Genomic DNA, 60,948 nt, shown 5'->3' on the forward strand with positions numbered 1-60,948 from the left:
GATACACTTATAGATCTAATGAATTGCTCATTTGTTTAGTCTAGAAAATCAATCCTGGTGCTTTATGACAGAAATAAATCTAGATATCTTTTTAAAATCATACAAAGGTCCTGAATTTAATTTTTAAAGTATTTTTTCCTGTTTTATAAAGATTCATGGTAATGGCTTTTCTTTTAAAGAAATATCAATTTGTTCATGTAATTTTCATTTACATTGACTTAGATGTGTTGTCATAAACAAAGAGTAAATAAATATATTCACAATTTAATACATTTTAGACAAGGAACGCAATATGAAGAATACTGCAATCACCCGGATGAAAACGGTGATCCATGCGGAAGTAGAATACACGGTGACATCGATAAACTTATGAAAGCGGTGATGCGTAAAGTTCTCACAGAAGATGAGTTGAAAAAGTGGGAAGCTGCAAGAGATACCCGGATGTTAGAATATGATCAAAAGAGACAGTAAATAACTAATTACGGCTAGAATTTTGTCTTGTAATACACATTTTTCCAACTGAAATGAAATTAAGAACATTTTTTACTCAAATCAAAAGAATACCAAAATGAACCAGGAAATTTTACAAAATTACAACCACAGGTAATATAATGATAACAGGAATTGTTATGCTTTGTGTAACATGTAAATAACAAAAGTCTTTGTGTATAGCGCCATAATTCTTACATGGTTCTAGCAGTATATACCTGACAGCAGTGTAATAGAGCAATTAAATGTTCACAGCTATTTTCATCATTTTTTTAATTGCAATATAAGTGTTTTGTAGTACATTTCTTTCATCGGAGATAAACGTGTGCAATATAGTAACATATGCTACTAATGATTTTTATTTCATCTAATGTCAGGTGTACTTAAAACGTGCAGTTATTTCTCTTGATCTTTCTTTGTGATAAAATTCTATATATCTCTATATAGCACTATATAACTTCAATTGTGGTACATTTTTTAGAAGTTTGTTCTCGGGTAAGGTTGTAAAGGTAATTGCTGCACATCATGGTGAAGTTCTTAATCATGAGCTTGAACTATTTTAGTTCCAAGTGCAATATGCAGAATCTGATAGCGGACTTGTTTATCATTTATTGCAAACCTTCATGACTGTATACAGGTTTATAGATTTTTCAATCAGATTTAAAATGAAAGAGCTTATGACGCGATCTTATTAAGGTACAAGTTTAATGTTTTAAAGGTAGGAGAATGATTTATTATCCTAAAAACGGTACAAATGATATGTTAGAACAGAAAGGGTAGATTTTATCATGTCACTACATAAAGTGAACAGCAAGGATTATTCTGGAGATGCCGGCTATGTTTTCTAGTTATGAATATGTTAAAAGTATTCGATAAAATGTTCTTTTTCTAACAACTGAACTGTAAATATTTAAAGAATTATACAATTGTGATTTTAATATGATTAACTGCGATATACATGTACACATTTTCTTGTTTTGATCTGGTTTTTTTTTGTTATTTCGCTAGTTTTCGCAATATAATCATTATGTTCACTTATTAAACTTGCTTTAACTAGTTTTCTGTTCTTTTTGTTTCTTTGTTATTTTGTCCTTAAGGAAATGACATCTAATTTACGTTGATGGAACGACGATGATGATGATTAATCTAAGGATTGCTGGCTGCGTGGATTTCATGAGCTAGAAACATTACACTCATTGCTAATACTGGTTGGTTCCATGAATGGATTCGAGAGTGTTTCAAGAGGCTTAAAGCTTCCAACACAGTCCAACTAAAATCGTATATACTAACTCAACAAACTTATTGAGAAATATGTTCGCAAGTTTTGGTTCTTTGTTTCTAAGGTTCTACATTTTTCCAGGAAAGACACACATTTTGATATTAAATATATTTCAACAACACTTATTTTAATACCCTGTTCATCTGGAAATATTACAGTGAATTGTGAAAATATTTTTGTTACTGCAAATTTTGTGAGGTATAAGTATGTGCTAAGGCCATGTATATTAGGATTTTTTTTTATTTATATTTAAACAATAAGTATTACTTTAACACTGAAAAAAGCGATATTTACCACTTATTGATAAAATGAAATTAATCAACAGTGGATGTTACATTTTAATCAATACCTTTCTGCTTGTACAAATGAAACATAACAAGTTAATACACACTTGCTTGAACATACTGTATTTTTATGTTATTAACATCGAGATATCCAGGGCGTCTTATCAAGCGGTGCCGCCTGTTGTCATTACAAATGAAATGTCTGAAGACATCACAAATTTGATATCCTACATTGCTGTTCAAAAAGCGTTTGCAAAAGGCCTGAATTTTGCCAATTAAATATAACTTGAAATACATAATTCATTTTATCAGAAATCTTCAGTATTTAATGATTGATTGGCCGGGTGGCCCGCCCACTTGATTTTACCGTTTATATGTTTGAAATCACAAAAGCAGGCCCTTTATGATATTTGAGCCGCGTCATGACAAAACCAACATAATGGGTTTGCGACCAGCATGGATCCAGACCTTCCTGTGCATCCGCGCAGTCTGATCAGGATCCATGCTGTTCGCTATCAGTTTCTCTACTTGTAATAGGGTTGGTAAGCGAACAGCATGCATCCTGATCAGACTGCATAATGTATTTATTCAAATTTTCGTTTAATTTAGACATTTTTTGTTATATTCTGTCTGAGAATTAGCACAGATCTTCAAGGGCAAAAGTGAGAGGAAAATGTCCTCTGCATGTTTCACTTTTTCATTTGAAAACACATTGGAAATAATTAGATATAGTTTTTCATTCAGTTCAATTAGAATAAAATGAAGATTGAAAGTATAATCGTAAATTTCTGATTTATCAGTTTATGAACTTGCTAACTCGCACAATAGACTTGTGATTGGAAATATCTGCCATTCGATCATTGAAAATGTCTGTACGTAGCTAATTAAACATACATTAACGGCATGATGTTAGTAAGTGTTAATTTGACAATTGTGTGTTGGGGTGTTAATATCAACAGTGGCAATCTTATGGAATTCCTGTATGAAATATAGTAAAAAACAACCTTGGAGTGGGTGTATAGACAAGTAGGAAATTATTTATAATATCCATAGTATCAGATATTATAAACGTGTTACGTTTTATAAGTTTTTAAGCTAAAATTTTATGTGGAAATTAACTCAAAACAAAAATTGAAAAAGAAACAACAATAAAATCAAAGCACAGAAGACGCTGAATATGTTTGGGTCTCAGAATGTCAGAAAGGTTGTGAGATTATAAACCAATTTGTTTTTGTATAGTGCCACCAATGCTTTCCAGTGTTTAAACTGTAGTAAATTGGCTATGAGACTAATTACAAAACTGTTATTCAATTCAATGTTTATTTGACTTATTATAAACAATTAAACAAAAATGAGTTGCCTCAACTGGGATTTGAACTCCAGACCTCTCGATTCCTAAGCGAGCGTGCAAACCCCTCGACCAGGGTGAAGTTATATATAAAGTGCCCGAAGAAAACCATATTATTCTAAATTAGGGTTTGTAATTCTTATTATTTCGACACTAAACCTGTTGTTTAACACAGATGTAAATAATCATGGAGATTGCAATAACCATGTTTATAAAGAATAAAACAATATTAGAAATCTTCGACCATTCGGGAACTATTTTGCTTGAAAATTAATGCGCCTGTCAATTGACAATCTCTACGCTGATCTCCCCTGAATTTTTCGGCGTTAGTGTACATATAAAGGGAAGTAACCGCTTCAAAAAAGCGGACTACTTTCGGCATTTGCAATTAACAGCATCAGAGTCTGAAATTTCGCTACCATTATTTGTTTGGTCTGACGACCAAACATTAAGGGGGCAGGGGACATATACGAATGATGGCCCCGGTCAAATTTTTTAATAACTCAGACATGGTGTTTTGAAGGTACTGATAACTTCTGATATTTCTCTGTCATTGTAATTCTTTCTTGTTTGTGTGTAGGAAATGAGATATATTTTTGGGTTTTTACCCGGAACTAAGCATTTGGGCAGCTGTGTATGTATTTCTGACTCTCCGAATAAGGGTGAAAAAGTTAAATTGCAAAGATACGTTGTGATAAAGAAAAAATACAGGACATGTAAAACGATGTAGACTTACTGCAGATGACATTAAAGGCATATTGTGCCTCACAAAACCATATGTTGTAATCCTTAAGAAATGTCAAACATGTGTTTAATTATGTTTCAATAATTGATTTAGAGCACATTAGATGTTAAGCAACTAATGGAATTTGCGCTGAATGTACAGCAACGTATCTTAAAGGTACAGAGTGGCTTCTATACAAAATGATTATACCCAATAGACATGATAGAGCAAAACAAGTAAAAGTTCATTTATATGGCAAATGAGTATGGTATAAAATTGTACCAGGATACCCAAATAAGGAACGTTTTAGAATAATAAAAAAGAGACATAATGGACCTTCAAACGCAGATTTGACACCATATTGTAAAAGTATATTCTTTAATATAGCACAAAGTTGCGATGTTATTGATATTTCATACATATTTAGAGAGGTTAACAATAAAAGAACTTTTTTAAAATTTCAGAACCTCAATAAGTTTGTTAAATTAGATTTAAACGATCCATATATACAGTTTGTTTGGAAAAGTATGAAAATCTTAAAAAAAGTAGTTTCGTCATTGAAAAGTGTGAAATTATATTTTGATAATTTTCACTGTGAAATTATCAAATATAATTTTCACGGATAAATCAGTAATCCACTGAAAAGCATAAAATAAATGTATATCTAACATATTGAATTAACGTTATTGAATATTTTGTTTAAATGATAATGATAAATGTAAAAACTTTATGAAATTTCATACGGAAAATTACATTGAATGTAGTGAGTTTCTTATCTACAAATGAAACCATAGTTACAATAAAAATGCGTTTGCTATTAACATAATATTAAGAATTACTCTGGCATATCAAAACAAATTATAATAAGTAAAATTCAATAATAAAAAATTAGTTTTGAGGGGGTTTTTGTAATGATAATTATTTGTTACGAAACATCAATAAAGGTATTAAATGCCTATTATGTCTCGGAATTGTTATCATTTCTATTTCTCAAAAACTTTTTGAACCCTGCATGTTCAGCGCTACATTGTCAGTTGTAAACACATCTTACACCAACTTTATTCATTATTTAAACATGATAAAACATATTGTTTTACATTTCTAAAGTAAGAGTAAAACAATATGGTTTTCTAAGACATAGTGTGCCTAAATTATATTTGATGTTACAAATTCAGGTGCTAAAGGAGGTAAAGTTAAAACAGGTCGGTTATATGATGAACACAATCATTAACTTTTGGGATTACCTGGAGAGTCCGATATTAAACAGTGCAGAGGAAAATGCAAAGAAGGCGGATAATGTGTTCTGTCTGGGTTCAACGTTGATGGTAACACCTGCTAGTAGTCTTGTAGAGATGGGGAGGAAGCCTATACGCCTGGTGATATGTAATAGGTGAGTGCTGTACTTTTCTAAACTTTGTAGTCATGTTTTATTATGAAATTAACCTATAGTTAAAGAAAATTGCAGGAAATATTTATCGTCCTAATAGCAAGCTAATTGTCGTCTGTTGCACTGAAATAAAAAAAAATGCAAAATGCAAATTTTCTTGAAGCGAAATCATCAAGATCATTCAAGTATGAAGCAAAACGAACTGGGAATATTTAGATGTTTTCCCGAATAGGAACTTTGTAAATTTGCAAAAGCCGAAGCTTATGAGCCATTAAATTGTTTACAGATTTTGCCTTTCCATACATAGAGTGATATTTTAAGAAATGATCCATCAATACCCCGCTATATACGTTCTGGGTATGATGTTCTAAAATCAAAACAGTCTGAAGTTTTCTTGTTTTAAAGATAAGGCCAGGATTGTCCTCAGTGAATCCTTAGCAAGTGAGAGTGAGACTATTTCTAGAGCTAACTTAAACCGTTTCAATGAAGAATTTTATTTGTAGTCAAAGACTTTAGACTTCAATAAAATTCATTCTCCTCATAAGAGTGAAAAAATACAATGAAATGCACCGTTTTAATCTGCAATATGTTATTTTTAAAAAAAAGATATTGAAGGAGTCAAAGCATAGGAATTAAATGTCTGGACGTTTTCTTTAAAACGCAGTTGTGTTAAAGTTTTGGTCTCAAGACTGATTTTAGAATTATGACTTGCTATTAAATGCAACCAAGATGTGTTTTTTGTAATTTTCACTTCCATATTAATTTACTTTTGAATGTTTAAAAAAAAACCTGCAAAAATGCTTTTCATCAATTAAGATAACAATTTTGGAGATAAACTTATAGATCTAATGACATGAATGAATTGCTCATTTGTTAAGTCTAGAAAATCAATCGTGGTGCTTTATGACAGAAATAAATCTAGATATCTTTTTAAAATCATACTAAGGTCCTGAATTTAATTTTCAAAGTATTTTTCCTGTTTAATAAAGATTCATGGTAATGGCTTTTCTTTTAAAGAAATATCTATTTGTTCATGTCATTTTCATTTACATTGACTTAGGTGTGTTGTCATAAACAAAGAGTAAATAAATATATTCACAATGTAATACATTTTAGACAAGGGACGCAATATGACGAACACTGCAGTCGCCCGGATGAAAACGGTGATGCATGCGGAAGTAGAATACACGGTGACATTGATAAACTTATGAAAGCGGTGATGCGTAGAAGATGAGTTGAAAAAATGGGAAGCTGCAAGAGATACCCGGATGTTAGAATTTGATAAAAAGAGACAATAAATAACTAACTACGGCTATAACTTTTTCTTGTATTTACACATTTTTTCCAACTGAAAAGAAATTAAGAATATTTTTACTCAAATCAAAAGAATATCAAAATGAACGAGGGAATTTTACAAAATTCCAACCACAGGTACAATAATAATAGCAACAGGAATTGTTAATGCTTTGTGTAAGGTGTAAATAACAAAAGTCTTTGTGTATAGCGCCATAATTCTTAAATTGTTCTAGCAGTATATACCTGACAGCAGTGTAATAGAGCAATTAAATGTTCACAGCTATTCTCATCATTTTTTAATTGCAATATACAGTCGACTCTCGGTATCTCGAAGTCATCGGGACCGTCCAAAAAATATCGAGATAACGAAATGTCGAGATAAACATATTAGGGTTTGAATAAGGCAGAAACTGATTTTTACAAAAGACATATGTGCATACCTTATGTCAAATAAACTATGATATCCCCATGTCTTGTTTTCATAGGCCTAGTCAATATTTAACAAAGTAACATTAGCGGATGTTTACCAGCGGAAATACGGGTATCTGTGATAAAAACACATAGTGAGGTTTACTCAGTAATACACCAATAATAGTGAAAACATTGTATTCAAGGTGGTTGATCTGGATATCCTCCCGGGTTGTTATTTCTCGAGATTGTTCGACCGCTGATGGATTTGGTAGTGATGTTGTGAAACAATATTGCAACGATAGCGTTTCTATACTTTCACTAGTTCATTTACATTTAAAGTCATAATGAATTGATACAGTGTTCGAATATTTATAAAGAACGTAAAATTCACTCATTTTGGACATAAGTCAATCAACATGCTAAATAGATTAACTTTTATAAAAACAGCTAAACTTGTTACAAACATAATAATCATTATGACACGCGCTATTGAGCAATTATCGTCTAGTTTTTGTTTTTCACACGTCTGAAGGGAACAGATGAAAGAAAACTTTTAGTCGAGATAAACAAAGGATAATAGTGTGAAAATAACTGTTGGGGCTGAAATTTTACATCGAGATACTGAAAATATCGAAATAAAAATATCGAGATAAACAAATATTTCCAATATAGATAAAGAAGGAAGAAAATCGGGACTTTCAAAATTTCATCGAGATAACGAAATATCGAGAAAAGCGATGTCGAGATAACGATAGTTGACTGTAAGTGCTTTGTAGTACATATTTCTTTCATCGGAGATAAACGTGTGCAATATAGTAACATATGCTACTAATGGTTTTTATTTCATCTAATGTCAGGTGTACTTAAAACGTGCAGTTATTTCTCTTGATGTTTCCCTGTGATAAAAATCTATATATCTCTATATAGCACTATATAACTTCAATTGTGGTACATTTTTAGTCGTTTGTTCTCGGGTAATTGCTGCAGCTTGAACTATTTTAGTTCCAATTGCAATATGCAGAATCTGATAGCGGACTTGTTTATCATTTATTGCAAACCTTCATGACTGTATACAGGTTTATAGGTTTTTCAATCAGATTTAAAATGAAAGAGCTTATGATGCGATCTTATTGAAGTGTAAGTTTTATGTTTTAAAGGTAGGAGAATGATTTATTATCCTAAAACACGTACAAATGATATGTTAGAACAGAAAAGGGTAGATTGTATCATGTCACTACATAAAGTGAACAGCAAGGATTAGTTTGGAGATGCCGGCTATGTTTTCTAGCCATGAATATGCTAAAAGTATCCTATAAAATGTTTTTTTTTTAACAACTGAACTGTAAATATTTAAAGAATTATTCAATTGTGATTTTAATATGATTAACTGCGATATACATGTACACATTTTCTTGTTTTGATCTGTTTTTGTTTTGTTATTTCGCTATTGTTTGCAATCACTTATTAAACTTGCTTTAACTAGTTTTTGTTTCTGTTTGTTTCGTTTTGTTTCTCTTTTTTTTGTCCTTAACGAAATGACGTCTAATTTGCGTTGATGGAACGACGATGATGAAATCGGGTATAATCTTAGGATTGCTGGCTGCGTGGATTCCATGAGCTAGAAACATTACAATCATTGCTAGTACTGGCTGGTTCCATGAATAGATTCGAGAGTGTTTCAAGAGGCTTAAAGCTTCCAACACAGTCGAACTAAAATCGTATATACTAACTCAACAAACTTATTGAGAAATATGTTCGCAAGTTTTGGTTCTTTGTTTTTAAGGGTTCTACATTTTTTTCAGGAAAGACACACATTTTGATATTAAATAAATGTCAACAACTCTTATTTTAATACCCTTTTCATCTGGAAATATTACAGTGAATTGTGAAAAATATTTTTGTTGCTGTAAATATTGTGAGGTATAAGTATGTGCTAAGGCCATGTATATTAGGATGCTTTTTTTTCATTTATATTTAAACAGTAAGTCTAACTTTAGCAATGTAAAAAGCGATATTTACCATATTTACCAATTCTTGATGAAATGAAATGAAATTAATCAACAGTGGATGTTACATTTTAATCAATACCTTTCTGCTTGTACATATGAAACAAAATGTACACTAGCTTTGATTGAACATTATTTATTTGTTTTATGTTAACGTTATTAGCATCGAGAATCCAGGGCGTTTTATCAAGCGGTGCCGCCTGTTGTCATTTCAAATTAAATATTTGAAGACATGACAAATTTAATATTGTTGAAATAACAGTTCTTTATAAATCACGTCAAATTACACTAGCTTACGTCGTAAACGATTCTTTGTATTCTTGTTATATCACTAATTTAACACTCTCGTATAATTCCAGTGTTGATTTCTAAATGTAATTTTATATGCTATGGTGGCATATTTCTGTCACCAGATAACCATATAACTAACTAGTTTCCCGTTATGATCTTTTATTTACTGAAAAGATTAACTAATTATGTAACTAGTTAACCACATAAATAACTAGTTAAATTAAGAGGTTAACTAGTTACATAACTAGTTAACCTCTTAATTAACTAGTTAGTTTTATGGTGATCTGGTGGCAGAAATATGCCACCATAATATGCCAAGGCATAATATATTTATACAAATTTGATTTAGATATTGTAGAAACTCCGTTATAATTTTTGTTATATTCTGTCTGAGAATTAGCACACAATCTTCAAGGACGTAAGAGAGAGGAAAATATCCTATTTGCATTACAAGTAAAGACCATGTAATCAGTAGATTGTGTCTGTTTCATTTCATATGAAAACACATTGAAATGAAGTTTGGAGAGTATAATCGTTAATTTTTGATTTATCATTTAATGAACTTGCTAACTCGCACAATAGACTTGTGATTGGAAATATCTGCCATTTGATCACTGAAAATGTCTGTACGTATCTTTAGCTAATTAAACATCCATTAACGGCATGGTGTGTGTTAGTGTGTTAGTAATTTTGATTTCTGTTGATATTTCAAGAAAGATTGGCTAATTTGACAATTGTGTGTTGGGGTATTAATATCAACAGTGGCTAGCTATGGAATTCCTGTATGAAATATGGTAAAAAAACAACCTTGGAGTGGGTGTATAGAAGAGTAGGAAATTATTTATAATATCCATTGTAACATATATTTTAAACGTGTAACGTTTTCTTAGTTTTTTAAGCTAAAATTTTATGGTGGAAAATAACTCAAAAAAGAAATAATAATAATAAAAAAACAAAAAAAACAACAACAACAAAAAACACACACAAAACTGGTTTTTAAAGGGAGATAACTATTATGAATAGGTACAAAATGACATGCCAAGGTTGTCTCCCTTCCAATAAATTGCATAAATGAAATACAAGATCTCTTAATAATATGCTTATTATAAACGTTCAACAGGAATCGAGCGAACGTGTGACTAATGTGTGCAATATTAAAAATTAATGCTACAGATAATTATTTATGTTGCAAGTCCTTTCAAAATAAATTGTAAACGACTCACAAGTTTTGTCGCGACGCGGCTCAAATGTACTTAAACAAAGTAGCAAAAATTAATTTAATATTTGTTAACGTTGCCGAAAAGTATTGTTGACAAGTATAAACAAAGGTTATGACATATCTTAAAGAGTTTGCATAAAATACATAAATACATGTAAGAAACAAAAAGAAGAAAGATATTTGTTACCGTTGCGTAATATCACTACCCACAAATCAATATGAAGAGTACCAGTTTTGTAACTACAGTTTAGTCATATAAATCTTGTTTACTATTGTATGTGTATTTTAATCGTAAATGTAAATATAGTTGTTACTGGTGCTTATTCCTGTAAATCATATTTAACTTTTTAAATGAAATGAAAAATTGAAAATTGAAAAATTGAGCATTCAAAAAACTTTGCGACACTCTCCTTTTGAAGGTTAGTTTCTATAGATATAAAATAACAGCAAAGGATTATAATAATTACAAAACATCCCATTGTCAACATATGCAATGTTACATGTATAACATATTATTTTGACAACATATACAATAGAAGCCATATCACTCTAACAGATATAACAACAAGAGTTATGTCCATTTTCTGATGTTACAAATTGAAAGTCGTAATTTCTGCAAGCAAATAGTGATATAACCATACTCCAAACCGGTGTTCACCTACCCATGTAATGTTGTTGTTGTACATTTTAATACAGTAGTATCCCTTCGTTCCATTTGCATCATTTCCACTACGAAAGTACTTTTTCAAAGAGTTATGTTTGAGTAATAAGTCAGACATCTGAATCAGATTTGCTGTTTCAAAGTCTGATATGTTTGTCCAGATATGTTCCCATTCTCCAGATATCTCCCATTCTTCAGATATTCTTCCGTGCTCCAGATATTCTCCGTTCTCAAAATATTTCCCCGTTCTTCAAATATTCTCCCGGTCTCCAGATATTCTCCCATTCTCTATATATTCTCCCGTACTCCAGATATTCTCCGTTCTCCAGATATTCTCCCGTTTTCCAGATATTCTCCCGTTCTCTATATATTCTCCCGTACTCCAGATATTCTCCCGTTCTCCAGATATTCTCCCGTTTTCCAGATACTCTCCCATTCTCTATATATTCTCCCGTACTCCAGATGTTCTCCCGTTCCCCAGATATTCTCCCGTTTTCCAGATATTCTCCCATTCTCTATATATTCTCCCGTTCTCTAGATATTCTCCCGTTCTTCAGATATTCTCACATTCTCTAGATATTCCCCCGTTCTTCAGATATTCTCCCGTGCTCTATATATTCTCCGTTCTAAAAATATTCTCCCGTTCTTCAAATATTCTCCCGTTCCCCAGATATTCTCCCGTTTTCCAGATATTCTCCTGTACTCCAGATATTCTCCCGTTCTTCAAATATTTTCCCGTTCTCCAGATATTCTCCCATTCTCTATATATTCTCCCGTTTTCAAGATATTCTCCCGTACTGCAGATATTCTCCCGTTCTCCAGATGTTCTCCAGTTCTTCAGATGTTCTCCTATTCTCCAGATATTCTCCCATTCTTCAGATATTTTCCCGTTTTCCAGATATTCTCCCGTTCTCAAGATATTATCCCGTTTTTCAAATTTTCTCCCTTTCTCCAGATATTCTCCCGTTCTCAAGATATTCTCCCGTTCTTCAGATATTCTCCCGTGCTTCAGATATTCTCCGTTCTAAAAATATTCTCCCGTTCTTCAAATATTCTCCCGTTCTCCAGATATTCTCCCATTCTCTAGATATTCTCCCGTTCTTCAGATATTCTCCGTTCTAAAAATATTCTCCCGTTCTTCAAATATTCTCCCGTTCGCAAGATATTCTCCCGTTTTCCAGATATTTTCCGTTCTAAATATATTCTCCCGTTCTTCAAATATTCTCCCGTTCTCCAGATATTCTCCCATTCTCTAGATATTCTCCCGTTCTTCAGATATTCTCCGTTCTAAAAATTTTCTCCCGTTCTTCAAATATTCTCCCGGTCTCCAGATATTCTCCCATTCTCTAGATATTCTCCCGTGCTCCAGATATTCTCCGTTCTAAAAATATTCTCCCGTTCTTCAAATATTCTCCCGGTCTCCAGATATTCTCCAGTTTTCCAGATATTCTCCCGTACTCCAGATGTTCTCCCGTTCTTCAAATATTCTCCCGGTCTCCAGATATTCTCCCATTCTCTATATATTCTCCCGGTCTCAAGATATTCTCCCGTTCTCCAGATATTCTCCCGTTTTTCAGATATTCTCACGTTCTTCAGATATTCTCCCGTTCTCCAGATATTCTCCCATTCTTCAGATATTCTCCCGTTTTCCAGATATTCTCCCGTTCTCCAGATGTTCTCCCGTTCTCCAGATATTCTCCTGTCCTTCAGGTATTCTCTCTTTCAATAATTGATTTAGAGCACATTAGATGTTAAGCAACTAATGGAATTTGCGCTGAATGTACAGCAACGTATCTTAAAGGTACAGAGTGGCTTCTATACAAAATGATTATACCCAATAGACATGATAGAGCAAAACAAGTAAAAGTTCATTTATATGGCAAATGAGTATGGTATAAAATTGTACCAGGATACCCAAATAAGGAACGTTTTAGAATAATAAAAAAGAGACATAATGGACCTTCAAACGCAGATTTGACACCATATTGTAAAAGTATATTCTTTAATATAGCACAAAGTTGCGATGTTATTGATATTTCATACATATTTAGAGAGGTTAACAATAAAAGAACTTTTTTAAAATTTCAGAACCTCAATAAGTTTGTTAAATTAGATTTAAACGATCCATATATACAGTTTGTTTGGAAAAGTATGAAAATCTTAAAAAAAGTAGTTTCGTCATTGAAAAGTGTGAAATTATATTTTGATAATTTTCACTGTGAAATTATCAAATATAATTTTCACGGATAAATCAGTAATCCTCTGAAAAGCATAAAATAAATGTATATCTAACATATTGAATTAACGTTATTAAATATTTTGTTTAAATGATAATGATAAATGTAAAAACTTTATGAAATTTCATACGGAAAATTACATTGAATGTAGTGAGTTTCTTATCTACAAATGAAACCATAGTTACAATAAAAATGCGTTTGCTATTAACATAATATTAAGAATTACTCTGGCATATCAAAACAAATTATAATAAGTTAAATTCAATAATAAAAAATTAGTTTTGAGGGGGTTTTTGTAATGATAATTATTTGTTACGAAACATCGATAAAGGTATTAAATGCCTATTATGTCTCGGAATTGTTATCATTTCTATTTCTCAAAAACTTTTTGAACCCTGCATGTTCAGCGCTACATTGTCAGTTATAAACACATCTTACACCAACTTTATCCATTATTTAAACATGATAAAACAAATTGTTTTACATTTCTAAAGTAAGAGTAAAACAATATGGTTTTCTAAGGCATAGTGTGCCTAAATTATATTTGATGTTACAAATTCAGGTGCTAAAGGAGGTAAAGTTAAAACAGGTCGGTTATATGATGAACACAATCATTAACTTTTGGGATTACCTGGAGAGTCCGATATTAAACAGTGCAGAGGAAAATGCAAAGAAGGCGGATATAGTGTTCTGTCTGGGTTCAACGTTGATGGTAACACCTGCTAGTAGTCTTGTAGAGATGGGGAGGAAGCCTATACGCCTGGTGATATGTAATAGGTGAGTGCTGTACTTTTCTAAACTTTGTAGTCATGTTTTATTATGAAATTAACCTATAGTTAAAGAAAATTGCAGGAAATATTTATCGTCCTAATAGCAAGCTAATTGTCGTCTGTTGCACTGAAATAAAAAAAAATGCAAAATGCAAATTTTCTTGAAGCGAAATCATCAAGATCATTCAAGTATGAAGCAAAACGAACTGGGAATATTTAGATGTTTTCCCGAATAGGAACTTTGTAAATTTGCAAAAGCCGAAGCTTATGAGCCATTAAATTGTTTACAGATTTTGCCTTTCCATACATAGAGTGATATTTTAAGAAATGATCCATCAATACCCCGCTATATACGTTCTGGGTATGATGTTCTAAAATCAAAACAGTCTGAAGTTTTCTTGTTTTAAAGATAAGGCCAGGATTGTCCTCAGTGAATCCTTAGCAAGTGAGAGTGAGACTATTTCTAGAGCTAACTTAAACCGTTTCAATGAAGAATTTTATTTGTAGTCAAAGACTTTAGACTTCAATAAAATTCATTCTCCTCATAAGAGTGAAAAAAGACAATGAAATACATGGCTTTAATCTGTCATATGTTATTTTAAAAAAAGAGAAGATATTGAAGGAGTCAAAGCATAGGAATTATATGTTTGGACGTTTTCTTTAAAACGCAGTTGTGTTTAAGTTTTGGTCTCAAGACTGATTTTAGAATTATGACTTGCTATTAAATGCAACCAAGATGTGTTTTTTGTAATTTTCACTTCCATATTAATTTACTTTTGAATGTTTAAAAAAAAAACCTGCAAAAATGCTTTTCATCAATTAAGATAACAATTTTGGAGATAAACTTATAGATCTAATGACATGAATGAATTGCTCATTTGTTAAGTCTAGAAAATCAATCGTGGTGCTTTATGACAGAAATAAATCTAGATATCTTTTTAAAATCATACTAAGGTCCTGAATTTAATTTTCAAAGTATTTTTCCTGTTTAATAAAGATTCATGGTAATGGCATTTTCTTTTAAAGAAATATCTATTTGTTCATGTCATTTTCATTTACATTGACTTAGGTGTGTTGTCATAAACAAAGAGTAAATAAATATATTCACAATGTAATACATTTTAGACAAGGGACGCAATATGACGAACACTGCAGTCGCCCGGATGAAAACGGTGATGCATGCGGAAGTAGAATACACGGTGACATTGATAAACTTATGAAAGCGGTGATGCGTAGAAGATGAGTTGAAAAAATGGGAAGCTGCAAGAGATACCCGGATGTTAGAATTTGATAAAAAGAGACAATAAATAACTAACTACGGCTATAACTTTTTCTTGTATTTACACATTTTTTCCAACTGAAAAGAAATTAAGAATATTTTTACTCAAATCAAAAGAATATCAAAATGAACGAGGGAATTTTACAAAATTCCAACCACAGGTACAATAATAATAGCAACAGGAATTGTTAATGCTTTGTGTAAGGTGTAAATAACAAAAGTCTTTGTGTATAGCGCCATAATTCTTAAATTGTTCTAGCAGTATATACCTGACAGCAGTGTAATAGAGCAATTAAATGTTCACAGCTATTCTCATCATTTTTTAATTGCAATATACAGTCGACTCTCGGTATCTCGAAGTCATCGGGACCGTCCAAAAAATATCGAGATAACGAAATGTCGAGATAAACATATTAGGGTTTGAATAAGGCAGAAACTGATTTTTACAAAAGACATATGTGCATACCTTATGTCAAATAAACTTTGATATCGCCATGTCTTGTTTTCATAGGCCTAGTCAATATTTAACAAAGTAACATTAGCGGATGTTTACCAGCGGAAATACGGGTATCTGTGATAAAAACACATAGTGAGGTTTACTCAGTAATACACCAATATAGTGAAATCATTGTTTTCAGGGTGGTTGATCCGGATATCCTCCCGGGTTAGTTATTGGGTCTTTCTCGAGATTGTTCGACCGCTGATTAATTTGGTTTTGATGTTGTGAAACAATATTGCAACGATAGCGTTTCTATACTTTCACTATTTCATTTACATTTAAAGTCATAATGAATTGATACAGTGTTCGAATATTTATAAAGAACGTAAAATTCACTCATTTTGGACATGTCAATCAACATGCTAAATAGATTAACTTTTATAAAAACAGCTAAACTTGTTACAAACATAATAATCATTATGACACGCGCTATTGAGCAATTATCGTCTAGTTTTTATTTTTCACACGTCTGAAGGGAACAGATGAAAGAAAACTTTTAGTCGAGATAAACAAAGGATAATAGTGTGAAAATAACTGTTGGGGCTGAAATTTTACATTGAGATACTGAAAATATCGAAATAAAAATATCGAGATAAACAAATATTTCCAATATAAATAAAGAAGGAAGAAAATCGGGACTTTCAAAATTTCATCGAGATAACGAAATATCGAGAAAAGCGATGTCGAGATAACGATAGTTGACTGTAAGTGCTTTGTAGTACATATTTCTTTCATCGGAGATAAACGTGTGCAATATAGTAACATATGCTACTAATGATTTTTATTTCATCTAATGTCAGGTGTACTTAAAACGTGCAGTTATTTCTCTTGATGTTTCCCTGTGATAAAAATCTATATATCTCTATATAGCACTATATAACTTCAATTGTGGTACATTTTTAGACGTTTGTTCTCGGGTAATTGCTGCAGCTTGAACTATTTTAGTTCCAATTGCAATATGCAGAATCTGATAGTGGACTTGTTTATCATTTATTGCAAACCTTCATGACTGTATACAGGTTTATAGGTTTTTCAATCAGATTTAAAATGAAAAAGCTTATGATGCGATCTTATTGAAGTGCAAGTTTAATGTTTTAAAGGTAGGAGAATGATTTATTATCCTAAAAACGGTACGAAAGATATGTTAGAACAGAAAAGGGTAGATTTTATCATGTCACTACATAAAGTGAACAGCAAGGATTATTCTGGAGATGCCGGCTATGTTTTCTAGCCATGAATATGTTAAAAGTATTCGATAAAATGTTCTTTTTTAACAACTGAACTGTAAATATTTAAAGAATTATTCAATTGTGATTCTAATATGATTAACTGCGATATACATGTACACATTTTCTTGTTTTGATCTGTTTTTTTTTTTTTTTTTTTTTTTGCAATATAATCATTATGTTCACTTATTAAACTTGCTTTAACTAGTTTTTGATTCTTTTTGTTTCTTGTTTTTTTTGTCCTTAACGAAATGACGTCTAATTTGCGTTGACGGAACGACGATGATGAAATCGGGTATTAATCTAAGGATTGCTGGCTGCGTGGATTCCATGAGCTAGAAACATTACACTCATTGCTAGTACTGGCTGGTTCCATGAACAGATTCGAGAGTGTTTCAAGAGGCTTAAAGCTTCCAACACAGTCGAACTAAAATCGTATATACTAACTCAACAAACTTATTGAGAAATATGTTCGCAAGTTTTGGTTCTTTGTTTTTTAAGGGTTCTACATTTTTTTTCAGGAAAGACACACATTTTGATATTAAATAAATGTCAACAACTCTTATTTTAATACCCTTTTCATCTGGAAATATTACAGTGAATTGTGAAAAATATTTTTGTTGCTGTAAATATTGTGAGGTATAAGTATGTGCTAAGGCCATGTATATTAGGATGCTTTTTTTTCATTTATATTTAAACAGTAAGTCTAACTTTAGCAATGTAAAAAGCGATATTTACCATATTTACCAATTCTTGATGAAATGAAATGAAATTAATCAACAGTGGATGTTACATTTTAATCAATACCTTTCTGCTTGTACATATGAAACAAAATGTACACTAGCTTTGATTGAACATTATTTATTTGTTTTATGTTAACGTTATTAGCATCGAGAATCCAGGGCGTTTTATCAAGCGGTGCCGCCTGTTGTCATTTCAAATTAAATATTTGAAGACATGACAAATTTAATATTGTTGAAATAACAGTTCTTTATAAATCACGTCAAATTACACTAGCTTACGTCGTAAACGATTCTTTGTATTCTTGTTATATCACTAATTTTAACACTCTCGTATAATTCCAGTGTTGATTTCTAAATGTAATTTTATATGCTATGGTGGCATATTTCTGTCACCAGATAACCATATAACTAACTAGTTTCCCGTTATGATCTTTTATTTACTGAAAAGATTAACTAATTATGTAACTAGTTAACCACATAAATAACTAGTTAAATTAAGAGGTTAACTAGTTACATAACTAGTTAACCTCTTAATTAACTAGTTAGTTTTATGGTGATCTGGTGGCAGAAATATGCCACCATAATATGCCAAGGCATAATATATTTATACAAATTTGATTTAGATATTGTAGAAACTCCGTTATAATTTTTGTTATATTCTGTCTGAGAATTAGCACACAATCTTCAAGGACGTAAGAGAGAGGAAAATATCCTATTTGCATTACAAGTAAAGACCATGTAATCAGTAGATTGTGTCTGTTTCATTTCATATGAAAACACATTGAAATGAAGTTTGGAGAGTATAATCGTTAATTTTTTATTTATCATTTAATGAACTTGCTAACTCGCACAATAGACTTGTGATTGGAAATATCTGCCATTTGATCACTGAAAATGTCTGTACGTATCTTTAGCTAATTAAACATACATTAACGGTATGGTGTTTGTTAGTGTGTTAGTAATTTTGATTTCTGTTGATATTTCAAGAAAGATTTGCTAATTTGACAATTGTGTGTTGGGGTATTAATATCAACAGTGGCTATCTTATGGAATTCCTGTATGAAATATGGTAAAAAAACAACCTTGGAGTGGGTGTATAGAAGAGTAGGAAATTATTTATAATATCCATTGTAACATATATTTTAAACGTGTAACGTTTTCTTAGTTTTTTAAGCTAAAATTTTATGGTGGAAAATAACTCAAAAAAGAAATAATAATAATAAAAAAACAAAAAAAACAACAACAACAAAAAACACAAAAAACTGGTTTTTAAAGGGAGATAACTATTATGAATAGGTACAAAATGACATGCCAAGGTTGTCTCCCTTCCAATAAATTGCATAAATGAAATACAAGATCTCTTAATAATATGCTTATTATAAACGTTCAAACAGGAATCGAGCGAACGCGTGACTAATGTGTGCAATATTAAAAATTAATGCTACAGATAATTATTTATGTTGCAAGTCCTTTCAAAATAAATTGTAAACGACTCACAAGTTTTGTCGCGACGCGGCTCAAATGTACTTAAACAAAGTAGCAAAAATTAATTTAATATTTGTTAACGTTGCCGAAAAGTATTGTTGACAAGTATAAACAAAGGTTATGACATATCTTAAAGAGTTTGCATAAAATACATAAATACATGTAAGAAACAAAAAGAAGAAAGATATTTGTTACCGTTGCGTAATATCACTACCCACAAATCAATATGAAGAGTACCAGTTTTGTAACTACAGTTTAGTCATATAAATCTTGCTTACTATTGTATGTGTATGTAAATCGTAAATGTAAATGTAGTTGTTACTGGTGCTTATTCCTGTAAATCATATTTAACTTTTTAAATGAAATGAAAAATTGAAAATTGAAAAATTGAGCATTCAGAAAACTTTGCGACACTCTCCTTTTGAAGGTTAGTTTCTATAGATATAAAATAACAGCAAAGGATTATAATAATTACAAAACATCCCATTGTCAACATATACAATGTTATATGTATAACATATTATTTTGACAACATATACAATAGAAGCCATATCACTGTAACAGATATAACAAGAGTTATGTCCATTTTCTGATGTTACAAATTGAAAGTCGTAATTTCTGCAAGCAAATAGTGATATCACCATACTCCAAACCGGGGTTCACCTACCCATTGTAATGTTGTTGTTGTACATTTCAATACAGTAGTAACCCTTCGTTCCATTTGTATCATTTCCACTACGAAAGTACTTTTTCAAAGAGTTATGTTTGAGTAATAAGTCAGACATCTGAATCAGATTTGCTGTTTCAAAGTCGGATATGTTTCTCCAGATATTCTCCCGTTCTTCAGATATGTTCCCATTCTCGAGATTTTCTCCCGCACTCCAGATATTCTCCCGTACTCAAGATATTATCCGGTTCTCCAGATATTCTCCCATTCTTCAGATATTCTCCCATTCTCTATATATTCTACTGTTCTTCAGATATTCTTCCGTGCTCCAGATATTCTCCGTTCTCAAAATATTCTCCCGGTATCCAGATATTCTCCCATTCTCTATATATTCTCCCGTACTCCAGATATTCTCCCGTTCTCCCGATATTCTCCCGTTCTTCAGATATTCTCCCATTCTTTATATATTCTCCCGTTCTTCAGATATTCTCCCATTCTCTAGATATTCTTCCGTTCTTCAGATACTCTGCCGTGCTCCAGATATTCTCCGTTTTAAAAATATTCTCCCGTTCTTCAATTATTCTCCCGTTCTCCAGATATTCTTCCATTCTCTATATATTCTCCCGGTCTCCAGATATTCTCCAGTACTGCAGATATTCTCCAAATCTCCAGATATTCTCCCGTTCTTCAGATATTCTATCGTTCTCCAGATATTCTCCTTTTCTCCAGATATTCTCCTGTTCTCTAGATATTCTCCCGTTCTTCAGATATTCCCCTGTTCTCCAGATATTCTCCCGTTCTTCGGATATTTTCCCCTTTTCCAGATATTCTCCCATTATCCAGATATTCTTCCGTTTTTCAGATATTCTCCCGTTTTCCAGATATTCTCCCGTTCTCCAGATGTTCTCCCGTTCTTCAGATATTCTCCCGTTTTCTAGATATTCTCCACTTCCCCTGATGTTCTCCCGTTCTCAAGATATTCTCCTGTTCTTCAGATATTCTCCCGCTTTACAGATGTTCTCCCCTTCTCCAGATGTTCTCCTTTCGTCAGATATTCTCCTGTCCTTCAGATATTCTCCCGTTTTCAAGATATTTTCCTGTTCTCCAAAAGTTTTTCCGTTCTTCATCTCATTTGAATTTCCATTAAAATACCCTGCTTTAAAGTTTCTTACACTCCATGTCAGCGTGCCTTTACATTCATATAATATTCATGACGAAGTCATAAAATCGGTAAAAAGTAAAGCCACAATAAACATTCTATTTATAATCATATCTAGCATTAGTTGCCTGAATACAGAGGAGAAGGTACAAAGTCAAAGAGAACATAGATAATCTCATCCCTTCATCTCTTAGGAACCAACAAAAAATTAAGTCAATACATCTGGAATTGTAAATTTGTTACTTTTAAGAAACCGTGTTTTCAGTGAATAATTTAACGGACTGCATGTACAATGACGATCTGAGGAAAAAGTTAATGTTATATTTTAACAAATAATTATATATTTCAACTGAAACTAACATAATTACAAATGTATGATACATAAAAATAAACCAAGGACAGCATATTATATAAAGATAAAGGTATCATGGCAGTCTGCAATTTACATTCAGCCCTTTTCTTTTTTGAATACGTAAAATCTTTTCTGACCTTTAAAACGAGAAGCCGTTAATTTGCAAAGATGCGTTGTGATAAAGAAGAAATACAGGACATGTAAAACGATGTAGACTTACTGCAGATGACATTATGGCATATTGTCAATTTGTGCCTCACAAAACCATATGATCCGAGTCATGACAAAACCAACATAGTGCGTTTGTGACCAGCATGGATCCAGACCAGCCTGCGCATCCATGCAGTCTGATCAGGATCTATGCTGTTCGCTATCAGTTTCTCTACTTGCTATAGGGTTTGTAAGCGAATAGCATGGATCCTGATGTGCAGGCTGGTCTGGATCCATGCTAGTCGCAAACGCACTATGTTGGTTTTATCATGACGCGGCTCATATGTTGTAATCCTTTAGAAATGTCAAACATGTGTTTAATAATGTTTCAATAATTGATTAGGAGCATAATTATTAGATGTTAAGCAACTGATGAAATTTGCGCTGAATGTACAGCAAAGTGTTTTAAAGGTACAGAGTGGCTTCTATACAAAATGATTATACCCGTTGCCATTAGAGCAAACAAGTAAAAGTTCATTTATGTGGCAAATGAGTATTTCATAAAATTGTACCAGGATTATACCCAAATAAGGAACGTTTTAGAGTAATAAAAAAGAGACATAATGGACCTTCAAACGCAGATTTAACACCATATTGTAAAAGTATATTCTTTAATATAGCACAAAGTTGCGATGTTATTGATATTTCATACATATTTAGAGAGGTTGACAATATAAGAACTTTTTTTTAAATTTCAGAGCCTCAATAAGTTTGTTAAATTAGATTTAAACGATCCATATATACAGTTTGTTTGGAAAAGTACGTACATTTCATTCAAACGCGTTTTTTTAGTTTTATAATTTGGCTAAAATGATGTTTTTAAATGCGAAAAATCCATACCGAAGCTAGAGGTGTTTTTGTAAAGAAATCTTTAAAGTATTAAATAATTCATTGTCTTCTTTTCTAGCATACTTTGATAACTATCACATCAAAGTCGGGAACTACTTATGAGAAATTTAAGAAGAAACAATTTCTTTTGATCTATTTGACGTTTTATTGATTCTCGAACTTTCCTTCAGTTTGAGATAAGATTCTAACCTGTTATGACTTTTCTTTGACTGGAAATATGGATGAAACAAAACGGAAAAGTTTTATATTCGTTGACTTTTACCTCTTGTTATTCGTTACAGGTAAAATGTTTTAAAACGCACTAAGAATGACAACAATTAATATGATTTTTCTATCTTCAAAGTTTACAAAATTGACTGTTTTGCTTGACCAGAGAACACATTGCAAAGACGTATTCAAACAGATTCACTAACAAAAATGAACTAATATTTTAAATAAGTATTTTGTAGGCACCATGTAAAGTTATAAATTTCGGAATTCTCATTATATAAGATATAGTTCGACGTATTTTAACTGTTTTTGCATTACCAATAGTACTTTGATGTAACCATACTGTAAAAGGGTAAGCAAAATTTTACGGTAATAATTAAGGCGCATCGGTTTCATTTTGTAGTTATTCTGTCAACATTTAACGTTTCCTGAATTGCATGAAGTACAATTACGATACTGATGATAATGAACAATAAGAGTAAATTTTGCAAAAAAAAACCCTTAAATGTGGCGAAAATAATTATAATTCTAATTCTAAGATGTTTGCTGTATAGAATTATAATGTAAATGCATGTACGTGTTTATCAAACAAGAGGAAAAATATAATATAAACTCACATTTTACTGAGAGATATATGGGACAGAATATCCCTACCTTATTTCAAATGTTGAACCTATTATCCTAGTATTTTGAACATTTTAATTGTTTCTCTATAAATATTGTTTTCAAAGAAGTTTTTATACTTAAGTTATCAACAACAATGAAAAGAAAATGTCAAAAACTCTTACAAAAACTATCATCTGATGTAACTGTTTCCGTAGACTCTTTAATTCTAATTAAATATTTTTGAACGAACTTAAATAAAATGATTCCACTCTTTAATTGACATACCGTGTCTTTGCCGTGATATTGTAGATGCTAGCTTTTTGTTGTTATTTACATTCAATGTGAATCTCTTTTCAGCTACAAGTTGTTTAGAAATAACAGATTTTAAACTGACTGCATCTGGATATGATAATCATTATGAGATTACAATAAACCACGATGAACCTATTGCAATCGAATGTCTCACTGATGCTGGATATGGAGAAACAGAAATAGTCAACGTTGACAAAGCAGAAACCTTAGATCGATTCCTTGATTCTGCAGGCATTCTTTCCAACCCAACGGTGATATGCTTTGATCCTATTTCGTCTTTGACCAATTCTTCTGCCGAATCTTTATACGTTGGTGACACACTGGATTGGTTTTTTGTCGAAGATGCAAAAAATAGCCATTTTATAGAATTGGAATCTCCGGTCATCAATGATGTAACATTTGAAACTATGATTCCATCGGGTCATGATGTTGAAATTACAGCAACTGTTTTGTATTCTAATGAACAATTCAAACTTACAGGCCTTACAAAAGGTAAACATGATGTTGTTCTGAAAGCATCTATCTTTGCCGAAGCAGGACTATATGCCATAGAAATAAATGCAACAAATCCTTACAGAACATTTTCTGTACATCTGGCAGTAGCAGTTGTCCAGGAAATCGTTTTGGAAGGAAACAATTTAAACCAGTTCAATACCGCTGACCTTCCTTTTGTCATGGCTGGCAGGCCTTTGAATATTGTTTCTTTGGTTCAGACACATGATGCTGTCTTTTACCTGTTTTCTATTTATAAGGAGATGAATCAAACGGTAATGTTAATGGGTGCCTCATGTGACTCATTTGCGAATGAAATTGTTTTTAGTCATATTATCAACGCTACAGGCAAGTTGCACTTTCAATGGCAATTGTCTAACTACGTAAGCGACATTTCTGCGGCAACAAACTTTATTTCCTACTATGCTGTCAATGATTTTAATATAAGTGTAAATGAGCCTATAGCTTTGTATTCAACACAATTAGTTTTCACCATAGCGATCAACCCAACCGCATTTTTGGCCATGGGAAACGTCAAATGCGAACTTTATTACGACAAAACAAAACCTGACAAAGAACTCTTTAACTTTGATTTGACACGCGATAAGTTTGATGAACTCACAAACACGTCCGTAGCATATCCACATTATTACATTGCCGGTTGGTATACAGCTAGGATTGTGTGTAACAATGAGCTTGCCACCGTGATAGATAATCAGAATTTAACACACCTAGATATCGATATTGATGTTATAGTAGAGAATCCGGTCGAAAACATTGTCCTGCAGCACAATAGTACAAACATTTTTCAACACCCTTGGTCAAAACCAATTTTGTTTACGGTTGAATTGTTTAATGAAACCGTTTTACCAATATACAATGTCTCATGTGTCATCCAGTACGGTGATACTGGAGTAGAACCTGTGGTGAAAGGGGATCTTACTCCGATTAGTAATCTAAATTATTCACAAAGGTTACCTGGGGCAGATGCCGAAATAACTGTGTATGTACACTGCAGTAATTTTCTTACATCTCTGACAATGGAACAAGTTGTCTACGTGTACTTTGATTGCTGGAGGACCCAGGCATTCTTCGACAAGGTGTATAAGAACAAGTCAACATCGATGATCGCATATACAAACGAGAATGTACTGGTAAGCCATTATTACATTTACATGAGTACAGATTAGTAAATAAATGCTTATATATACACACAAGATTTATCACGATAAAAGACTACCCCCACTGTTTTTAATATGCAACAAACAACACCTTTTTGCTATAATTTATTCCTGTCCATTTCATAGGGATACATTAAAATGTTTTTCATAAATTGATTTTTACTTCGATAAATTTACTCTGTAAAATATTTCCTTCTAAATGAGTTATGACCGAAACATGTTATTAAATCGGCGTAAAACAAGGAAAGAAAACAATATTAATAATATTTTTTTATGATATTTATCTATACATAAAGTAGTTTATTCTAAATATCAATGGATACCTTGTATGCGTTGCATATTCACAGCTAAAAGCAGCAATTTGGTTGACGTTTAATTGTGAGCCTCCAATTGAAACATGGTGGGAGTTCTATAAGGTTGAAGACAATGGAACACAAATAAAACATTTCGAGCATATACCGCCTATTCCTTCCGTCGCTTATACAATAAGAGAGAGCACGTTCCGTGAAGGCTTATACAGGATCTTCCTAACCTGCTATTACCCGCTATTCAAGAGAACTCCAAAACTAAAAGACAATTTTTACTTGCGACTTCTTCTTCCGAACGTTATACCAGTTATAACAGATGGAAATGAGGAAATTAAATTTTTGCAGAGAAAAATAGATCAAACATTCATAATAGACTCTAGCTTAAGCTTTGATCCAGCTGGTAAACTAGATCATATTCAGCAAATTCCACTTACTCGCAGATGGGATTGCATAACAGGCGACAGTTTGAAGGAATCAGAGACTTTAGGATATTTTATTTCTGGAATATTGCCGGTGTCTGCAGATCAAGATTGTTCCGAATTGTTATCATCTTATGGTTCGGTTATGTTTAATCTTCTTCATCTGCTATCAGTGTTAATATTGTTGTTTTTAAATTTAACATGATTTATGTTTAATAAGGGAAAATTCATTTTTATGTTGTTAGAACCATTTGAATACAACATTATTCGATTAATAATGATGTCTTTGCGAAATATCCTATACACAAAATGATATATGATAAAAGACATTAGAAATATTGACAATTTATATATGGATATAATAGAAATCAATTATTCTCTCACTTGCACCTTTTTGTTGTTCTAGATGCTGAATCTTATGAAATACCTGCAAGCAATGTTAATCTAAATCAATGGTACATTTTCACTTTCAAATTAACTCGAGGTGACAGATCCGCACAGAAGTCTATTGCTCTAGTAGCTCGACCATTAGATCCTCTTCCTGTTTTTATCAGGTATGTGAACTACTGTATATTAATATTCATTAGATTTAGGTTTGGCAGACAAATATGCTTTGTAATTACTGGCCAAATTAACTCATTACAATATTCATTAGATTAGTACTTGTTCAGAGTCAAGAGGCCCTTGTTTAGTATCTAAAATCATGTATATAACGAAACACGTGCAGTTAACGTTGCTAGAGATGTGCCAATCTCAAGAATCCCTTCAATTTATTTGTTTTAGGCACAGTACTTATTGATTGGTAGAAAAATGTTCGTTCAAGAATAATTTATAGTGTTTCTTATTTTCTGCTCCATTTACATTTAGCTGCCTGCATATAGCGTTTCTTGAACTGACATTTAACTGAATAAATGTCAAAATAACGTGTATGAGAAATTTTCTACTGTATATTAAAGGTGTTTACAGAACTGCCACCCCGGTTCTTCGAATGTAGAAAAGCTTATAGTAGATGACCTTCATCTTAATGTAGAACTTGGTATTGGTGGAGATATTGCAGGAGCTGCATACAATTGGACTGTTGAGAAGTTTGAAGATGGAAAATTTATAGATTTGACGGGTGATATAACCAATGCAAGTGAGTGCCAAATTATCGCGAAGATAGAGTAAAAGACTACAAAGTTTTCAGTCGCATACTGTATATAATTATTCATAAAGTAACCTTATTACACGAAAACGCAATTCGGTACGTAGATTCGTATACTTTAGAAACACTAAAAACGACTTGGTTTAGATTAGAACTTACAGAAAATAACAATTATGCATTGAGTGAATATATGTTTATCAATAAAAGAATGATATACGTATAGTGTGTGATCTTTAAATATTTTACAGAATCTACAGGTTTGCATGTCACTAAAGAATGGCTACAAAGTCATTTCAAGATAGATGAATTGACCAAGTTCCAGATTACATGCACAGTTAAATTGTCTGGGTTCCAGGTTTCGTTTGATGTCAAGCAGTATGTTATAAACTTACCTCCTTATGGTGGTAACTGTTTGATAGCTCATAATGGTACAGGTAAGGCAACCAAGCTAGAACCTTAGTGATATAAATAATAACATAAAATATCAGTTAAAAGATACTTGGTCGAGGTTAAACAGCTCTTACTTGCATATGTTATTTCGGAGTTTTGTAATAGCATTTAACTTTTAGATGAAGGAAACACTGCAAGATATGTTTCTATAGGGAACTGACTAGTGTTTGTAAGGGCACCTTACACGTATACGTATCCATGTACACATTAATATTGTGCGTTATTAACCCTTTACTTCATATAGACGTTTTCTGACGGCTTTTCGACCCCCCCCCCTTTGGGGGGGGGGGTGGGGGCTCAAACAGTGAAAAATATTTAGACCCCAAACACTGCTTTTGGTTAGGGAAATGTTGCTTGAAAAGTGATCACTTGTTAGGCGCCGCCCCTATCAAAAAGGTACATCAGGGGGTTGCCTATAGGGGATGTGACCCCTTCTGTTTGGGGCCCCCCTAATCGCCAAGAAAATTGTGGAGTTGTGAGAGGCTAAAATGACCCCAGGCCGATTATAAAGTAATGTGTAAACAACGCTGAAAAGCCTTTGACTCTATCTCAATCCATTTAGAAGTTGCAGCACTTTGAAATCTATATTTTGATGGAAAATAGTGTTTTTTTGGCAATTTTGGGATGTCTCGTCGTTGCCATGGTAATAGGAAATTGTGCCAAGTTTGATTAGTATTGAAGTATTTTCATAGTTTCATAGCAGTTTAAACTTGTAACAGGAGACTTTTCAATGAAAACGGCCATTCACGATATGCTCATGAGGGAAAGGGTTAATATGCAAAATTACACCGATTTTTTTTCATTTATATTTGTTGAACACATCAGTAATCATATCATTTATCATAAATACCTCAACATGATCTTCTTAGTGAACCAGGCATGTTTTTCTTATTATGTTGTGCCTTTTGTTTGTACATTGTGTTTCCAGGATCGTGTACGTTATTCGTAGTTGCGTCATTTTGGATAAACAAAAAAAATAATTTCGCTTCATAACTCGTTAAATTCTTGTGTTGAATAAGGTATTCCCTAAAGAATAAATGAAAATTAATTTTAAAGCAGTATAAAATGTTTATTTGGAGGAAATTCACAAACATATTTAACCAGAAAGTTTGTTTCCGATGCTCATTTAGATCATTTTATAATATGCATATTCCTTAGATTAATATACAAACTTAAGAATAGCCGATGAGATTCCCTAATTAAAGTTTGTAAATTTTAAATGACCAATGAAAATCCGACTTATATTCAGTTCTTCTCTGTTAATGTTACAGAAAGACTTCGTCCGTAAAAATAATTTCAATAATTTCAGCTTTTACAGAAGGAACAATGAATGTGTATGGAATAAAATTGTTTGAAGATTAATGTAGTTTATTTAATTTTAATTAAAAAAAAACAATGGCACGGTTTCCCGATCGTATTGTCAATATATTAAAATGTTGAAAGAAAGATTTGTCTAAGAAATTTACTACACTTGATTATCTAATATATGATTTTCTATGTATACATTTAGAGATCGGTGGAAAACATTCTAGAACCAACAATTTGCTTTTGCAATCATGTCGTGTTTATCGTGTAATTATGATATTTGCTAACTTTATGTCAATTATTAAATAAGCTTATCAATTGCTTGAATTAAATGGTTATATCTGAAATGAAATATGAAATCGATTCTCTCAGTGTTTTTCTGTATGAAAATAGTGATATTATGTGATCTAAATTAACAATTATTAAGGATTTTATTGTTTTTTTTAGCTATTGCAGGCGTGACAATCATATGCTTCAATTGTTCAAACTGGAAAGATGAGGGAGTTAACGAGGATCGGGACCCCGACAATGATAAAGGTGGTGCGTTGAAATACGTGGCTATACAAAGATTTCTCGACAGTGGCGGAAATGTGATATCCAATATACCAGGAATAGCGAGAACACCGACAGGTATATATGTGTGATGAAATATCTTGTTATAAAATTCACAGGTAGTACACTGTTTTAATATACTTGTTCCTTCTTAAGTTATTATATGCAAGAATTATTTTTCATAATTAAAAGAATTATAGTCGCAAACTTAAAGCTTTCATTGTTTTCATATTTCAGGCAATGTAGACCAGTGTTTTCAACTTGAAAGGCTTCCTAGTGAAGAAATAGATTACACACGTTTAGAAGTGCATATATTAGATTCATTAACTGAACCCTCAGCAATTGTCGACTTTGATATTTCCGTATGTTTATTTTTTATAAAAGAAAATCAAATTTTGAGTGAATCACTTGCACAAGATAAGTGTTTGAATATTTGTTTGATCATATGTTTTTGTATATTTGTGTACAAGTTATTTTTCTGTTATAGAATGTGTATATAATCCTAAAATATAAGGGCATTTGGTTTGTCTTTACCTTTAGATATTATAAAATAACATTGTATTTATACTTAGACAAATTTGAATATCAAAAGCACAGCATGCAATTATGCAGAATATCCCGTTTCAGGTGACTAATCCACTTCCAGCGGTTGTCACATCATCAAATGAAAGTGTTTTGATAGATAAATTAATGGAGGACAATAAAGAAATTTTACTTCAATACAGTAGCTTGAATGATTTTCAAGGCACTGCAGATATTGTATCTTCAATTGCTTCAGTTATATCTATCAAAGTAAGTATCATCTAGTTTAGACTTTTAATAATGTATACAGGCATACACATGGTTATCATAATCCTAAAAGAGTCTCAAAATGAGTGTCATTTCTTTTAAAAAGACTAATCGCTTTCAAATATGTTATGATTATAAACACTTACAATAATACAAATACTTATAAATCTGCAAAAAGGAATATTCTTCGGAAAGATATGAATAATAATTGAAGGTTAATAGTGCAGACTCGGGTTGTTTAACTCAGTTTATCTGTAATCTTTAAACAAGCAAACAATTCAAAAGATGACAAACAAAAGTTTTAATCAAATTTTGTATCGTCAATTTCTACTTTCTTGTCAAACGATCACCGTCTTCCGTGTCTTATCATTTGCGTGGAAAGAAGTTTGTTCTCTGATATAAATCAGATTTTGTATATCTAATTTCAGGTTGAGCGATCTGCGTCTTCCGTGTCATATCAATTACGTGGAAAGAACGGTTTCTTCTCTGATTTTCATGCGGATGGCACCTCGTCGTTAGTTAAAGATGCAATGACAGAATTCGGGGAACCTGTGGCTAATCCACTAGTTCTTAAATTACAGGAGGTAAATAGTAACATTTAAGTGTTTTTCTATATCGTCAGACTTGTCAAAAGTGTGATCACCTCATTATGGTGAATCTTGGATTTTTTTGAAATAAGTAACAACAATTAGTCACAGAATAAATGCACAGATGATAATAAAATAATAAATATGTTTAAGATTAAATGTTCTTAGCAATCAAACTACATAATAGAAATCTAGAAAACTTACTTCAAACTTTTCAAACAACTTACTTGTATTTTTAAATTGTATTTCAAAACTATCTTTGGCGCAAAGAGAAAACGTGAGTTCAAAATTATGAACCATTTAACAATATAGTTCCAACTGTTAAAAATGCAAGTCCGCGATAAGATAATCCTTAGGCTTACACAAAATCATTTTAGCATTATATAGATACAAACAGATTCTGCAGTTAAGCTCACACGTTTATAAGGAAAACATTTTTCTTCACAGTTTTTTTTTAAAATTGTGTGGGAACATTTATATATTGCATACAACCCGTTTGTTGCCTTCATATATTTTAAGACAAACCAGTTTCTGGTTCAAACGATTAAATCCGTTATGGAAAAATTGAATCAAAGTGAAGCACGGGATATCTATAGTAACCGACAACTTGTATCAGCTATTATACAAATCTCAAATGGTCCAGAGGAAAATGTTGCAAATGAAACTACGGTAAGATAAACAAATGTTTAACGTAGCACTTATGATGAATTGGTGCAGTTGTAGTAATTAGTACGTTAGAAGTTTTGATAAGTCACCTATTTGCACATTTTATACAAGAACACTTATCTCTCTCTATTAAAAAGGCTATACAAATACTTTACTTTCAGCATTTGCTTTGCCATTTACGTTAATAAATTTTTAACCAGGTTTTCAACGAAATCCGGGTTATTGTAATGCCGAAGTCGGCGGGTGGACGGGCGTCAACTTTTGGTTTCCGCTCAATAACTTGAGTTTCCTTTGGCCTATTGACACTAAACTTGGTGATTGTTATTGGGATTGCTACCCAGGTGTCCGTTGTCAAGGTCAAAGTCAAAATTCAGTTTCAGCTCAATAACTTGAGTTTGCTTTGGCCTATTGACTTCAAACTTGATGTATGGGTAGCTTATATCAAGAAGCAGCTTTGGATTGCTACCCAGGTGTATATGATCAAGGTTAATGTATTCAGTTTTCACGTTATATACCTTGAGTTTGCTTTGACTTTTTGACACCAAACTTGCTGTGTGGCAGCTTTTGATTGCCACTCAGATATCTGGGAGCAAGATCAATGTCGTTTGCTCACAATAGAATTTCCAGCTTCTACTCAATAACTTCAGTGCACTTTGACATATTGATTGCTGTTACAGCAAAACTTGGTCGTTGAAAACCTGGATTTCGTCGCATTGCGGCGCTTCTTAATGTTGTTGTTTTAAATCAATGTTCTTTTTTATCTATATTAAGGTTTCAAACATTCTCTACATAATACATTTATTATTTTAAAAGTCTAAATCAATTATTAGCAGCATAATATTTCTACCATTGTTATATATTGCATAAAAGAACAAAGACTTCAATTTTGTTCAATTACATCATCTTTTATATAAATCTTTTCATACATGCTTCATCTTAACATTAATTTAACAATATAATAAAAGTAAACATAAATGAAGATATGTGAAGATAATGATATGTGCATGTTTATGACAGAATGAGATTCTTGCTATCGCTGAAAATATCATCACGTCAATGAGGAATCTTGATAATGATGATCCTACAGCAAGAAAGCTAGAGGAAGGTAAGGCAAACTTTATGATCTATGTTAAACACTTTATCCAATTTTATGATGTGTGTGCGTGCCTGCAACCGTATGCATCAATTAAGGCTGTGTACAATTGCTGGGCATAAAGCGAGCTGTTAAGATAGATTTGCACACATCGTACTTATTAAGGCAGTATCTGTCATATGCTCAGAGACCTTCTGGCGGGTTTAAGTTACACTGAAAATGTTATGATTAAATGGCAACTTTCTAGTTTAATGGTGGAGAAAGTCCTCAGGTGCCCCTCTGTGCATTATTTCAGGCAAGAGCAGGCACCTGGGTTAAACTAACGACGTTCCTTAAGTTAGATGATTGCTTTCTCAAATGAAAGAATTCAGGATTTGAAAACGCAACAGTAAGACACAAATAGTTTGAAGTCAACGTCCTAAACACAACTCGGCTACGTACACCCCATATAAATGTATCAATAATCGGCGCCAGAGGGAGATTGTAAAAATAATAATTTTATTAAACATTTTCTGGCAACGCCAAGGTATTCTGTACGTTAGTTTAGCATATGAAAACGTTAACCCTGCCATAGCTTTAAGAAATTTAAAACACATCCCTGTATACTAAGGGATAGTAAGAAAAGTAAGAGATTGACATTTTCAAGCGTTATGAATTTCAATCTTTTTACTATACATGTTTTAGGAATTCGTTTGATAAATACAACACCTAAGCAAAATGTTTAGGGCAACGGAAAGGATATATTTTACACGATGCAAAGTTATCTACAGAATATGTTGCCATTACAAGGACATGTGTTCTTCTTTTTTTCAAATAGAATATAGAACTATATTGTTCAGCAATGTAAACACATTACTCTTCAGAGACTTCCGTGATGATTCAGACAATATCCATGCTTGTTGTTCCCGACATAGCTGAGTTTATGCACACTGGATTTTCATTGGTTGATTTAAGACAACTTGGCGATGACTTACAGATATTCGTATCTTCTGATTTGTTAAATGTTAAAGAGCAGGCTGATTTCACGGAAGATGAAAGGGTTTTCTTCAACTCAATGAATCAAAAGCATATTGCCTATGTTGTTTCTGCTAAGATTCCACAAGTAAGTGTAAAACAAATTAAATTAATGTTTTATTTTGTGTTTTGGTAAAAACATTTCTAAATCATTATTTCACTTTATATGTAGCTTTGTTGTCTGGGTTATAACGTATTAAAGGCCCATTATGCTCCAGAAATGCTTATATTTTTCTTTATGAAAAACCTTCTTTTTTGTTGTCCTGTTAAACATGTAGTTTCAAAAATGTTTTTCATTGGCCAATTAACTGAACCATCTTTTGCTTCTGTTGTCTTTTTGCTTATAGTAATTTTACATTTTTTTGTATGGAAGTCAAAATACTGCATGGACTTTGTTCATATTTTGCTACTAAAATGACAAATAATTCCACATTTAATGCTACATTCTTAAGGTGAAAAGTCTCTAACATGCTCTCAAATAATTATCTAAATGTTATAAAAACTGATTTATGCCATTTCTTAAGGGAAAAAAGTATTAATTTTAGAGGCATAATGTTCCTTTAAGCAAATAAATAATGCTCCTTTAAGTATATAACAGAAATAAAGTTTATCCATATAAGATTTTGAGCGATTTTGAGACAGACAAAAAGGAGAAGTACCCTGATATTTATATCAGTTATACAAAGTTAAAAAGTATCAAAGAAACAATCATGATTTCAAAATTGAATAATATACCAGTATTACAATAATACAAATATTTTTATCTAAAATCAAGAGTAGGGGTGATTCCTGGGAATTAACAAAACAGAAACAAACGATTCGTACGGAAAATGCAGACTCGGTTTGATTGAATATGATTATGAGAGATGATTTTTAAGTGCAACCTCTCTTAGGCCCCTTAGCACCGACTGCAGCATGTTAAATCTTCAACACGAAAGTATTTTATATTATTTTAGTTTAAATCGCAATATGTTTCTTATCATCACAAATGTGAAAAACAGTCTGGATAATTCGCACAAGTAAAGTTTTAATGCAATTCATTTCAATTCAGCACGTAAAAGGTCGACATTGTATTTTGACAGATTCGTAAGGTAAACGGACTGAAGAAAATGTATGAAAACGACTTGTTGAACAACTATGCTTTAAGTGATGGTTCACTTGTAATTGTTGGCGATGGCGAAAATTCAACAATGACTGTAGCTATGACAACAGATAATGCACAAATTCTTGCTACAAAAGTGCTTACACTAACCAGTCTGAACGTGAGTGTACCAGGTCTGGCTGAAATTAACGGAAAGGCCAGAATTTTGGTAGGTTATTTTGATGATATTTCAATAAAACATGTATGTATAATGAAAGTGATGATTTTGAAAAAAAAATGAAAAACAGTACCTTAGTTGATATAGCATCCTTATGCAATATAATATGTTTACATCTTAAAACTATGACTAAGATGCACGGCCATTTAGTGCCCTAGATTTCAGACTTTACACACTATTGAATCGCGTGATTTTGTATAAAAATGAGGACTGCTTAGCCTCCAGAAGTCCATTATTTTGATTCATTTAAGTGACAGACTTTCTCGGAATCGCAACAAAACCTAGTGTATTGTATGGGCAGTAAAATTCTTAAAATATGGATACGTTAATACGTTTTTGTGCGTATTAAGATCTGTGGACAGAAAAATGTTTAAAGAGTGTTTGATTTGTATCAATAATGCATATGCAGCCTTAGTAATCTCCACGCGATGACAATAAATTGGTTAAACAATAAATGAATAAAATGTGCTTTTTTACTAAAACCAAGCAACCAATTTTAGCATATTTTATTGTAAAAGTCCATCAAAATCTTGTCGAAAGATAAGAAGCATCCAAGTGTTTCATGCTGAAGCAAAGTAAGCTAAATGAGCATTTTACGGATCGTAAGCAACATGGGAACAAAATATTGTTTTACGCTTGGTGTCAAATAACTTCAAAGTTACGAAAATTTTGCGAATTCGTCTCTTTTTTTTTTCTTTTTAAAACACTTTAAAGGTGTATTCTGTTTACGATTATCACGAATGTACTTAAATTAATAAGCATTGTACAACTAAAATAAACTCAGATGGGACACTGATCTTAACACGTGAGTGACCACTCATACCATGGTTGCTTCAAGTTGCCATTTTGTTTTGTCAAGCTGAACTCAACAAAGTGAATCGATCTTTATATACATTGGTGCCATTTTTAAACCACTAACGGAATCTTAAACCTTGCTAAACTCAATAAATTCGATAATCCGCAGTAAAACATAGCTTTTTTTCAAATTTTTATCAAATTATTTTGCAGTAGAAAAAAATCATTTAATTTTTTATGACCTGAGATATTTTACGGGTGGGTTCTATTGGGACGTTTTAAATACTACAAAACAAGCTGACGAACGAGAGACAAATTTCGTTTGGCCTTAAGGGATTAAGTGAAAAGTCAGGCAGGGAGATATAATCAAAGGGCTGCATGCTCTGTGGTATTTTCTGATCTTTCATGTATAAGTTTATTTTTATATACTATTATTCATCTTACGCAGCGACTGCATGATTGATATATATGGAATTTTGCATGCTTAGAGCTGCATCAAAAATCATTTTTCATTTTTTATTACAGCCACACTTTATCCTTGCATATCGTGGCAACTTCCTAAAAAAAGACACTTCAAAAAAATTGTTGCTTCGACAAGGATTTTAACCTTAGGCCTCTCACACCCTAAACGAGCGCGCTACCTGTGCACCACAGTGAAGTAATACTTATGTAGCGTGAATAAAAACAAATATATTGTAATTCTAAAATTGAGAATTTTCATTTCGTATTTGTAATTCTTATTAATTTCGAGGTATTTTGTTCACGATAAACCTGTTGTTAAACACTGATGAAAATAATTTAGCGAAAATCTTCTCGCCAAAACAGTCCAACATGTATATATTATATGACAGTCAGATTTATTTGTGTACTACGCTCTGGAGTATTCGGTAATCGACATAGCTAAAAATAGCATGTTCCTTGATTAAGCTTTACGGAAATAGTCGAACATTTTTCATTGGGTAAAAAAGATATTCATCCGCGAAATTTGTGATTGTAACCTCATATACTATTGACTAATGTAAACTTTTAATGCACTGTAATTCGTTCAATGTCTACATTAAAAATTATTCTTTCTTTTAAATTGCTGGTTTTTAAGCGGTTTTGAGTGAGAATTACTTGGCGTTGTTACGTCTGTGAGGAAATTTTGTGTTAGACTGTGGATGTTAGCTATGTATTTACTGATCTTGCGATCAGAAAATACAAAAATCATTTCTTAACTAACACAACATTGTTTTCTTAAAAATTAGGTATTTACATTTTAATAAGTATATGTCATCAATATATCACCGCTATATAACAAAATGATTTTAATGTTCCGTGCATTTTATTCTTCTATAAAAATCTCATCTTGGGGATAGGAACTCATATTAAGGTATGCTCCAAATATTTCTAATTTATAAAATTAATATATATATTGCAATATTCAAAAGAGTAGTCTGGCCTGACCATTTATCTGTTTTACACCGATTTTGACACATTTTTGTGTATAATTCGTTTCTTAATATCAGTGACCTTGATTTTGAATTTTTTACCCAATGGGCCATTGACTCAAACCATAGCTTTGAAGGACTTGAAATTAAGATACAGTTGTTTTACAGTATGAACTTCTACGAGACTTAATTGTTGGAAAAATACGTTAGGTTTTGTGTTTAAATGAAGAAACAATACAGCGATTCATTTTGGTATCAATTTATTACGTCAAACTTCTAAAAGCTGCATAAGCAATTTTGACACTCTTCAAACAATGGTCTCGAAAACTACAAACGTGCGAGATATGTAACAAGTTTCTGGGTTTATGATTGGCTAACTATAGTTTAGATTCTGGAGACGTTTGTCACCTAAGTGCACTAAAATTATTCACTTACCGATGGCTCAACGGTCCGCCATGCTCGCTTTGAATGCAAAAAAGGTCACGTGAGTCCTCATCTATTTTATATATATGCCTTTTGGGCATAAATGTTTAAATTTACAAAATGTTTATACCGATAAATGAATAGAAATAACATAAACCAAAGATTTGGAATGTGTGCACGTTCTTTAGCAATATAAAATGTACATTACAGATGTCGGATATTATGCCGATTCTGAATTTAGAAAGCACAGGACGGTTTGCTCATATCACATCCACTCAAAAACGGTTGGTTATAGATGCCTCAAAAGAGGTCACTGGTACTGTTGCATTGTCAGAAGAGGTAACGAAACACCTTTATGTCTATCTTATTGCATATACAAGAATGAGGAAAGAGTTGCAAGTAAAGTAATGAACATTATAAAACACACACATTGAAAATGTCTCCTTAAATTCAAGAATATTATGTAAATCAATAGGTCATTACTATATTTTCTTTGGAATCATACTTGAAAAAATACTTGCACTTGTGTTAAAATAATTATATTTTGATACTCTAATTAATATGCAAAATATGCAAATAATTTTATTTACAGCTGAATCTTTCCAGGCTATAAATCTATTTCTAAAAACTAAATGCGTTTAAGTACAAACTTTTATTTCAGATACCGGCTGTAGAATACCAGAGCTTCAACTTTAATCCTGATCCCGATGATGCATCTAAGTTAATGTACTACACGATGAATGCGAGAAGTTCCGACGACGACATAAGAATTAGAATTCTACCAGAGTCAGAAGACATACTTCTGTTTAATGTCTACGTTAACTTTGATGTACTGTTTAAGTGCATTTTATTCGATACGCTTTTAATGCAGCATTGATATATTACACTAAGACGCTTAAGAATCAGTTCCCTGTTTCTTTTCACTTTGTAAAAAAATGTTAATGATTTTCTTTAAAAATGTGTTTGTAGTACCTAAGCTAACTAATTGTCTGACCTTCGGTATAAGGCCCTCGAACATATTGTAAATTACATTAGTTTTGTCTTATTTGTATAAATGCCGGATGCATTATTATACAATAAACTTGAATATTCAAATATGCAGTATGCGTATATGTACATGTTTATTTTTATTGTTTGGTAAATGTATTGTTTTACATTAAAAGTCATGTTCGTAACATATGATGACAAGATATCTAAGAGTGTCAGTCAGTTAGTAAACACATTATGCCCCAGAAACTAGCAATTGTTGTCTTCTTTAGAATGGGTAGATATGAGTTATATAACGTTCACAAATTGTTTAATGGCATGTTAGATGCTTATCACAAGAAGGAAGCACTTGTGAATGCAATATTTATTGCCATAACAGAGCTGATTTCTAATAGAAGCAAAAGATGGTTCAGGTTATTGGCAAAGGAGTACTTTTTGAAAACTGTAACAGAACATCATAATAACAACATTTTGAGGAAAATAAAAACGAAAGCATTTCCGGGGCAAAATGGACCTTTAAGTATTTGCTGCACAAGCTTTTCAAATTAACAGACAGGTCCTTAAATATCAGTTGAGTGAAAAAGTCTTTTCCAATGTGTCTGCCTTTCTTGTGCGCTTTCCTCTTTGCGTTGTATGGCATTCGTTCATTAAATGCGTATGTATGTGAATTATTTCATTTAAAAATAGATTAGATTTTTAAGATATGATAGTATTATTTCACAGGAAGATGTGACCATACTTGACCACGCTTTAACTACCGACTGCAAAAGTCCAGATTGGATAGCTACATTTAGTTCAGCGTTGCTGAAAGAAAATAACTTCGTGTCAGGAAACATCAACTTTGCTGTTAAACCTGTTTTTAAAGGTAAATGTAGACTGATTATGTGATAGAGATACATGTAACTATATAAATTGATGTAATCGCTCTGAAGTGTTACTTTCTAATCTCTTTGATTCCATGAATCTTCGTCACATGACAAAATCATTTTCAAACATTTAGTTAAAAGATCTTTAAAAAAATAAAACAGTAGCTTTTAACAATGTATCTAAGAAATGTATTATGTTAAGGAGTATACATGAATAATTTGACCTTTGAAAATCTCGCAAGAGCATGAACGAAAGTGTCTTTTGGTTTTCAAAAATACATCTTGTTCATTAATTTTGTCAGAGGGAACAAATGAAGAAAATGTACTCAATCGGAAAAGACGTGCAGCGGACACTCAAGGCTCAAACAGGACGCAGACAACATTTAAGCTTGCATCAACAACAGCAGCGTGTACGGTATGGGACGAAATGAGCGAAAGTTGGAAAAGCGATGTATGCCAGGTACAGTCAAGGAAATAATTCTGATGAAAATGTTATCAAAATTGAGCAGAGTTTATTTCCCTTATATTTGAAGTATGGGTTTTTAAAATAATTCCGGGGAAAAAAAGTCTGATCAATAATCTAACGATGATGTTTTTTCATAATATGCAAATCATAGTCAATTATTATTATATAGGTTTAACCGACTGACATTTTCCATAAATGAGCCGCGTCATGACAAAACCAACATAATGGGTTTGCAACCAGCATGGATCCAGACCAGCCTACGCATCCGCGCAGTCTGATCAGGATCCATGCTGTTCGCTATTAGTTTCTCTTCTTGTAATAGAGTTGGTAAGCGAACAGCATGGATCCTGATCAGACTGCGCGGATGCGCAGGCTGGTCTGGATCCATGCTGGTCGCAAACGTATTATGTTGGTTTTGTCGTGACGCGGCTCAAGTATTGATAAAAAAATTAACAATAGAAATGTATCATTTAGATATTTATGTAAAATATTTCTTGAACAAAATGTTTATAGATTTCTAAGTGAATTAGTATAAACATTGGAATGATAAATGTTATTTTGTTAGAATCATTTCTTATCTGCCATTTGTAGATATGTAAATATTGGATCATGTATCTCACAGTTACCAGCAACATCCATAAATTCTTACGTTGTTTATTGTCACATATAATACTTAATACTATCAGCATAATTATTCATGGTTTAACAAACCTTCTTTTACGTACAAATTCACTTAAAGCGTCCTATTGATATAATTGCTATTGATTCTTCTTTCACTCAGGGTGTATGGAACCCGGATGAAAACAAATTCACTTGTAACTGTCCTGCGAGGAGAGAAATGACGTTTGCTAACTCTTTCTATGTAGCCCCTAATACAATCGACTATACTACAGTGTTCCTGAAGTTTTCTGCACATGACCAGGCTGCTGTTATAGCCGTCCTCGTCCTTATAATTATATTGTATATACTCGTGGTTGTATGGGCTCGTTGGCAAGACAGGAAGGACTTGTTAAAAGTTCGTGTTCAGTTTAAATATATTTGTACATATGAGCCGTGTCACGACAAAACAAACATAGTGCGTTTGCGACCAGCATGGATCCAGACCAGCCTGCGCATCCGCGCAGTCTGATCAAGATGCATGATGCTCGCTATCAGTTTCTCTACTTGTAATAGAGTTGGTAAGCGAACAGCATGGATCCTTATCAGACTGCGCGGTTGCGCAGGCTGGTCTGGATCTATGCTGGTCGCAAACGCACTATGTTGGTTATGTCGTGACACGGCTCATATTCAGATAAATAAGCAGGACATGAATGTAGATATAAGGTATATTATGCCTGAAACGAATATTTTCCTTCTTGGACGGGGTAAACATGAGTTTTAAACGTTTGAATGATAGTTAAAGAGTATTTACGTGCTTATCACCCAGAAACAATAGCACTGAAAACGAAGTTATTTGTCATAAAAGTAGCATAATGTAAACAATGTAGAAAATTTGACTTCTATACAAAATATACATTAACTAAATCACTACAACTGCACTTATTGTCAAATCTAAAGCAAAAGATTGTTGAGATATTTGACCAATGAGCACAGTTTTGAAACTATAAAACAGACAAACAAAACAGCTTTTGTGAAATAAATATAAAAGCATTCTAGGACATATTGAGCCTATAAATTTCCATCCGTTTATTAAATTTTGCAAAACGTTAGTCTGCTGTCTGTCGAAGCTTTCTTTTGTACCGGATTGTATCATTTGTATGTTGGTCTGGAAAGTTTGGTATCATAAAGTTTGTTGTAACATAAAACTGTGTGGTCCGATTTTGTTCAAATAAATTGAATTTCTCAGAATAAAAGTGCAAAGCAAACAAAGAAATAACAAAGGGGAATTCAGTTTGTATGCGAAGCTATTTTGATTATTTATTTACATGTATATAAATCTAAATTTATAAATATACATATTTTCAGTGGGGCGTGACACCGCTAGCTGACAATTTTTCGGAAGACAGTTATTTTTACGTTGTTAAAGTTTTCACAGGGATGCGTGCAGGTGCAGGAACTAGGTCACGTGTTAGTTTTGTCATTGGTGGTGAAGAAATCGATACAGGAATCCGGGCCTTGTCAGACGGTGTCAGGAAAGTAAGAATTGTTTATGTATTTTTGTTTGTATAATTAGTTAACTGACTAATGCAACCCTGATGTACCTTGCCCTTCATGATGGTTTGGAGTTTTTGAATAAAGGGTGTTGGCTATAGTATTCTTAGAGCACGCTAGCTTCATATCATTATAAATACATTTGTGTACCTCGACATCCCATGTTTATTTGCGTATCATTACCTGATGTCGGTTTCAATAGATCACGTGGTACTTATGCATAATTTGTAAATCAAAAATGAAATACAAAGAACCAGTGAAACAAAATCAATTATATTTGACATTTAAAACTTGTACATGACCATTTTAATTATGGTATGTACATGTAAACACGGGAAGAAGATTTATGTGCGTGGTAAACTAAATGAGTCCTCTTCTTTATTTAACAATAAAAAATATGAATTCAATACCTACAAGAATTATATTGATTTTTTTAAAAAAAAAACTTTTTAACGTGTATGCTCCATTGTCATAAAATACACAATCCCGTTATGTGAATATGATGTTCTATTTTATTGAAATCCTTTAACAATAATTCTAAGCTGTTAATTGGTGTATTATAGAATGAAACTGTTAGAGAAATGTAAGTCAGATCAACAGAAGATGACAGGAATAAAACACTAGCATAACCGGAAAAGTAAAATTTAATGCGCCTTTTGTCAGCCGAGGTCGATATAATCAAAACGTACAGAAACTGTCATGACTTTTATTTGTTATAAAGAACTAAAGTCCTTTACTTTCTGACAAGGTCCATAAAAGCAACAACAAAAGTCAGAAAGTGTCGATCATTATTTATTATAATGGCTAACACTAATAAAATATGTGTCTATTATTTCAGCCATGTTTTACAATACATGACGTACGTGTATGTAATTGTTGAATTGTTTCATTTGTATCAAATATATTGACAATCACTAACCAATTATTCCTATATTAAAACAATGATAATTGCGTGAAAATGTAAAATTCATTTATCATGATTCTTTAATTGTCAAGGAAATACCGACTGGAAGCGTGATGAACTTCCTTATGGCTACGAGGGCATGTCTGGGTGGCCTAGAATACCTACGTATATGGCACGATAACTCGGGTAGTGGAAACCACGCCTCCTGGTATCTAAGCAAAATTGAAATCCATGACGTCCAGCTAAAAGAGGCGTAAGTTACAATTTGGGAAAGTTTGTCAACGTTTGGGGAACATATAATTGTCTTCTGTTTTGTTTACGCAACATTCAGTTTTCATCTTTAATTGCATACCATATTGAATATCATTTTATAAATGCTACTTTTCATTCTTATGTATTTCTATTTCTTGCATGGTCATAATTTTTTACCATCAACATTCTGAAATGAAAATTCATTGACAGAAATGTTAACTTTATTTCTTTCTTACAGATTTGTGTTTCAAGCAGAACGGTGGCTTGCAATAGAAAAAGACGACGGACTCCTGGAAAGTGTTTTCCCAGTTTCCAAATCAGAGAATTACAATGTTTTCAAAAATAGATTTGTACTAAATGCGAAAGAAAATTTAGCAGGTACATATAAATGAATACTTTCGGAAAGTTGATGCATAAGTTTCTTCTAAACAAACAATTTGCTTTGTAACGATTATGTGACATCAAAAATGCTCAGGTGACATGGTGCCTTTGCTTGTGCTGTCTTACGAGGAAACCCGAGGCATTCATTCGCGGATTTATTATCCTTGCAAACCAGCACCCCTCCATCAGCGTCCTCAAACATAATATCAAAAAGTATCTTTCAAAACGAATTCAATTTAAAGAAACGCAAAAGATATCAATACATGTAGTATAATTTGCAGCTTAAATTTTGTATACGCCTTTATATTTACATATAACTGTATAAATTCTGTTTATCATTCCAGAGAGTCACATGTGGATTTCTGTTGCCTATCGGCCACAGGCGAGTACTTTTACACGTGTTCAACGAGCATCTTGTGCCCTTGTTTTCATCATGTTGTCGATGATAGCAAATGCAGTTTATTTCCAGTCTAGCAACCAGGAAAATTATGATTTACCATCAGAGATTATTGTTGGACCATTCCGCTTTAGTCTCCAACAGGTGAAATATTTAATATAGTTTTAACATAGTTAATTTCGAAAAAAAATCAAAGTATATACAGATAATAGCAGTGATAATGTACACAATACAAAAATGATATGTTGAAAAAGGATTGGGTCCGACAGTTGAGCTTATAAGGGCTTTCTTCTTATAGATTGACAGTGAATAAAAGGTGAAATGTTAATATATTACAACATTTTGTTACATTGAAAACCGTTTCAATTTTATAGTAGTATTGGCAGATTTGATTGAAAAGTTACGTTATACAATTTACTTATAAGATAGTCATGACAATATTGAATTCAATATAATTAGACAAATATCATTGATCAAACATACGGATGCTTATGTTAATATTATTTTACTTCTGTGGGTTTGCGACCAGCATGGATCTAGACCAGCATGCGCCTCCGACCAGTCTGGTTAAGATCCATGCTGTTCGTTTTTAGTTTCTCTACTTATTTTATTATAGGGTTTGTAAGCGAAAATCATGGATCCTGATCAGACTGCGCGGATGCGCATGCTTGTCTGGATCCACGCTTGTCGCAAACGCACTATGCTGGTTTTGTCATGGCACGGCTCATTTCATTTCAGATCTACGTTTCTTTCATCACGGCATTAATTGTAACTCCAGTGACTCTTATTGTTATATACTTATTCAAAAAGTCTAATGTCACTCCTAAAAATAAAGATGTAGATCTAACACACTTGAAAAAAGAGGAGAAATCTAAACGTTATAAGATACCACTATTTGATGACTGGCTCGAGCGGGAACGACTTCAAAGTTTGGAACTTGAGAAGCATTTAATAGAGAAGGGAAATCCAAAAATAGAGGTGAGCATAATAACGAGTATCTTCTATATGTACATATTTTTATATCTTTATATTTTAAGTTATGACCACCATAAAAGGCACTTATAGGGACAGAAATTTGACAACATAGGTCAGATATATACCTTAAACATACCTGTATGCAAAATTAAAACATACTTTACCGTACGGAAATTGAGTTATGGCCACTTTTTTTAACTTGAGCTTGCATGTTAGAAGGGCCTTTTTCAGATTTAAGGAACCTTAGGAATGTTCTACAATATCATCCTTATGAAAAATGATTTCCTATTTAATTTTGGTAAGAAACAAAAATTAGCATTCAGTTAGCAATCCGCCTAAGCAAAATGATAGTTTCTACTCAAAATTAATGAAATATGTATAAAAATGTTACCCTACCCCACCCATTTTAACACATGTTTGACAATTTTCGTACGTCGAGAGCCTAATTCACAAAATCCCTAAAATTTACGGAAACGACATCCTGTTTCTAAATTTCTCTTAAATTTTTTAAAAGTATATTGGTTGATCTTGTAAAATATTGAATACTTTTACCGTGTATAATTTAAAAGTATCAGGTACCACCATATTTGTTACTAGAGCCAATAAATAAATATTTTAATTAAATAATCAAAATTAAATACTTTTTTTCCTCGGGAAAGGGATAAAATAGTTGAAAGAAAAAACTGTTTAACCTTCCCATGACCCTAAGTTTTACTGTAGGTAATGTATTAGGATGGTCATAACTTGAGTAGAAGTGATATTTACATCTTGTATTAAACTATCTAATAGATGTTCAAAACACTATTGTCTATCGTCCAAGTAACATAGATTATATATTAGGCTATCCAATATGTTTCATATCGTTTCTATTTAAAGACACTCGATATATTTTACATATTGATTATTAAAACTATAATACCTTGATGAATGATTAAGACAAATGTCTAAACTCTAAACCTGAACATGCTTGATAAAGTTTGACATACATGTTCTTTTGAAGACATTTTTCCGTTTGTGGTTTATTTCCTCTTGGTGTAAAATCGAACAAAACAATGATATGCACATCTGTATCAATTTTTTTCAGGGGTTTAAGTTACCAGAGACATTTTACTATCTTGCGTGGTTGGTAACTGTGGTTACCGTGTTTATCTGTGCATTCTATCTTCTGTTGTTCAGTGCTCAGTGGGGTAAACAAAAGTCAGAGGAATGGTTGACAACCTTCATTTTATCCTTCTTTGAATCTGTTTTCTGCCTCGATCCCATAAAGGTAATGTTTTGTAATGAACCCTTTATCTGCAGTGTTTCTTAAATGGACTTGTCGAGTTTCAATTCTTCGAACTCTCCATTACTAATTTTATTGATATGAAAATAAAATTTGAAGTTGATCAGCCAACGGTATATAGCCTAGTTAGAGTGTTCGTAAGTGAAGGCTTAACTGGCTCAATAACGGTGGCAAGGGCTAGTTACTTTGGTTCAATTAAATATATCATTCAATAATTGCTTATTTGTACATTGTAAGAAAAGATCCTGCTGCTCATGGACATCATTTGCCTTCTTGTTTATTCTTTTGAAATTAATATCTACAAAAATAGTAAGCTCATTTTCAAATAATCGTTAAAACCGAAAATCATAACACTTACAACTATGAGAGAGTTTTTTTTTTAATAATTTTATTATTTTTCTCTGAATTGCATTGTCTTCTCACATAAACAGAAGTTCATGTTCAACAGTGAGATAGGGAAGCTAACCTAGAATAATTGACGATACACTATCATTTTGTTTGCTAAACAGACAACCATGCTATTTCAAATATCCTTTGACTCCTTGATCCTTTGTGTGATTAATGTATATAAGAATATTCTTTAGTAAATTCGCACAGATTAACACATTCTTTTGATGTTGAATTTTGAAAAAGGTGGCATTTATGGCTCTAACGTTTGCGATATTATTCCGGTCCGCCAAGCAGTCGCAAGCTGATATTGATAGGAAAAATATTCTCCGTAACTACTCATCTAGATTGAAAAACAGATCAGGTATGTAAGATCAATACAATCTTTCAAACAGTCCTCTAATTAGATAAATAATAGAATAACAAAAATAAACAGATCGAACTCAAATAAGAGAGAAATAAAGGTAATTATTCATTTTGAAGTTGAGAATTATCGTTTATCTGCTGGAACCGAGAACGATTAGCATTTCCTAGCCCAATTTCCACATCAGTGTAGTCTGACCAACCTCTTTACAGTTGATGTATTAATTTTTATATTTTGATAGTGAAATCTAGAAAATATAGATAACGATCGTTTCTAAATGTAGGTTTTTCATTATGTCAAGTCCAAATTATTCAAAGTTGAATAAATTTTCGAAACTTAAATCAAGTTGAACAACAATTAATTAAAGGTCACAATTTTATTGTAGCTGTTATCATTTTTATCTTACCATGAATTCTCATGTACGTCATTGTCCTTTATGTTTCTTTGACCTAAATTATTGTTGACCCCACTGACAGGGGGTGCACGTAAACCTGCTCCTCCACTAGATCAAGAAAAACTAGATAGTGCACGGGAGTTGAGAAAGATGGAATTGCAAATGAGGAAAGCCTTGCGTGATATAGTCTTAAATATACTCCATGCGTGGATCCTGTTTAGTATAGCTTATAGCAACCTCGACAGCCAGTCTTATCTGCTTCATGAACAAATCAAAGGAAATATTCTGGAACCTGGTAGCCAACCTCAATTCTCTTCAGTGAGTAAATGCAATCAACAGATAGATTTAAAACGCATATGGTAATCTTGAAACATCCGTAAAACACAAAGTTATTTGAATAATAACTTATTATGAAACTACACATTAATATTTATTTGACAAAAAAGATCATTATATATTTGTGTTTAGTTGAGTCCAATGGCACCTTTACAGTTATTTAAAATGAACAGAAAATCATTTTAGATTCAATTTAGGCAGCTTAACATTAGTCTTGATTGCCTATAAATATTCAAACAATTAAGAACCTTTAATTTAGAACATGTCGCAGAATGAATAATGGTTTGAGGCATGCTGATATTTGAATAAAATAACACGCGTTTCCGAGTAAAGATACTAAATATATGCAGATTAGACATTTCAGCATGTCTCATTTTACTATTTACTTATTAAATAGTCATGACGATATTGAATTTGATATAATTAGACAAATATCATTGAAATTGAAATTGATTTTACAGATCAGTACAATAGACGAGTTCTTTAGCTGGCTGAACGACACGGCTATTGTCAACTTGTTTCCTGATAATCATTACACGGGAGAACGCTTACCGTGGAGGGTGAGACAATTCATGAACGACGGAAGTAATTTTAGAGTAGGACCACCTCGGCTTCGTCAGATGAGAACAATCAAGAAAAGTGCGTTCAATATAATCAATCTTCTGACAATTAATAAAGATATAATACTTTTTGTAGAGTTTTTAATTTCTCAGATACGTTCATATCTTTTTTAATTTGCATGTCAAACGAAATAAAGTGTGTTTTGCTTTGTTTTTGGTTTTATATTGAAAGAAAGTTTCCTTAAATAGAGCTTTCTACAGATGGTGAATCTAAATAATGCAAAAATGGCAAGTTTAATCAATAATGCTGCGTACCTTCATCAATTATAACGATGCAGCTTTGAACTCGGATGCGTAAATCAATACATATTATCTGTTCCAATTTCTCTTATTGAAATATTTAATTAAAATATCAATGTCATATTACCGCTCTTATTGTGACAAATGCTAATTGTTGAGTATTTCCAGTAATGAAATCTTATTTGCATAAATAAATAATTTTTTGCAAAGTAATTCGAGCCTTTTAAACAACTTCGAAATTGAATACATTCAATCTCTCAATATATATGAAACTGATTCCAAACAATTTTTTTATATTTTTAACAGAGCCGTGTTCCATCCCATACATTGAATCAGAAGACTGCTTGAAAAAGTATTCAGAGTCGACAGAGGATGATGATAATTATTGCATAGGCTGGAAAGGTGGTCCATGTAACCTGAAGGAGGAAACTTATAGTCTCTCGTCCAATGCATGGAAGTATACCTCGGCTTTTGACATTTGGGGTTTACCAATATCTGGTATATACGCTACTTATGGTGGAGGAGGTTACGTAGCTGAGCTAAATGTTAACAAAAACGTCAGTCAGATTATCGTTCAAGAAATATATGACCACTTTTGGATTGACCGTCAAACGAGAGGAATATTCTTTGAGTTTACTCTATATTGTTTAAATTCTAATATCTTTGTATACTCGGTATTCTTAGTTGAGTTTCCTGAGACAGGTGGAGCTCTGCCTTATTCGATGATATTTCCTCTTCGTGTTTATCAACATCTTGGTCCCACAGGTCAATATACTCTTGCTTGCGAAATCATATTCCTGTTATATCTCATAGGTTTAACTGTTGTTTCAATCATCAACATGTATCAGCAACGAAAGGCGTACTTCTCTGTACCTTGGCAAGTGTACGACCTGGTTTTCATCTTGTTTAGCTATACGGCAGTCATTCTGTATGTTGTAAGAATTGTGTTTATTAATGACAGTTTAGAATTATTCATCAAAGACAAAAAGTCGTTTGTTAACTTCTACCATGTTGCAATTTGGAATCTTATATTTGTAGTTTTTCTTGGTATCCTCTGCTTTATGGCCACTCTCAGAATTATGAACTCCCTAGGCTACAATAAAAGGATAAGAAAGACCGTGCAGGTATTCAGAAACGCTGGAAGAGACTTGTTATCGTTTGCAATCTTCTTCATTTGCTACTATTTCTTTTACGCTTTCTTTGGCTACCTTCTGTTTGGAGCAAAACTTGAGCCCTACAAAAACATAATTAAAACATTGGAAACTCTTTTTTTGAGTCTACTTGGGGCAACCACTCTTACAGAACTCGAAGAGAGTGATCCTATCATGGCAAAGATTTACTTTATCACGTTTGTCATGTTCATGGTTTACTTTGTGATGACGATGTTCATGGCGATACTTTGCGAGGCGATCGACGAGATCAATGCTGAAGCATATGTTGACAAAGATGGTGAAGTTGTCGATTTCATGCTGGACAAACTGAAGGACATGTTTATGTTTGGAGGTCGTGCAAAAAAGAGGCCTGTGTCAGGTGAGAGATGAACCAATTTTTATTCTTTTATAAACGTTAATCTTTACGTATATTTGTAGCTATTTTATTTTTCATACAAAAGGATGTTTTCAGAATTTTGACCCGCCGAGCATTATTGTTGAAAAACTTATTTTTGACAAAATCTTTTTTCAAATGTAAATGTTTAAATCTAAATCTTTTAAAAAGAGATATCCATGTTAATTAATTGTTACGAGAATATTTACATTGTATCGGAAAACGTGCATGTTTTAATTGTTGAAAAATAAAACGATTTAGATATTGGAATCGCCTTACTAAACAAAATTTCAATATTTCAACTTGTGCATCATTTTTAATAATAATTTTTTCTTACTCAAAAAAGGACGTGCCGTATATTTTAACCAATACCCTGCTGGATTGTCAACAGTAAAGAGCCAGACCAGTCTGAACGTCTCTGAAGTCTGACCGGGATCTTTACTGTTTACTTACCAACTTTAAATATTTTATCTTGACATCCTCAAATTGATAATAGACAAATACGAATAATGGATTCTGTACAAATCCATTGCAATTTTTCAACAGGTAAAGAGTTAATGAGGCAATGCTATCTTTTCTAGCTACCGAAACTAAAGAATGCGAGGATCATGAAATGAAATCTAGTGACGGGCGTCCCCTTCCAGACTACTTCACAAATAGAACTGTTCTTGAATACATTCGGGACTCAATGTTTGATGCATTACAAGGTAAGTACATGTACATCATTATTCCTTAGATACAGGTCGGTAATTAGGTATCCATATGTAGAAATACTTACAAGTGTCACGGCTTAAGTTTAATGCGTTTTTAAAGATTACCCAGACATCAGATTATTTCTTGCAAAATTGTAGTTCTTAATCAACCAGAGAATAAGCTACAAAATTAAATATTCAATTAAAAAACATTCAGTGCAATAAAAACTGATCTGTCATTACTACGTCACAAAATTACAACAATCTGGGCTGTAATAATTTTGCTGGCTTCAAACTTAACAAAAACGTTCTAACTTTTATATAAATACTTAATTATAATATACCCTTCCTGGGTACCAAGCTTCGTCTAGATGTCGTTTGGATTGGATGAAACGCCTCGAATTAAAACCCTATAAAACCCTATAAAGCGCAATGATGGTTTTAACGTGGTTTTTTTCTTTGTGTATTTTTTCCGTGCATTATAAATTATTTTATAATTCTCAAACAAGAACGCATGTCTCTAAACATGCTATGCTTGCTTATGTTAAGAAAAACTTGTGCAACCAAACGATACGAAATCAAATCATTTGAAAACAAAATACATCGTGAACATTCTTCTGTCATTTTGGTGCACCAATAGCGAATTTGAAACAAATCCTTAACATGTTCTTATCGAATTTTGAAATGAACACATACATGAATGTTTTCAATAAGACAAATTAAAGGCCAGGATATTTTAAATGTTAATTGTTAAATGTTAATTTCTTATTCTAGATTACCGGAATGCAACTGGGAGTATTGCAGAGATGTCATCTACGACTAAGTCAAAGACGTCCTTTGACAAATTTTAAATACTTTTTAATCTGTAAAACTCTTATTTATGTGTTTTAACAGTCTTACTTATTCTAGCTTGTACATATATTGAACATAACTTATCATCCTTTTTTATCAACAATGTAGTAACTACGTCCACAAGATGATTTGAATGAATTATATATGAACATTTTTAAAGGTAAAAAGGAAGATCAAAAGCACGCAGAAGTAAACAAAGAACCAATTTAATTATACATATATCATATAAACTAACTGGAATTTCAAATAAGCGACTTATACAAGAGGTATCGATCAGTAGACAGTAGTTTTTACATGACTTAACACCGACTATGGCAAAACTTCAATAATTTATAGCTATATTATCGTTTTCAGGTGATACGTCGATAGTCACGCTTATTTTTCAAACGGCAAATCAATCGATAAAAAATGAAAAGTGGTTAAAACATTGGAAATCAAAATCAACGCGTAAACAACATCTCAATAAATTAGAAACTGATTGTAAATGACATCGATGTTCAATATAGCGAGCTATAAATATATTCATACTTTCGTAAATTTGGTAAATATATTCATAATTTGAGTGGTAAAACTCAGTGTTTAAGAAACCGAGTGGTAAAATATCGGTGTTCAAATTGCCGAGTGATAAGACATCGGTGTTCAAATAATCGAGAGAAATAAACAATCATAATCGAGTTAGAGATTGGTTAAAGCATCGGTAATCACGTTACTGATAGGTAAAACATCAGTTCTCAAATTAACCAATTATAGTAAAAGGGGGTTCAAATTAGCAAACGGTAAAACGTCGTCGTCAGTAGCAAGTGGTACGAGTTTTAAAAGCAGCGGTGCTTGATTTACCGAGCGGTAAATTATCAACTAGCTTGTTGAAGTCTATAAATATTTAGACGATCGATGCCATTTCAGTGTCATTCAATATAACTGTAGTTTTTGTTTTTTTTAATTGTTATATATAGTTATTTGTTGTTAATCATTCTTTGAACTAAATATCAAACACATATATGACTATTTGGAACATTAATTTGAAATTGTACCTATCATGTTTTCTATAATAAAAAAAACCCTGACATTCTTGTTAACTGCACGGACTCAAACAACATCTATCAAAAGTAAAGAGTTAAAGTAATCAACACAAATACACAGGAAAAGTTGCAGATGGTCTGCCTTTTGTGATCAAATCTATTTCTAGTTCACAACAATATTTCCTTGCCTGCCACCAGTAGCGTGTCCAAGAAACGAACTCGTAATTCATGATGTCATGTTAAATAATATTGACCAAGTATCTAGACAAAACAAAATAGAATTTAATTTTAGACATAATTGTTGTTATTTCACTACAGATAATATTATATCATCTTTTTTTATAATTATATGATTTGTTTTTGGGTGAAAATACGTTATGTATGTTTTGTTCTTTTTTATATTCATGTGTTTTGTAATAAAATGTTACATTTTGGTGATAGAAAACTGCATGCCTCCAGAATAGTCAAAATAATTCTAAAATTCAAACTTGAGAAAAATGAACTAAGATTTTTAAGAAAAAGTTAAACGATTCAAGATTCAAGTAATAACTGACATGCCACGTGCTTTAATGACTGATTTAGCAGACTTTTTCTCCATATTTCCAATGCGTGACCAACGCAATCAGAGCTTTTGTAATATTTTCACCTCTTTTTGGTAGTTTACGCGGATTGTAAGTGTCATTTTCAATGTGTAAATTACTTTCTTTGTTTGCTTCACAATATGGTTTACTACTTAATACATTTTCATTTCTTTTATCAAAATTAGCATACCTCTGGAGGCATGTTGCTTGAATATAAGTTCCATTATTTATGAATGATTTGTCTTTATTTCTTTGCCTTTAATAAAGTTGGTTAAGTATGTATCTCAATTTGAAATGTGAGCCGAATCAATATAAGCACCTTTCAAAATAATTATAAATTCTTTGTCAGGCTTGATCACATACGACAAATCGAAACCATTTTTTTAGGAAACTACAATGTTTTTAAAGAATTTGAGAAAATGTTGTAAAGATGTTTGTTCATTAGATGATCTGCGCATTTGAGAACTGTTTAAGTTTTATTTCACGACAAGTTAAACATGGAATTTTCTTTGAATTTTATTAATGTTCGCTATTTTCTAAAATTTGTCGATGAATGTTATTGTAAAAGGTCTTTTGGGAGAACATGCAATTAACCTGTTGCCCTTTTCAGGTATTTTAAGTTAGTCAATATTTTTTCCCTGAAGGTTAAAATTATTATTAACAAACAACTGTATTTTTATCTATTCTGAATATGTTCTCTTATCTATGAATCATTGATTTATCTTATTAACAAGACTTAATTTAGCAGACGACAAAAATATAAGAGATACGAGTTAGTAATTTCAATGAAAAAATCCATTGAACGATATTTGTCCCCAATTTAATGTAAATTTTCAATGGTAAGGTATTGATTTCTTTGACCTGTGTCTTGTCATGTGTTTCTAACAAATATGATATATTAGCAAATAAATAGCTGTAGAATATTAAATTTCCTAGAAGTGTTATTACCTACATACATTATTCATATTAGTAACTTGTCATGCGTCCCTGCCATTGTATGATCGCTGTCTGAATTATACCCGGAGGAAAACAACAATAATTAGCCGCTTTGTATCACTTCCAAATTGACATGCCGCCGATCAAATAACTTTGCAAATACAAAATTATTTGAAATCGCTTTGAAATGGTATGAACGCATGGTATTTTAGGCGCGATTCAATCGATTCGAGATTAATATGCGTAAAAAACACGACAAAAAGGGGGGCATATAATATATACATGCGCATTAATATATCATAGGCTTTAATCTTTTCCCGTAGGGTATAATGTATGAGGTAGGAATTCTTAATCCGTCAATTTTAAATGTACAGTGAGTTTAAGTTTATTTTGTTTTTAATGTTTTGACCAGGAGATTAAGCTTTAAAAAAAGGAACAATTCCAAAACCGATTTTCCATATCATATTTATAAGGCTTTTAGCAATTCGTATTAATCAAAATGCTGCAATGTTTATATTCTTAAAAAAGCACAGAAACTTGGGGTGTGGAGCTCAAAACGCATTTAAATTCCAAATAAAATGTACATTTGTCAATCCCAGCATATGTACGAGTACTTAACGAGTAAGAATAATTAAGCTGTTCGACTGAAAACGGAAGCGATGCATGAAATATCGAATGACACATTTAAAACAAAAATTAGCGAAAATGTTTTTATCTGACATCCCCAACCATAGACTTTGCCTACTTTCATATTATGACTGTAATAAATTATTCGCTTTACGATAATGTATCTCTCACGACAATATATACGCGCATTGCTTTAAAGCACTCCCTGAATTAATGCAATCTTCTACATCCGCTTAAAGTATTGTCAAAGGAAAAATGTACTTCAAACCAAGTTGTCATAAATAATGAATTATGTGTCCTGTGCTAATTGTCAGGTTCATTTACATGAAAGTTAAAGTATAATGTATGCTTGAATAACTTTGATTTTTCAGATAATCTTTCGTTGTTGTCTTTTTTCTTTTTCTATTTTTCGCTATCCGTTCTTGTGATGTTTAGCTGTCGAGTCATGATTTAAATGAAATAGGTAAAAAAAGACTTTTTTATCATTTAAAATCCCTGAATCAATACATTTTGAAATACATGTGTTTGCTAAACATGTCTCAAAAGCTGATTTTGAACACTTTTTTTCAAAGGCAACACTTGGTGTATGATAAAGATCACTTCTTTTCGTATGCAGATTTCACAGTATTAAACAGTTTTTATTTTGGAATTGTCGCTTAATGGTTTTGTCCAGGTTTGTAAGTTGGAAAAGTCCATTTAAAGCAACACGCCGTTGTACTAACTTCAAATACCGCGGTTCATAGTAAAAATTGAATACATTAATAAATGTGCATATTTTGACATCAGAGAGTCCGCCTTTTGACTATCGCGGGGTTTGCCTTCTTCAAATTCTTTCATTCGTGTGGGAAATACTGGGATCTGTAATCTCCGAGATCGTATTGAGAAAATGTTGAAACGAAAAAAAAATATTTGGTTTTAATAAGTGTCGTTATTTGAGGCAATAAAAAGTTATAAATATTTTATAAAATAATACTCGTATGATGACTTGAAATCGATATATATGCGATAGGGGCTATATCAACCTACATATTAACTTGAAATACGATCCCGGATTACCGGACTTGTTTCCCCCACTATTGTTGTGACACCGTGTTGAATAAATTGTTTTTAAGTAGGTTATGCAAAGGAGAAGAGAAAAAAACACGTTTTGCCGATGATTTTGCCAACTTTACTTTTTGAACTTAGAATTCGCGATTTCAACAAATTCAATTCATGATATCACGATTTCACCTTATAAATTTACGTTTTAACTTCATAAATTCGCAGTTTGATGAATTTAGCATCATTAATTTACGTGTTGAATTAAACTTTTTTAATTTAACGAATTCAACTTTATGAGTTCACGAAGTTGAATTCGTGATTCATGAAGGAAATCGTGAAAATGCGAATTTGTTAAGTTGAAATCGTAAGTCCATGAATTTGAAATCTTGAATTTTTGAAATTTTATTCTTGAATTTATGAAGTTCAAATCGTGACGATAAAATATTACTACGGGTTTTTCGTATTTCTGTGACAAATTTGGATTAAACGATTTTATATGAACTGCGGTAAATCTCAATTCACCCTTTCTGTTAATTACACATTTAAATATAATATGATACCAACCTTGCTGAAACCCATGCTCGCAAAATATAATTTTATTCAACTTGTGCAAAAAATTCAGTATTGAACTTACACTCATTCAATATCCTCTAATTATTGCATATATAAATTATCATCAATTCATTTGCACAATATACAAAAGGGTTGGGCCAAAAGATTTTGCAGTGAAATACATGCACAAGCATAGTTCACCTTCAATGTATCTTGTTAATATTTCAATTATTTTTCTAAAAGAATCCACGAAGAGCGACCACTCGGCTATACCACCACTTTAAATTGTGGACCAATTTGCAATGAAAGTTATTTTCGGGGCAACTTAATAATCCATTTGCAGTAAAAAAAAATCATGGTCATCTGCGGACCTACTAGATGATAGTTAGTAAAATTTCAACGAGATGGTTAACTGTGTGTCAAGTACTTGTTATCTGTTTGCATACTGGATGGTGAACTGCGGACCAACTTAAAGAATCATCTTCGGACTAGTCATATACATAGGTCATAAGGTCAATTTTTTTAACGTTGGCTCTTTTTTGCAATTACTAGCATTCACACAGATCTTGAAATCAAATCAACAAGTAATAAAAATAAAACGTGTTTTTCAGGCCAGAAATAATGGTTCTGTTCGATGTCAATAAAAATTTGTTATCAAAACTATCATACAGTGAGTTTTGATCAGCTTATTAAGAACCGAGATACATAAATAATAATCAATTTATTTCACATTTAGGACATTAACCTTGTCTGATTTCTTTTCTCATTTTTTTGTCATAGTCACTTACAAGTAATAATTATGGTAAAATATTTCTAACCTTTTCAATTTATTTATTATTTATGACATGATATCTGTCTGATTTTTGCTCGTTTTTTTCCTAGAATAATGTGAAGTTATTTCGTCTGTGTAAATAAATTGTTCATACCGTTCATTATATGAATATTTAATTTCTTTATCTGCTCACTCAAATGAATGCAAATAGTTATTGTCAACATTGACGACTGTTTTACCTAAAACTGATGTATTTACTTAGATGTAATCAAATATTATAATGACAGAACAGTCTTCAATTTGCTTCAAATTGTTATAATATAGTCAATTATCTCAGACAATAGTGTGTCCTGGAAGACAAATAAACAACTTTGAATACGATTTTGTGCTATAAATGATTTAAGGAAGGTCTTATTGTACTTTGAAATCACGAATATTACCGTATTATATTTTTGTTTTGGTTATATCTATACTATTTCTATACAATCAGAACAACAGTAATGGCAAGTGTATTATATTAAATATATAACCATAGTTTTAAAACATCAAAAACGGCAAATTATTGCATTAAATATATAAATATTGTTAAATGTCAATAAAAAACAACAATATCTGTGCATAAAAATCCTGAACATAGTTAAAATAGCACAGAAAAACAACAATATTATTGCATTTGATATTATACACTTTATTATAATAACATTAGTTAGACAAGATTATTGCATTAACTCATTCGGTCCGGCGTATTTAACTCTGCATCCAGCGCTGTAACACCGCACTTTGGGGTCAAGCGCACTTTGGGGTCCGACCACAAAGTGCGTTACGTACTTTGGGGTCCGACCCCAGAGTGTTTTACGCACTTTGAGCACTTTAGGGTTCAATCTTGACCCCAAAGTGCGTTAAACAGGTACATATGCATTTTTTAACATCAGACAAAGGACCGCTTATTGAGGTCATAAAAAGTCAATAAAAATGAATTTTCATTATGCTATATTGTAGTCAAAGGCAATGGTAAACAAAAGTCAAGGTCTTAAAATAGAGAAAATAAGAATCACTAAAGAAAGTCCAACACTGCACAATTTAAAATGTTGCAGGCTCGGTTTGATTGAGCCTGTTCATGAACGGTACTGGAAAATGTAAGTTGAATCTATATGGAATTTAAATGATCTTGATCAGTAAGTGAAGAATTTTCATCAATAAAGAATTTGTATCAATTAATAAGCTCAAAATATTTTTTCTCACATTTTCAATTTATTTTAAATGAATGTACACCTTTCATTAACCTCATTGTTTTTAGCTAATTGCATCATTTCCCCGTTTTTTTATTTACAAATTTACAGAAATATGATATTCTTAGCAAAGACAAAGATATAAATCCTGGGAAATCTAAATAACACATTTCAGTAAAAAAATGTGCCTGATTAAATGTTGAAAGGGTTATTTATTTTGCTTATCTTCATAAAAATGTAAAATTCTCATTGAGGGGTCTAGAGGTGATGGTGGGGTGTCCATCGGCCGGAGAATAAAAAAAATAAGGTTTTAAAGGCCCATTATGGTTTTATTTGTATTTCTTAAAAGCTTTTTAATTTTTGGTGTACTTCTATAGTATCCAAAAAGTTATCATTGGCCAATTACCCGAACCACCTTTTTCACCTGTTGCTTTTTGGCAGTAAGTACAGTCATAGTGAATTAGAATTTTATGTGGAAGTTCTATACTACATTGTTTACATTTCGCTACTTTTATGACAAATTATTTCACATTAATCACTAGTTTATTCTTACATTTCTCCGATACCATAATTTAAACATTATAAAATTCATGTTTGCCTTTTCTAAAGAAGTATAAAAGATTTCCTATTAAAAAAGCCTCTGGCGAACGAAAATGTTTTCCATATATATTACGACTGGTGGTGCATAAGCTTTTCACCGACAGGGTTTGTGTGCCTTAAAACGTTACACATGGAAAGCATTACTGCTATTTGCTATTCGCGATATCCAGGAAAATAAAAAGATAAAATAAAGTAAAGTTGTAAAATAATTTTTTAACTGTACTTTATATATATTTATGTATAACTCTGTAACAAAAAGTGTCTCTCAATCTATTCTAACCATTAGCAAAAACCATTCAATTCCTTGACAAAAAGTGATTCCTTATTTAGAATAGCAACACGATTCACATGTCAACCAATAATGATAAAATACGTACCTGTCATACACGGAACAATATCGGAATGAAGGATATGTTGAAGTAAATGATTTACTTAGTAGACATGAATACACGTATTCATTGTATTGTGTTCTGGACACTGTGTCGCAAGTATATCTAAACATACCAACCATCCTTATGCAAAGATCAGTCCCTTTTATTCTTAAAATTCTAAAGGTTTTGTCATAGTATTATCGTCTTTATGCTATTATATACTAAAATCTAAAAGAGTTTTGAAGGATTAGTGTTTTAGTTATTGAAAACGTTGATTTTCCTTTGAAAAGTTGTAAGAAAAAAATATGATGTTGTCAAAGTGCGACAGAAAGTGGACAATTATTTCACTGACTTCTTGGACAACAAGGCACTTTGTCGCGAGTTCGAGTAACAACTAACCGGAGTAAGGTATGACTTACTGAGGTATGGTAAGAGTGAAAAGGTTATTATTCATGACCCACTGTAGGTACTAGTCTGCGCCTACTAAACTGTGGCTATTCCGTTATAAAGCCATCGACTAAAACAAAGCAGACACAGGTAAACACAGTTTGTAAAAATATCCGTTTTTTTTAAACATGCTTGTTTTTCATAAATCTAAGAATGCTATGCCACGTAGAACTTTTACCAAATATTAAGTTGTGTGTTTTCTGTTACATTGGGACACATTTTTAGTGATTTCTTTACTGTAATAAAAGTGTTTGCCCAATTTATCATGCATTAAACATGATCCCAACCTACCCTTTGGCCAAACACACAAAAACATATTTCAAAGAGCTTGGTTAAAAATAAAATATTCACATTTGTTCAAATGTGATCGAGTCATCGACACGGTGCTGTCGCCATCGGCAATACGAAAGAGCTCTCACAAATTGATTGAGCAAATACAAACATTCATGTATATTTAAATTAGTTTCGATATTATGGAATTATTCCGATTTATTTCATAATTTCCAATTTGAATGAGATAGGTTTTATATGTATGCATGTTTTCTTAGCTTAATGATGGTTCATCCGCTCTTTTCATGCACAGATCCCGGACATGTCACCATTCATGTCATTTAATGTTATTATCAACCAAAAGGTGACCTCTAAATTTTGAATTCAGTTATTCACTGAATGATACTCCATATGTATGCAAGTCGATTTTTGTGATGATACAATTT

General features: G+C 32.1%; 4 protein-coding genes across 4 annotated transcripts in view; all 4 read left to right on the top strand.

The window, feature by feature from the left end:
* Nucleotides 1-1,546, top strand: part of LOC132733960 (NAD-dependent protein deacetylase Sirt6-like) — a 7,730-nt gene extending 6,184 nt beyond the window's left edge. The window contains exon 7 of the mRNA XM_060720656.1: nucleotides 279-1,546. Coding sequence (XP_060576639.1) covers nucleotides 279-471 — 193 coding nt within the window. The 3' untranslated portion in view covers nucleotides 472-1,546. The remainder of the gene's footprint in view (nucleotides 1-278) is intronic.
* A 3,788-nt stretch (nucleotides 1,547-5,334) lies between these two features.
* LOC132733961 (uncharacterized) lies at nucleotides 5,335-7,113 on the top strand. Its single transcript, XM_060720657.1, has 2 exons — nucleotides 5,335-5,514; nucleotides 6,628-7,113. The coding sequence occupies exons 1-2, from the start codon at nucleotides 5,336-5,338 to the stop codon at nucleotides 6,743-6,745; spliced, it is 297 nt and encodes a 98-aa protein (XP_060576640.1). The 5' UTR covers nucleotide 5,335; the 3' UTR covers nucleotides 6,746-7,113.
* A 7,092-nt stretch (nucleotides 7,114-14,205) lies between these two features.
* LOC132733963 (uncharacterized) lies at nucleotides 14,206-16,013 on the top strand. The gene is made up of 2 exons (XM_060720660.1): nucleotides 14,206-14,409; nucleotides 15,528-16,013. The coding sequence occupies exons 1-2, from the start codon at nucleotides 14,231-14,233 to the stop codon at nucleotides 15,643-15,645; spliced, it is 297 nt and encodes a 98-aa protein (XP_060576643.1). The 5' UTR covers nucleotides 14,206-14,230; the 3' UTR covers nucleotides 15,646-16,013.
* A 13,375-nt stretch (nucleotides 16,014-29,388) lies between these two features.
* On the top strand, nucleotides 29,389-52,935 carry LOC132733964 (polycystin-1-like protein 2). The gene is made up of 26 exons (XM_060720661.1): nucleotides 29,389-29,407; nucleotides 29,746-29,928; nucleotides 30,088-30,212; nucleotides 30,478-30,642; nucleotides 31,068-31,223; nucleotides 31,746-31,895; nucleotides 32,910-32,997; nucleotides 33,849-34,087; nucleotides 35,082-35,309; nucleotides 38,177-38,305; nucleotides 38,628-38,795; nucleotides 39,677-39,818; nucleotides 40,122-40,279; nucleotides 41,067-41,300; nucleotides 42,251-42,421; nucleotides 43,433-43,593; nucleotides 43,831-43,970; nucleotides 44,318-44,514; nucleotides 45,109-45,348; nucleotides 46,430-46,612; nucleotides 47,261-47,378; nucleotides 47,855-48,090; nucleotides 48,570-48,747; nucleotides 49,275-50,498; nucleotides 51,095-51,220; nucleotides 51,980-52,935. The coding sequence occupies exons 1-26, from the start codon at nucleotides 29,389-29,391 to the stop codon at nucleotides 52,054-52,056; spliced, it is 5,235 nt and encodes a 1,744-aa protein (XP_060576644.1). The 3' UTR covers nucleotides 52,057-52,935.
* Nucleotides 52,936-60,948: the final 8,013 nt, after the last annotated feature.

The sequence above is a fragment of the Ruditapes philippinarum genome, unplaced genomic scaffold (assembly GCF_026571515.1).
Source record: "Ruditapes philippinarum isolate M1 unplaced genomic scaffold, ASM2657151v2 ctg36_1_1_1_1, whole genome shotgun sequence".
NCBI lineage: Eukaryota > Metazoa > Mollusca > Bivalvia > Venerida > Veneridae > Ruditapes > Ruditapes philippinarum.

Coding starts and splice junctions, on each gene's coding strand:
- LOC132733961 (XM_060720657.1), top strand. CDS start 5,336: ATGATGAACACAATCATTAACTTTTGGGATTACCTGGAGAGTCCGATA. Junction 5,515..6,627: donor CGCCTGGTGATATGTAATAG/GTGAGTGCTGTA, acceptor AATACATTTTAG/ACAAGGGACGCAATATGACG.
- LOC132733963 (XM_060720660.1), top strand. CDS start 14,231: ATGATGAACACAATCATTAACTTTTGGGATTACCTGGAGAGTCCGATA. Junction 14,410..15,527: donor CGCCTGGTGATATGTAATAG/GTGAGTGCTGTA, acceptor AATACATTTTAG/ACAAGGGACGCAATATGACG.
- LOC132733964 (XM_060720661.1), top strand. Junction 46,613..47,260: donor TCTGCCTCGATCCCATAAAG/GTAATGTTTTGT, acceptor ATTTTGAAAAAG/GTGGCATTTATGGCTCTAAC. Junction 50,499..51,094: donor AAAAAAGAGGCCTGTGTCAG/GTGAGAGATGAA, acceptor TATCTTTTCTAG/CTACCGAAACTAAAGAATGC.